Consider the following 72,089-nt stretch of genomic DNA (forward strand, 5'->3'; position numbering starts at 1 on the left):
GCTTCAGAGGAACTTCCCTGCTTCAATTGTACGTCCCTGGGCTACATTCCTTTGACATGAGTACAGAACAGCTTCCACCATAGAAGTATCCTGGCTTAGAGCAGAGCTCCACATTGACCTTGGCTCATACTGGCTGTGCCCCCAGGCAAGCCCCTTGGTCAGCCCGAGACTGTGATCACAAACCGACAGTGTGGAATATCTCTGTAGTCTTTCCCAACTCTCCCTTTCTAAATCTCCATTTGACATTGAGTTTGGATTCAAATTCCGACTCATCTCACCAACCGTGTGACGACTCACTGGCCAGTTTCTTAAATCTCTCTCTGCCTCAGTTTTCTCCTGTGCAAACTGGGATAACTATAGTGTCCCTTAATATGGCTAACAAAAATGAAATAAGTTAATATGCATTAAGCTCGTAGATCCACACCTGCTGCTTTACAATAAGTGCTATGGAGAATTTTCTGTTGTTACTGTTTTTGTTGTTATTTCCAGCACTTAGTATGGCACCTGGCTAGTGAAGGTACTCTAAGTGTACTTCAGTGTGTAAATGAGCCACATAATAAATTGGACTCAGGTGAAGTTCTGGAATAGTATGCTCCTTTGTAGCTCTCTGCAGGGATAGAGATGTTGCCTATCTGTTCTGCAGGGTAGGGTAGGGAGATGTCACAGCAAGCCAAAGAACACCTGGCACAGGGTAATGCCATGGAGACATTGCATTTTTAATTTGATTTGACGTTTATTAACCCAATTCAGCCACAAGTGGCCAGTACTGTGGCCAGGTACTCACTTTCTCAGTACCTTCCGAGGGCTTCCCATGGATCCTGAATAAAATACGAACTCGAGATCCTGGCCTGCGAGGATATGCACAGAGGCTGTGATTCTGATCCAACTGGCCTGTGCCTTGGTCTGCCCAGGGCTGCCATAGCAAGAAGCCACGAACTAGGTGGCTTATCACAACAGAAATTCACTTCTTGGGGTTCTTGGGACTGGAAGTTCAAGATCAAGGTATCAACTGATCTGGTGTCTGGTGAGGGTCTGTTTCCTGGTTCACAGAGGGCACCCTCTAGCTGTTTCCTCCTGTGGGGGAAGAGACAAGGCAACTCTCTGGAGCCCTCATAATGGCACTAATCCCATTTCTAAGGACTCTGCCACCATGACCTAATCACTTCCCAAAGCTTTATCTCCTACTACTATCACACTGTTGTTATTTTGGTGGCAGTGGGGCGGGGGGCGTCAAATATTCATAGCCTTGTAGTCTAGTATTATTGAGAGAGCCTGGACAGGGTATTCCTCCTGCCCAAGAAGGTATAAGCCACCTGAGAAAATTAAAGTCTGAAAAAAATTAGTGAAGAAATAAGAGACAGAGTTAGAGAATAGGTTTTAAAAGCAGAGCACCTGATAGGTCCAGCCCACACAGGAACTGGAGCTGAACAGTCAAAAAAAAAAAAAAAAAGGCTCCAGTAGTTTATTTAAGGGGGTACATCAAAGGTAGGGAAAAGGTTCAGGGGTGAAGTCTTGCTTCATGATGTCTTGCAGTCAACAGGTTGGTTGGCATCTTGGCAGGTGACATCCATCTCTGAGAGGTTATATGGCTACAGCTGATCACCCTTATGTCCAGTGCTGTATGGGATCTCTTTGGGCAGAGCTGAATAGAAATTCACACATATCTGGGTGATCTTACCCAGTGTGATTGCCACTGGAAGTTCCCAAACCCCAGGTTTTCCTATTCAGTGGGCTTCCATGCCAGGTTGGTCCACATATAGTTCATGGATGGCTCTCGACACATAGTATTAGCATTTCTCAGACACATGCAAGTAAATTAACGTGCAGCCAGAACTGAGATCTACAAGGCTGGAGCTTTCAGGCCAGTACTTTTCCTTCCTTCCATCCATTTATCCATCTGTCCACCCAACCCTGTTCCTACTATGCACCAGTGACTCTTAGGCTCCAGCAATCAGCAGCAACAAAGTCCTGGATTTAAAGAGCTTTCCTGCTAGTGAGGAAGAGAGGGTATAAAAGCACACAATAGGACACTTCTGGAAGGACTACTTGAGTGTAACTAGGACCAGAGAGCGTGTAGCCATGGTGACTGACTTGAAAGGGAAGACGGTGCATCCTCTCAGGAAGGCACATTTGAACTAAGGCCTGTTTGGTGAGAAGTCATTCCAGTCATGATTTGGAATAGGTGTCCCAGGGAGTCGCAATGGCAAATTGTCTTAAGTTGGGAACAGGTGTGACCTGCCTGTAGAAGATGGAAGAAGGCCAGTGTGGCTTGTGTGGCGAGGAAGTGAGGGAGGAGGGAAGAGGTGGGATTTTATACACCTTGCAGGCTAGGATCTGGAATTAGGATTGTATTCTGGGTCCATGGGAAGCCCTCCGAAGGTACCAAGAAAGCAGCACAGTGCAGTGATGTAACTTGGGTACATCAAGAGATTCCTTGATTGTCAGAAGTGCAGGGATGACAGGGAGAGGCAGGTGGGGTGTGGTGGTAGCTCAGGTGAAGAGGATCATGGCGGCTGGGACACAGGAGGTGGCAGTGGAGACAGAGTAGTGGACAGATGGGGACTTACCTTGGTAGAATGTTCTGACATGCAGGTTGGCTATGTGAAGGGAACAGGAAGAAGAGAGGCTGTGGAGAAGGATGCCTATTTTGTATATGTCCTCCTCCCCAGGTACAGCTGAACAGTGAGACTGGGTATTGAATTCCCACTGAGTGAGCCTCCCTTCCTTCTATCATACATTTGGAAGCTGCTACCAAGCTCTGTGATGCCTTGGAGTGGAGAGGAGGGGATGTGGAGCCATGTTACCTGAGGCAGTGTTTCTCTGACTTTACTGCCCTTGCATATCACCTGGGAATCTTATTAAAATCCAGAATCTGACCCAGTAGATTTATGGTAGGGTGGGTATGAGATTTTTGCATTTCTAAAAGGCTTTCAAATGATATCACTGCTAGGGGGGATTGGCACTGCGACCTAGCAAGTCCTCATTCATCCTATTTAGACTTCTGACACACACAGGCACAAAATAGCGGCTTGCCAGAAGGTCAAGGAGGTGGCAGGAGTAGGTTGTCATCAGCTTGGAAGAACTCTCACGACTCAAGGTTGAGTTCCTGGCTCCTGATCCACATAGGCATCCGTGACATGTGGCTGTGACCATCCCCAGAGACTCAAGGAATTTGCTCTGTGAGGACACAGAAGTCTCCTCTCCTTTGTCTGTCCTTTGGGAACACATTTCCTCTGCAATTATTTTACAGCCTGTAGCAGTGTAGGCAAATCTCTTCAAGTCCAATCTCTTGAACTACATTGGAGGGGATGTATTTTACACGACAAAGAAGCATTTTGAAAGTAAAATGACCCGAGGGCATGAAGGAGTATGACTCCTTGCACACATCCACCCCTGTGTCTTTACCACAGTGCATTTCCTTGGTGCCAGCTGGGAGGAAACTTGATCACTGGAGATGTTAACCAAGGCATGATCAGTTTCATCAGCAAACAACTTAAACTCCAAAGCTGTGCCTCTCACTGTGGATCCGCTTCTTAATGAAACAATGAATCCGCGAAGGAGATGTCAAGAAGTTTAATATGGTGCTCTTTGCTGCAGAACACTGCTTTCAGTGAAACCGATTACCAGGTTGGAGGATTTAAGACTGTTTTGCAATGAGTATACTCCCTTGTATAGAAGGGGCTAGATCAACCATATTGATCGTTCAGGGCCAGCACAGAGTGTTTTATAGAGACAGGATTCCATATGGAAGCTTTTTGTAAATGGAACTAACATTTGATTACTGGGAGAAAATCACTGTGACTTGCCATCTGGTTTCTCAGCCAATGCCATTGATTCATGGAGCTTCTAGTAGTTCTTAATAATCTGCCCCATTTCATATGATATGAGATATTGAAGCTATTTCCTTGACTTCCTCCAGTCTAAACATTGAGGGTTATTGCACTCGATATGTGCTCAGCTTCCTTCTGACTAATCTTTCCAGTTCCCAAGTACCATGGCATTTATCTTTACAGGTTATTAAGTTATCTTGTGGTGTTTTGCATTTTTATTCTGTTCTTCACTTCTAATAAATGTAAATCTTCCCCTGAGAGCCCACATAGATTTTTTAAAGTAGGTAGATGGGGAACATTGAACCGCCTTCTCCCAGCCTCCGTCAAAATGACCAGTCCTTGCTCTTGTTTTGAATAGGAAGCTATTCGGTGAAATCACTCAGCCTGTTGGTGGTTTTGCTTCTCTAAAGGAGACTGAATCCCTCCAATTCCCAGTGTTTGCCTTTCCCATTTGTTTCTCTTCCATTTCTGGAATTGTAGCTAGCTCCAAAGATAATTGCCTAAAAGGAAAAACAAAGAGACATGGTTTAAGAGAACTCTTATGAAATATTCTCCATTCATAGCATGCTTCTAGAATTAAGGCAGGGACTTCCCAGTTTATGGAAATGATTCCAGCATAAGCATATGTGCCCTTTCCCCCTGTGCTCTATAAACCAGCACGTTCTTTCCTGGATAAGGGCTCAGAATGACAGTCCCTGTCACAGAACTGAAGAAACTTTGCTTTACCTGCCAACAAAATAGTGTTGGCACAGTTGCTTCTCAGAGGGGGGATTCCAGGAAGAAGCCTCATGTGGAGGTACTTCTTTGTGGAGGGACATTCTGCCCAGCGTGACAAAGGGTGAGACTTGCATATGATGTTTGTCATTAGGACATGCCACATCTTAAAGAAAATGGTTAGAATTATACTTTGAAAATGCCTCTATGACATTAGGTGTGATTCTGCTGAGAGGTATCATGGGCGTAGGAGCCAGACAGTTCTGTGTTGGAATCCTGTCTCTGCCACTTTCTAGCTGTGGGATCTTGGGGAAAGATGTGTAACTTTTCTGGTCTCTAGTCTCCTCTTTAAAATGGAGACAATAATGACTCTCGGCATCTGGAAAGTTGTGAAAATTCACAATAATGGATGGTAAGTTCCTGCCACTGTTTGTCATTGTTTATACAAATTGTTGCTTTTAAAGCAAAATCATTAAGCAATTGAATGTTCCTGCTAATCTCTTAGCCTGGTTTTTCATGTGCATTGGAATAAAAGCAACAGCCTCTCCTGATTTCTGTTTCCTTCATCCCTGCTCTCTTGACTATCTCAGAATATGGTTGCAGGTGTTTTCCCTGCTGACAGAAATGTTGGGACTGGCAGCTGATAAAGGCGGTCTCCCTGGATGCTGGCGGCCCAGTGGATCAGCTTGTTCTCCTGCATGAAGCCGAGTGGATACTGCAGCCCAGACCCTGGCAGCCACGTGCCAAGGGCAGCACTGAAACTGGATATATGTCCAAGACCTGCAGTTGTGTTACTAAACCAGGCCCATGTTATCCTACTGTGGTAGGTTAGTCCCTAGAATGATGAATTTTGCAAAAGTAGTGAGTTTATTTATGAGTTGGCTGAGTGTGCAGAAACAGGTAGAGCAAATTTCAAATCTGCCTTCCAGGGGAGAGGGTTTAGAGGAATTTATGGGACAGAAAAACAGGGCAGTGTGAGGCATTGGTGAAGGTGATAGAAGGTGTGTTAGTCAGCTTTGTGTCACTGTGACTAAAATACCTGACTAGAATAACTCAGAGAAGGAAAAGTTTATTTTGGGCCCTTGGTTTCAGAGGTTTCACTCAGTCCATGGTCAACTGACTCCATTGTTCTGGGCCTACGGTAAAGCAGAACATCATGTCCGAAGAGCATGGTGGAGGAAAGCTGCTCAGCTCATGGTGGCTAAAGAGAAGTAGAGAGACCATGGGGAGCCAGGGACAAGATATAGTCCAAGGCCACAACCCCAGTTTCCTACTTCCTCTAGCCACATCCCACCTGCCTACGGTTACCACCCAGTGGTCCTTTTAAATTATGAATCCATTAAATGGATTAATCCACTGATGAGGTAATTGCTCATGATCCAGTCATTTCACTTCTGAACTATATCTATATCTATCTATCTATCTATCCATCTATATATATATAATTTTTTACTTGTAGTTGGACATGATACCTTTATTTTATCTATTTATTTTTATGTGGTGCTGAGGAGTGAATCCAATGCTAGATGAGCACTCTACCACTGAGCTACAACCCCAGCCCTCTGAACATTCTTGCATTGCTTTTTGAGAGAAACCTCATGTTCAGACCATAACAGGAGGTAAGGAAAAGTAAAGTAATTGGTGGCCTGCACATGCATAATCAAACTTCATGGCTCTTCCTAAGACATGTGTTCAGAAGATGGTGGTATTAGCATGTTCTGAGGATGGAGTTTTGGCCCTCTGACATCAAAAGGTCACCTATTGGACATTTATACAGGCCCACATCAAAGGCTGGTGGTTTCAACCCATGTGAGCCACTCCAAGTTCCTGAGAAGCAACTCAGGTACTGTTACCATTCTGAGCACTACATCTGAGGTGTTATCTATGGTGAAGCTAATGGGAATATACTGCTTGGCTATACAACCTCTAAAATTGGTGACATAAGGAAGGAACTAAAAGCAAGTGAAGCTAAGGTTTGGGGAGGTATTCAGGCTCTGTCTTAGTTTCCATTTCAAGGCCCATTTCTTCTGTTCAGGCGTCCTGTGGTGGATCACATGTCAGGAGGAAGAGGAGTGCAGGTAGGGAAAAGGAGTTATAACTGCTGGGAAAGCCAGATGAAGTTGAGCATGAAAAGACATTTTTGCTTTAGATGCAGTTTTTTGATTCAAAATTTCATGATATGCAGGAAGCTCATGCTCATGGTTTGCTTCTGTTGTTCGTAGTTTGTGTGAAGGTGTCTCTTGGTACATCTTATTCTTAAGCATGAAGTTAGAGGGAGGTGGTATGACTCTATGAACATTATCGGGCTCTGGCATTCCCAAGGGATGTACCTGGCCTCCACCCATCACACACCAAACCCCCTATTTAAAACCAGAGCCACAACCCCATGTCACCAGGGCACATTGCAATATGCTGCCAGCTCATTGGCCAGGTTATGCAGTGGCCACTTCCTTGCTGAGGTTAAGAACGCCTTGTCCTGAGTATCCAACGAGCGAGATAATGCCTTCATTCTAGAAACAGAATATCCTGGTCTTTCCAGATTGTGCAATTTCTTATGTGCTAAAATTTCTAACACCATCTTAGACCTGCTCATCTGTGCAATTTCCCCAAACAGTGTGTCTCTCTTGGCTTCCCGCTTTTATTATACACAAGACATCTCATTTCTGTAATTATTTTCCTTGTCAGGCCTGGTTCCATTATTCCTTGGTCTCTAGAGCCACTGGAATTGCTTCTGGAGGACAAGGAGACTGTATTCACTTCCCCTTTTCCAATTGATTTGGAAGAGTTCAGCTAAAGGAATTTGACACTTAGATGTACAGGACACTAACGTCATGCTCAGAGGATTGGGTCCTCTCCTTCCCTTCACTATGAGACCCCAGAACATGAATTCTTAATGGAGGTGATACAACCCTATGGAGGGTGTGTGTGTGTGTGTGTGTGTGTGTGTGTGTGTGTGTGTGTGTGGAAATTGCTTCTTGTGAGTGTGGGGGGGGATGGTAACTGTTACTGCCCTAGGGAATAAGTTAGGCTGCAGAGCTCATGGCTCACAAATATTTAGAGTCAGACTGGTAGAGAAATAGGTTTTATTCAAAGCTAGCTTTGAAGTCACATAGAAGAAACTTTCTGTTTCAAAACTGCATCTTCAGAGGTTCTGAGGGCCAGGAAAGCTTTTAAAATAGAAGAAGTGGCAAAATGGGACAAAAGGCAGGGAAGATAAATATGCAGATTTAGTTAGGCCCTGTTAGATGGGCCTGGTAGGGGCAATCTCCATGCTCAGCCTCCTTGGAGTCTCCCCAGTTGGGGGTGGGGGTGGGGGGACAGCTCTCCAGCCTTTCAGCATTTCAGTGGGGCTATTCATTTCAGTCTCTTGCAGAGGAGGCACAATCTTGTTCTTTTTATGTAGATAACATAGGTGTGCATACAATATATAAACAGACATATATGATGTCTGGAGTTTTAACAGTTCCTGGGAGGCAATTACGAAGAAATGTGTAAAAAGACTATTAGGGGTGGATAAAGAAAAAAAGGTTAAAAGTTACTGCTATGAATTTTATTTGTGATGCCTTATATTATCCATTCACAAGACAGTGCCTGAAAGGAAATTCTCTGTTCTGTCCTTGGGATGAAGAAGCAGACAAGCGCAATCCGTGAAGAAGGGGAAGGCTCCTGGGTTCCCTGCGGAAGAGCTATTCCAGCTGTGTAGGCACAGCCACCCATGAGGCTTAATAACATAGGGGTCTCCCAAGGAGGTTTCACAATTCTAACTCTTAGGTTTTCAGATGTACCCCAGAGTCTTCTGGAACACTGGACATGGCTTGAGTGGTTCCTAAATAATCAGAGCAACTCTAAGTCTGTAACATCTGGTCACAAGGTGAGAGTATAGCTTTGAAGAGAAGAAGCTGGCTCAGGGCCAGAGAGTGGGACTGCTCTGCAGGCTTTTTTCTGACCAGCCCTCCTTCACTGGCAGGAACTGGCCAATTGTGCGGTTCCCACTGTGTCCCCATCCATGCCCCTGCTTGTCCCACTTCTGTGTATCTGCTTGATAGGTTCTCTGCACTGAGAATGCCCTTCTTTGACCTTAACCCATCAATGCTTTATTAGTGTACGGAATCTGGCTCCAACAGTTCCTCCTCCAGGAATGCTTTTGTGGACCTCCCTCAATATTTCCCTATTTTCTTATGGCTTTTACTACATTCTGCCTTATATTTTGGCCATTTGTATACTTGATTCCCTTCCCGCTTTATTGAGGTATAATTTACATACCATCAGAGCTCATTCTGGGTATACTAATCAATCATTTCAACAGATTTATAAACTTTAGCAACCATCATCACATTCAGTTTTAAAACATTTTCATGACTCCGTGGAGTGTGCATGTGCTCGTTGACCGTTCTTGCCCCACTTGCAGGAAACCTGCTTTCTTTTTGGCTTTGCCTTTTCTGGACATGCTGTATGTGTGGAATTATACAACATATAGTCTTTTTCATCTGGCTTCTTTCACTTAGCATTATCTTTTTGTGGCTAACCCATGCCATCTTAGCATGTGTTAATAGTTTAATTTCATTACTAAATATTACTTCTTAGTGTTGGACTTTAGTGAATATTGGATTTATTAGATTGTGCTGGTATTAGCTTTTTGGATGTATCAGTTTGTTTCTGCCATGACTGTTGATGGAATCTTTGCATAGATACATGTTTTCTTTTCTCTTGGACAGACACCTGGGAATGGAATTGTTGGGTCCTGTGTACATATATGTTTTAACTTTTTAAGAAATTGCTCAACTGCTTTCCAAGTGACTATAAGTATTTTCTCCTTTACATTCCCATAAGCTGAATGCCTGGTGTTGTCTTTATTTTATTTTTTTTAATATTCTAGTGGATAGATCTCATTGTGTATCTCGTTGTGATTTTTATTTGAATTTCCCTACAACTAGTGATGCCAAACATCTTTTCAGATGCTTACTAGGCATGTGCTTGTGCTCTTTGGTGAAATGTCTATTCAAATTATTTGCCTAGTTTAAGAATTGAGCTGTCATTTTATTGTTGAGTTGTAAGATTGATGGTGTTTTCCAAGTCATCTCTGTCATTACTGGTTTTCTGTGAAGTTGTTTTTATCATTTGTTTTTTGAGGGAACTAGGGATTGAACCCAGGAGCACTTTACCACTTAGACATTCTCAGACCATTTTGTTTTTTTTGTTTTGAGATAGGGTCTTGTGAGTTGCTTAGGGCCTCGCTATGTTGTTCAGGTTGGCCTCAAACTTTGTGATTCACTATGCCCAGCTTGTTTTTGTTTTGTTCTTAAGTGGAATATGAACCTTTCCAACTGTTAGGATTGAATCATTTTGTTTCTCTTTTTGTCAATATTTCCTTCAAGTATTTTGGGCTCTGTTATTAGGGTGATGTGGTTGATTTCATAGGATGTGCAGACAGATATCCTGATGTTCTTCCATGATCTGATATCCAAGTGAGCCTTCCCTAGGGGATTCCCATGATTCCCTTATCACATTTACCGCCTGTGAGCCTGTGAATCCTAGACCCTAATCCAGGAGAGTATCATCTTTCAAGAAGATATATTTTATTAAATAATAAAGAAATGGAAAGGAGTTGTCAGGAATTTTCTGTTAGAAATTGTAAGTAGAATGGAATAGTCTAGTTGGGACATGCTGATTTTTATCCCTGCAAAGCAAATGTATACAGTCAAATAAATATTTGAGTGGTTGCAGGAAAAGGGATCTCAGAATCCTCTCAGCATAATTAATGCATTTAATGTCTATGTATTCAAGCAAAGAAAGCTAGAAATGGCTTCTTTGTCTTTGGTTAATTGCTGAATAAAGATGATCATCCAAGCAGGGGCCTCTTTTTTCACATTATCACTATAAGCCAGTGCAATCTGATTGTGTGCCTCCTCCTCCCACTGCCTCTGGTGCAGAGAGGAAATATCTTGTCTGTCTGAGGATAAAATCATCTGGAGCTGGCGATAGGTTTATGATATGTGTCAGCTCCCTGGAAGAAAATCTGGTATTGCATCTCAGGAACCACAAAGCTGTTGATCCCTTTTCACCTTATGATTCTGTTTCTATTTTGAGCAAATAACCAGAATTGCAGATGAGGATATTATGCACAAAGATGTCCTTTGCTGAGTTACTTATGAAGTGGAAAAAACAGAGTAGGAAACTTCCAATATAGAATGGTCTCAACCAAGTCAATACAGTTTGATGTAAACATATAAATACAAAAATAAAACATGCGGCCTGGGGTTGTGACTCAGTGGTAGAGCACTTGCCTTGCACTGGGTTAGATCCTCAGCACTACATAAAAATAAATAAACAAAATAAAATTATTGTGTTCATCTATAACTAAAAAACATTAAAAACAACAACAACAACAAACAAACATTCAGGGCTGGGGATATAGCTCAGCTGGAAGAGTGCTTGCCTTCCATGCACAAGGCCCTGGGTTCAATCCTCAGGACCACAAACAAACAAACAAACAAACAAAAACAAACAAACACGCTAACAACAGCTGTCCTTCAATGGTGATGTGATGGATAGTTTTTGTTTTACCTTTTATTTGTTTCAGGTATATTTTCAGATTTTTCTATAGTAAATATGAATTTTTATATCATTTATTTTTCTATTGAACAAATGTTAATGGAGCACCTACTATGTGCTTTGTATGTGCTAAATGCAAGACACAATAAGGAACTCAACTTAGAACTAACCCTGTCCCCACCTCCAGTAATTGACAGTCAACAGACCTTGATAAGCATTGAACCAATAGATATCTGCTAGCAAATAGAGATATATGATATGAAGAGATGGACCAATATATTATGAAAAGAGGAGCAGAGATGACTGAATTTTGTTTAGAACAAGGTTCAGCAAACAATGACCCACAAACCCGTGATCTTCTTTTAGTTTTACATATTAAAGGGTTACAAATTTAAAAAATTTTAAAAATTATCCACAATAATTGTACATATTTATAGGATACACTGTGATAATTTGACATACAAACACACTACATAATGGAAATCAGGCTAACTAGCATTTTCATCTCTTTAATCATTGATCATTTTGCTGTGTTGAGAATCTTTGGCATCTTCTCTTCTAGTTCTTTATGAAACAAACTATGTTGCTGTGAAATATAGTCACCCTTCAATGCTGTGGAACACTAGAATAGTCCTCTTGGGTGTGTTTTAGTATAAAGGGTTAGATATTATTTATTTTTGTTACTGAGGATTGAACTGAGGGGTGCTTTAACACTGAGTCACATTCCACCCCCTGCTCCTTTTTTTAAAAAAAAATTTTGAGAACACGGTTTAAGTTACTGAGTCTGACCTCAAACGTGCAATCCTCCTCCTTCAGCCTCCTGAGTTGCTGGGATAATAAGCATGCACCACCTCACCTGACAAGGGTTGTAAATTTTAAAAGGAGGAAGAAAAGGTGACAGAGACTATCAGAGGTATACAAAACGATTATTTATGAGTAAAATATTTACTTTCTGGCCCTTTACAGAAAATGTTTGATGAGGCCCAGTTTCGAACATCAGAGTTGCCTCTCTAAGTGAAGATGACATTTAACCAGAGAATTTGACAAACACAGAGTTAGAAAGATAATTCCCTGAAAGTTTTGTTAGAGAAAATTTGAAAACTATTTCAGTCAAAGAAAGGTTTTTATTGGAATCTGGCTCCTTCTCCAGGTAGAGAGAAAAGGAAGTCTATTTAAAGGGCATGTTGCTAAAAATAAGTTTCGTCTGCTCTTCTGGATCCTCTTTCTTCAGATTCCTGTAATGTGTGGCTGGTTTGGCTTTAACATGCCACCACCTTATTTTCACTTTTCTGAGCCACACTACTGATAACAATAGCAGCTGTTATTGACTATGGAGGTACATGGTGGCAGGCATCCTGCTCAGTACTTCCAACCCCTTCCTCTATGTAATCCTAACGACTCTGCAGGATGAGGACTGTGGTCTGAGTCTTACAAAGGGCAGCGATGGCCAGGGGAACTGAGTGGGCTGCCTGTGGTGGTGCAGCTGGTGATCCTGGAGCCCAGAACCCACCAGACACCACCATCTGCTTTACAACTGGGATCATCCTTTCATGGTTCCTGTCAGCACAGGCTCCTCCCTCTTCCAAGGAGGGGTAGTCCATTTCCTCTGTTGCTTTATCACCAATTAAAAACTTTCCCCAATCCCTCCCCCGCCAAAAAAATGAATAAGTAAAATAAATGGATTGTGTCCATCTACTAAAATAAAAATATTTTTTTAAAAACTCTGTAATCCTAACTATTCTAGAGCCTGAAGCAGGAGGATCACAGCTTGGGCAATTTAGTGAGACCCTGTCTCAAAAATAAAAAAGGCTGAGGATGTAGCTTAGTGGTAGTAGAGTCCCCCTGGGCTCAATCTCTAGTACTGCAAAACAAACACAAAGCAAAAACAAAACAATACTAATATATTAAAAGAAAAGCTAGGGCTGGTGTTATGGCTCAGTGGTAGAGTGCCCTTAGGTTCAATCCCAAATAGAAGAAGAAGAAGAAGGAAAAAAAAAAATCTCTCTATACCCTTTCCCTTTGATTTCATCCTCTCTGCTCTGCAAGTTACGATCATAGTTTTTAATTTCCTTAAAATTTCAGTGTATTGGGGACATTTCCCTAATATACCACTCAACTTGTTGAGCAGAATTGAAGGATGATAGTTCCTAGCTTTCCCCTCATCTGCTTCATGTAATTTTTGATAACTCCATTGCACTCTAATTTTCTAAATTTATTGCCTTAATTTCTTCAGCTAAAGACAGATTTTAAATGAGTTTAATAGCACAGCCATTTCAGAGGCATCGTTAATTTCACATTTTCCTTCCCTGGTGGAAAGACTCATTTTTCTTCCATTCCTCCTTTCCCAGCCTCCAAAGACAGCATTCGGGAAGCTCTCCTTGTTCTCTCTGGTGCCTTTGTGCCTTGGACAGGGATGTTTGCTAACAAAACCACTAGGCTCAGAACCAGGAGACCAGGGATCAGGGACAGCAGATATTCGTCCACTGTCAAGGTTCTGGGCGAGTCACTGACCTTTCTGGGGCTCAACCTCTTCTTCTGGTAAAGCTGAGGGGTTGGATTCCATATCTGATTTCTAATGTTGGTTCATCTGCCCCTGTGTCTGGATCAGCCATGTCATGGTTAGGAGACAGAACTCATGCTAGTGACTTTGGAATAAAATATTAATGGGGTAAGTGAAATATTTTTAGAAAGTATCACTAAGAAAGTGAAAGCAGCAAGCAGCTACCACCACTAGGGCTGCAGAAATCAAGAGAAGGGATTGGAATTATTGTAATTTGGCAGCTCAGAGAAGGTGCCCCAAGGAGCGGCAGCTCAGATTGCAGAAGAGGGGCCCCAGCTGGCCGGTGCTGGTGTGGGAGAGGAGGGTGGGGCACACTGTGGCTTCTATTCATTGCATTCAGCTGCTGCCTTGGAAAGGCATTGCTGCTGCCAGGGTGAAGAAGTAATCTCGGTAAGTCTTAGTTTTTTAGGAGAAGAAAGCACAGTTGCTTTCTTCCTCCTTCACCGTTGGAGCCGCTGTCTCATGTCCTATTGGCAGATCCTTGTGGGGAGCAGCAGGTAAAGTCAGAATCTAAAAGTAGGGTCTAGAAGGGTGGCTTTTACTTGTCAAACAGAGGTGTTGAAGATTGCCTTACTGGAGTAAAATAAAAATGAATTTTTTTTGGGATAATAATGTTTTTCTCCAAGTTGGGGGCCAAGGTAGAGCAGGTAGAGATTGGTTCTTAGCCAATCTCTGGACTACACCTTTAATTTTTCCCTTTCTTTCCCTCCAATTTATGGACCTATGCAAGCATCCATTTGTGTACCCACACATGGCATACATCCATACATGGGCGTGTTTTTTCTCCTCTTTCTCTTCTCTCTCTCTCTCTCTCTCTCTCTCTCTCTCTCTCTCTCTCTCTCTCTCTCTCTCTCTGACACATACATACAGAGCCATTTATCATTTTTATGTTATGGCCTCTTTTCTACACTTCAGCCTCAGTCCCTCATTGGGTTCTCCCACATGAACTATGCTTTGCTTACACTAGACTATACTAGTAGTTGCCCAAAAGTATCAGGCTTTCTTTGTGCCTTCCTGTCTTTGCATTTGCCGTCTGCCACTTCCCTGAGTGCACTCCCCCAATCACTGAATGGAAACTTAGGTTTTGTTTTTCCTTCAAGAATAACTCAATGACTCTCTTGGGAGCCTTCCCACATTGAGTGTGATATATCTAAGTTATGCTCCTTCTCTGTGTCTTAGTAACAATTGACACATACCTTTATTAGAGCACTTTTTCTCACTTGGTGATAATAATTATACATTTAATTGTTTCTCTCCTTGGATGAAAGGAAGCCACTTAGCAAGCAGTCCTGAAGTTGAACAAAGAAAGAATGAATTAATATAGAGCTGAGAAATCTGGTACTATTAGTACCATTAGTACTATAAAGATCAATAAAGTGTAATAGTTAAAGTATGGAGTTGGTTATTTGAAAAGACAAACAATATTATTTGTTGACAAACTTAGTTCAACTAAGAAAAAGAGAGAAGACTTAAATGAAATCACAAATGAGAGAGGAGACATTATAAAAAATATGAAAGATCATGAGCGTAATGTGAACAATTTTACAGAAACAAATTGGATAACTCAGAAGGAATGGATGAATTCCCAGAAATATTCAATCTGCCAAGTCAGATTCATAAAGAAATAAAAAAAAACTGAAAGACCAAACATGAGTAAGAAGTTTGAGTCTGTATTCAAAGACATCTCAACAAAGAAAAACACAGGACCAGATGCTCCATTGGCAAATTCTACCCAATATTTGAGGAAAAATTAATGCCAATCCTTCTCAAACTCTTTCAAAAAATTGAAGAGGATGAAACACTTCCAAATTTATTTTACAAGGCCAGCATTACTCTGATACTAAAGCCAGACAAATACACTACAAGGAAAGAAAATTATAAGCCAATATTACTGATAACATAGATGCAAAAATTCTCAACAAAATACTAGCAAGTCAAATTCAACACCACATTAAAAGGATCACACACCATGATCAATTGAGATTTATCCCTGAAATGCAAGGATGGTTCAACAAATGTGTGTCAATAAACACTGTATACCACATTAACAGAATGAAAAATAAAAATCATAAGATCATCTCAACAGCTGCAGAAAAAGCACAAAATTAAACATATTTCATGATTAAAATATTTCAGAAAATCAGGTATAGAAGGAACGTACCTCAAAATAACGAAGACTATATATAACAAACCCAGGGTTAATAGCATACTCGATGGTGAAAAGGGTGAAAAGTTGAAAATCTTTCTTCTAAGATCAAGATCAAGGTGAGAATGCCCATTCTTACCACTTCTGTCAAACCCAGTATTGGGATTTCAAGCCAGAGCAATTAGACAAGAAAGAGAAATAAAAATTATCAAAATGAAAAGGAGGATGTAAAATTGTTTGCAAATGACATGATTTTACATACAGGAAACTCTTGACTTCACCCAAAACTGTCAGAACTTATAAACAAATTCATTAAAGTTGCAGGATGGGAAACTAACAGGCAAAAATCAGTATGATTTCTAAATACTAACAGTGAACTATCTGAAAAAGGAACCAAGAAAACAATGCCATTTATAATATCCTCAATGGGAATAAATTTAAGGAAATGAAAGATCTATACATTGAGAACTACAAAATATTGAAATACAAAATATTGAAGAAGAAGCATATAAATGGAAAAATACCCTGTGTTTATGGATTAGAAGAATTAATGCTGTTAAATTAAAAAGTCACCAAATAGACAAAGCAATGTTGAGCTAAAAGAACAAAGCTGAGGATTGAGGGTATAGCTCAGTGGTAGAGCTCTTGCTCAGCATGCAGAAGGCCCTGGGTTCAATCCACTGCGAAACAAGACAAAAAAAAACAAATCTTATGGCATCAACACTACCTGATTTCAAATATAGTTTGATTACTGTAGTAATCAAAATAGCATAGGATTGACATAAAATATATATAGACCAATGGAAGAAATTTATGTATGATCAAATTTGCCAACAAAATACAACAAAAAGTACAACCTCTTCCAATCAATGGAATTGAGAACACTGGATACCCTCATGCAGAATTAAATTGGACACACCTTACATTATATTAAAATTATGTTACATTCCCCTAAGAAGTCTAAACCTTGATTATAGCTCCCAGAAGCATCTCTATGGATGTGTAATATGATAGTCGACCCCGTAGGCAATTGCTCTTTTACACTTGTACGTATCCTTCCTTCTCAACCTTTCCCCTACCAAGGTTGCCACTCTTTACTTTGAAAATTCTCTCTCCTTAAATATCACCCCAGGGTGAGGACTTTTTTTTGTACAAACATTTTTTCTTGATTCAAAGTAAAATTACAGCCTTTTGTTTGAGAATTAGGCATTTAAAACAATCGTCTTTAGGAGGGGAACATCTGTCTTAACTTCAGTTCATCTATGTTGGTTTGTATACACAGATGTAAACCTGGTGAGGTTATTGTTGTTGGACTAACATTTGTAAAAGGTCATATTTGTATAGAATTGTTAATTTTCCATGAATATCTTGTCACATTTTTTTTTGTGTCTATGATATAGAATTTCTAGGATGGGTAAAAAGGGGCATTGGATTTTCTAAACATCAAATGGTCTCTAATGTCTCATCTTTTCTCTCCATCTTCTCCATTTCTTTCTCTGTCTTACAGGACTGATAGTCTACCTAGGAATGATGGCGGGGGCCTTCATTCTGGGGGGCCTGGCTGATAAGCTGGGAAGAAAGAGAGTCCTCAGCATGTCTCTGGCCATCAATGCCTCCTTTGCCTCCCTCTCCTCCTTTGTGCAGGGATATGGAGCCTTCCTCTTCTGCCGACTCATCTCAGGCATAGGGTATGACTCAGAGACCTTGGGCTGGTCCCTCTGAGACCAAGGGTCTAGGCACTTGGGTTCTCTAGCTATGGGTGCTACCTCCAGAAAGCTCTGGATTGTTTGTGATTGACTTTCAAGACACCATATTAAGGTTGAGCATTAGGAAAAATAAGGGTTAGGGCTAGCAATTGTAAAGTCAGTGTATAAAGTTAAAAGATTGCTTCCCATAGGTAGAGAGGAACTGCCTGGCTGGTCTATCACATTCCTGGGTTATTTCACCACAGGGCCTAAGGGTGGGGTCTGAGGTAACTTGGTTCCTGTTATGACCATTTTCAGCATATAACTTGATTCTCTCTTTCTGGCATTTTCCTTTCTGCAGCATTGGAGGCTCTCTGCCGATTGTTTTTGCCTATTTTTCTGAATTCTTATCTCGAGAGAAGCGTGGAGAACATCTCAGTTGGCTGGGCATCTTCTGGATGACTGGGGGCATCTACGCATCTGCCATGGCTTGGAGCATCATTCCACACTATGGTGAGTCATAGGCTTAAAAAATGCCCAGGGGGCCCTGCTTCTATGGTACCTGCACCCAAACAACCTTTCCTGTTCTCAGCTTCATTCCCAGTATTCACACAAGGTTCCTATATGTGACTTTGATCTTCCTAAGGAACTAGCGCTACAGACATATTGTTAATTTCAACGTCCATGACCTTTTACACATAGTATACTCTGTCCTCCCTCTTTACCTCTGTTCCTTTTTATCTCCCCTTTTTTATCCTTCTTTTTATCTGAAAGGATTTCACACTTCATGTCCTCCAGCTAGCCCTCCTCCCTCCAGGGTTAGGCATTGGTAACCCCATTTTATAGATGACAGATGTAACAAAAGCCAAGAGCAGCCCTTGTCCAAGGTCATGCCCTTGGCTTAAGATGGGGCGGGGGTTAGGATGCCAAGCCTCCTTCAGGTGCAGGACACTTGCACACTTTTCCACTCTGGTACCTGCTGTCATTCTTGTTTGGCTGCACAGTGAAGCAGCCCTTGGAGACAAGGTCATGGTTTTAGCTGGGACAATTTTATTACCTTGGATAGTTGTAAAAACTGTATTCTTTAAATAGAGATCTGCCAACATTAACATTTACGATTTGGTTTTCTCAACAGTAAATTAGGGAGGAGGCAGAAGTTTTGAATTTTATTATGAATATAACTGGTCACGCCATCAGCATCCTTCAAAGTCATTTTTGGTAAACCATGGATTATGAGTCTCATCTTTGCCATGATTTAGAATCCTGAGGACCCTGAGCTAATCTTGTCCCTGAAGATAACCAACATTACCTCCCATTCACCTTCTTGTTTTATACCTGATACTCTCAGCTAGGTGTTCTGAGATAATGGAGGCTCAGTCGTATATCTTTTTAGAAAGCTTTAAAGCGAACAATACCTACTGTATTAGTCTAAGGTGATATTGGGTGCGTTACTGCAATAAACTGATAGGCCCTGAAATCCCAGTGGTTTAATACAATAAAAGTAAAGTCTGACTGCTGTTTCTGTCCTGTTGGTGGCTCTGCTCCATCAGTAATTCTGGAGCTCACGCTCTGCCATCATGCGATGCCACCTTCTTTAACACATGGCTCACAAGGTCTCTGGTTTGGGAAGAGAATATGAGCAGTTGTCTGTTTGTATGTTGGTGTTTTAAAAGTTAGGCCAGGAATTAGAGCACAGCGTCTCTGCTCATACTCTACTGGCCCCACATTTGTGATATGACCACATGCTATTGTAATGACAGTGGCACACAATCTAGCTGTGTGTGCAGAATGTGGGGGAAAGGGGTGTGAGAACATCATGTAGCCTTTGCTATATCTACTTTTTGATTACCTGTTGGGTTTTGTATCAGAAACAGAGAAGAAATATGAATAGTGAAATAAAGATTGAAGAATTTCCAGCTAATTCTGGCACTAGGCAGTTCTCTATGATTTTAGGCACATAAATGTATATTCCTAATATCAGGTTCTACATTCTACCCTTTACTCAAATGTACTGTTTAATTTTCCATGTGAGAAATCGCTTTTTTTTTGGTTACAATTCTTGACATAACATCACTTCCTCTGTTAACTGCTCCAAATGTGTTAAAACTAAGAAATGATTGCCACCTTTAAATGAAGTGATTGAAAAGCCTTTAGGAGGAGGGGAGAAAATTGAATGAAGTCAAATCCATATAGTGGTGTTATGTGATACGGGACAAGTCACTCCATCTTTTCAGCCTTTGTACCTTCACCTATAAAATAGAGAGGGGGAGAGAAGGGAAAAGAACTAACTGTGGGATCATTATAGGATCATGGAATCACATGTTGGAAGAATGCGAAGTTTCAGCACTTCCTGGGATGCAAAGGAGTGTTGAGAACATTTTCAATTTGGTTCCAGTACTTGGATAGCTTCCTTCCCCGGAAGCAGTAGCTACTCCAGGCTTTCTGTTTGCATACTGTCCTTGAGCAAAGGAAGCACGCCCTCACCTTCAAGCAATGAGTGAAAGTCTTTGACTTCCTTTCAATTGGATCATGTGCCCACCTCAACCATCAATATACCACAGAGAATGCAGTTCTTGAATGGTTTAGATATAGTTTCTCATCCCTGGAATTGGGGTGGGGTCAGTCTCATGTCCTGTAGTGGGAAAGGAAAGGCAGGGAGGGTGTTGTGAAGGCAGGCAACAATCCATGGTACTCCCTACAAACTAGAGATTATACTTACTCCAGTATCAGAGTACCTTATTTCTAAGAAAGCATTGAAACAATTCAGGTTGGATTGAATGAGAGCCTATGGTAGAGGGACCGCATGGTTGCTGGCTGACCACTGCTGTTTTGAGGGCAGAGCTTGTGGTTAAATACTTTACCTCAAGTGGACAGGACGTATCCCTGTTTGTATGCCTTATGAAATCTGTGACTTTGACACTGTATTTGAAAATAGAGGCTTAATCAAATAGCCATCAGCTTGGTGAAAACCTATTTTAGAAATATGATGGACTAGAATTACAATATAACAAGAGTGATTATTTATTTTAAGCCTCCTTTTACTAGGACCAGATGTTTTTGTCCACAGGGAACCAGACATGTGATGATATTTCTCAATGTGCTTAAGTTATTAATCCTCTAACAAATGCAAGGGTGACTACAAAAAGGAGACTGATGTTTGTGTACAGCTTGTGTAACCCACATAATTGCTTTTGCAAGAATGAATGATGGGAGGTCTTGGCACCAGAAATTTGAGTGACTGACTCATTGAGTGAGAAAATTACGAAACTCAGAATGTTTTCCTGGGATCTCATGGGCATAGCCCAGAAAAAGAGAGATATATTATGGAAGATTAATTCTCATTGTAGCCAGCATCACCAGATGTTTGTGAAATCCTGACAGAAAAGTAGGGCAAGCTAAAAGATCAGTGAACAGAACAATCCCTGCCTCCAAATTAATATTGTTCCAAATATTTGGAGGCAATTCACCATTTAATTTTATTCAATTTAAGGTCCCAAGGATGTGCCTAATGAATGCAATAAATGCAGATTACTGAAGTCACCCTAAAAACCACAGAGGCATGAGGGATAATGGATTTTGGATAATTTACACATATTATCATAAAGAAAAACAATTTCTGAGGCAGAATACTTTATAAGCATACCTGCTTCTGCTCCCTTTCCTGGTTATCCATCTAAGCTTGACTACAGTGCAGTTCTAATCAACATTACTTCTAATGATGCTAGAGCAGTTTTTGGACATGAGCTGAGAATGTGTCAGTATTGCTGTGGTTTTTATCTTCCTCTTTCTAGTGTTACTCCCAGGAGAATGGAAGGGCTTTTTAATTAAAATTAAAACAAATAAACAAAGCCCTGTGAGATGAAAAGCAGCCAAGCTGTGCAAAATCTGATTGTGTTGGATGAGGTGTGTTCTCTGTTGCTGGGGCCGTATGTGCTTGAGTGGCCACAGTCCCACATTTTGCTACCTGGTTTCTTTCTTCTTAGTCTTTTAATTGTGCAGAGTAGGAAATACCCGCAGGAGCAGCCCATATTATTTAGGAGTAAACAAACTGTGGCAAACAAATAGAAGCCCAAGGGGGAGCCAATGAAAATTCAAGAGGTTAGTTCCCCCCACTGGAATAAGTCAGAAAGTATAGTTTTAAGTAAAAGAACTAGAACTTATATATCCAAATAATTATTACCCTCTAAAATTTAGGAATGGATGTATTTATGTCATTTTGATTTACAAAAATACTGTTTGAATTGTCTTTGGAGATGCGTTGAGTGGGATCATTTTATTTTATAATCTCAGGCTTTTCTTTTTTTAAAAAATTCTTTTGCTGATCTTTGCTGAAGTTCATCCATTTTGTCTATTTTATTCAACATCTTTGGCACTAAATGTCATTCAGTTATTTTGAAAACAGCAGTTGAATTTTTCATGGGTTGCTAGGAGGTTTGCTCTTAGTAGATTTGTGGAAGTACTATTACCTGCCTTCTACAGTTGGGAAAACCCATCGTTATCATTTGGTGTGATAAATTCAGGATCTGAACTCTGATCTAAATGATTGTAAAAGTCCAATTAAAATCTAAATGATTGTAAAAGTCACAATTCCTATTGTGTTATGGCTCCTCAGAAGAGGAAAGTTAGCTACCCATGAGGTATTAAAAATAATGCTTGAAAGTAACTTCTGAATATGAATTTAGCAATACTTTGTAGAATGACAGTTGCTTTCCCTTTTCAGTGATGGTGAAGTTTATTTGAGTGAATCAGTCCACTTTATTATAAAAAGTATATTATATATATTACATATAATATAGTGTTTTTAAAAGTGTGGTCCCTAATTCTTTGCATTGAAATCACCTGGAGTTGGTATAGCCTTTTAAAAAATTATATATATGTATACACACACACACACACACACACTCATATAAATATATATATATATATATATATATACATACATACAAATATTACAAATATATAATGTATATATATTTGTAGAATGGACACAATTATAATTTTATTTATTTTTATGTGGTGCTGAGGATCGAACCCAGTGCCTCACCTGTGTTCTACCACTGAGCTACAGCCCCAACCCTGGCATTACCTTTTGACCTGGGTGAGAGGCATCCTTAAGCCCTGGGCCACATTAAGACCTCTTTGGTCTTCTGATAAAATGAGGGGTTCCTTGAGTCTTGACTTCCTGCTCCTGATCAGATCATGCTATGAACAATCAGGATCCAGACTTCCTACTAAATTCAAGGGATCAAGGCAAGAATGTTCTTCTTATCATGGTGGTGTGTCCCTACATGTTGGCACGGAGCCCCTGTTCTGCAGAGGAGCTGGAGGAGAAAGAGAAGTTCTTCTGGCAAAAGTGGATGTAATTCTGGGCCGGGCCATCTTGTCAAAGCAGGTGGATAGAACATCTTTTATGTAAATTCATTCACTTGAAATTTAGCACCCATATAGAAATATGGGGTTTTGTTTCTAATTGTACTCTTATCCAAGGCTTTGTAAATGTCAGGCCATCTAGACCTAGGGATTTGTCCAAATGCAGAGGATTCCCAGGTTCTATCCCAGAATTAGGATTCATAAACTTTGGGGGTGCCGCTGGGGAGGTGGCATGTTAACCAGCTGCCCAGGCCATACTGTGGTACCCTCAAGTTGAGAGCTGGTACTTCTGAGTTCAGTCTTCTGCAGTGGAAAGACTGCTGGAAATCCTCTGCTTCTTTACAGGCTGGGGGTTCAGCATGGGAACCAATTACCACTTCCACAGCTGGAGGGTATTTGTCATTGTGTGTGCTCTGCCTTGCACGGTGTCCATGGTGGCCCTGAAGTTCATGCCAGAGAGCCCCAGGTTTCTGCTAGAGGTGAGTCTGTGCCTCCTCATGGCACAAAAGCCACATCCTTGCTTCTTTCAGCCCTGGTTTCACTCCTCTCCTCAGTGCATGCTGCAAACCTACCCCTGTGGGCCAATGTTAGCCCATAACTGACAGTGGCTTCCCTCCTGTTGGTGATTGGGGCAGGCTGTGGGTTCATGGCCCATGGATACTTCAGGGCCCAGGAGGTCATGAAGTGCAGCTCAGGAGCCCTATCTGAGGCTGGGCAGTGGTAGGGGGGCAGCTCCTGAGCTGCCTGGTGGTGCCCACTCCCCATAGAGGTCCTGGTGAGGAGGCTCTTTAAAGCCGTGTGCTGTTTTTCCTATGTTGCTGCAGTGAGCTCCGTGGGAAACCTCTTCACTGCTCCCAGGGCCTTCAGGACTCTTAGCTATGCAGGCCCCTCCCCCCTGGAAAACTGCCCTTTGGTCCTGGAGAGACGTCTGTAGGAGTCTTCCAAGTTTGGGGGGATTCTTTGTGCTTGCAGTGGTTCAGATAGAGGAGCTGTCAAAGGGGCAGAAGGACTCTGAGACTTCCACAGAACAAGTCCTTTTATCTGCCTGCTTCTGGAGCTTTCTGCACAGTGATCCTCCACACTGAATTTCCTCCTGCCTCCCGTTGATCAGGCAGATACAGCGGGGAGTCATCTTGAAATTCACCTTTTCTTATGTATTTGTTTTTGGGGGGCAGCTATAATAAAATGCCACAAATGGAATGACTTAAAATAACAAACTTATGTCACAGATCTGGAAGCACAAGATGCCAAACCAAGGTATCTGTAGGGCCAGGCTCTCTCTGAAATCTGCAGGGGAGCATCCTTCCAGATTCTAGTGGTCTACAGGCAATTTTGCTGTCCCTTGGTCTGCGGCTGCATCTCTGAAATTACAGCCTTTGTCACCACATGGCATTCTCCCTGTGTGTCTCTTGTCTTCACATGACTTTTTTTAAAAAAGAATTTGTTTTTTTGTAGTCGCAGATGGACAGATGCCTTTATTTTACTTGTTTATTTTTATGTGGTGCTGAGGATCTAACCCAGTGCCTCACCCATGATGCTAGGCAAGTGCTCTACCACTGAGCCACAGTCTCAGTCCCTTCACGTGACATTTTCTTATAAGGGTACCAGTTACATTGGGTTAGCAGCCCACTTGCTCCTGGATGGTCTTGTCTTAACTAATTACATCTGCAGAAACCCTCTTTGCAAATGAGGCCACATTCTGAGGTACTGGGTTGAGGACTGCAACCCATAACATGTAGCTTCTTTGATTTATCTACTCAGTGAGAAACATGGCTCTTACCTCTTGGTCTAGTCAATGTTATTAAAAACTGCAAGTATTATTCCTAGTAGGTGATGATAGTAATAATACCAGGCATCTGCACCTTGAAGCACAACTTTATTCTCCTCCCAAGATGGGCTGGGGATGGAAACTTGTCTTAGTCTTTCCCAAGTCCTTCCTAGTATAAAAAGTTGGTGTCCAATCCCTCTGACCCGGGCCTCAGTACCCTCTATTATCCTCCATAGACCTCATGAACAGAAAGCATATTCAATGATGGATTTTCTTGTCTCTTTCCTTGGTTTTACCAGATGGGTAAACATGATGAAGCCTGGATGATTCTTAAGCAGGTCCATGACACCAACATGAGGGCCAAGGGGACCCCAGAGAAGGTATTCACGGTGAGTGTGCAGTTCCTGAGCCCACATGGGGGTCACACTGCTTCTGTGAGGTTTGCTCATGACTAAAAATAATTTTATTATACAAGCACATAACTGAAATTTGTCAAGAGAAAAAAAGCCCTGATAGTCCTGTCACTTTGTCATAATTATTCTTTGTATTGTAATAGTATCTTTCTAGGTTTTTCCCTGGTTAGTGTTGTTTAAAAAAAAAAGATAATAGCAAAAACTAGCTCTATTTGTGTGGGTGTAAGCATACATGTGCATATTTAGATATACATAGTTAGCAGCGCTCATAAGCATTTTATATGTTGCCTCATAGTATTCATAATGCTCATCTTAATGCATGTTAATGTTAGGAACGTTAGCACGATTTTCCTGAATGTCCCTAAAATGTTCGAGTTTTATTTACCCTTTTAATTACCTTGTTTCTGCAAATGTTATTGCAATGAAACTTCACAGGCATATAATTCTCCCCTTCATTTTCTGAGTTTGTTTTCTAAGAGTAGATTCCTAGAAAGAAAATGACTGGTTCATAGTGCATGGGTATTTTTATAGCTTGTGAGTTATATCTCCAAGTTATATCCATTGGGTTTATGCAATTCTATGGTGCCACCAGAAACAGGGTATCCATTTCTCTACACATTTACCAGCATTGGTCATTAGCCAGTGTTGTTTCTTGCTAAGATGTCGTGTTGCAGAGATGCTGTGCTCCTGCCTGCTATGCTCTGTGCTCTGTGGCCAACCACAAGGAATGCCTGTGCCAGGCAGCTCTGTACACCTGTTCCTGTAACTTCCTTTAAGCCCTACTTCAAACCCCTTTCCTCAGGAAGCCTTCCTGGATGAACTCCCACCTTCTTCTGATTCAATGCTTTTGATTCTTTGGCTTCCATAATTTAAGTCTAGAGTAAAATGTTTGTCCTTGCTTAAAACTCCTGATTCTCAGGTGGAATCCCAGATGGCTAAGCATCTGCACCCGAAGCCAGGCAGTGTGGGTCCAAATCTTGGTTGGTTTTAATATTTTTTAGCTGTGTGGCCTTTGGCAAAGCACTCTCCGTACTTGTTTCATCATTGGGAAAAGCAAGAAAATAGTATCTGTAAACATGTAAAATAGTATCTGTCAACAATAGTATCTGTAAAAAAATGTTATTATTAAAAAGGTTATGAATGTTTTTCATAAATTAATTCAAGTTATAAACTATTAAAAATTGCTTGAAGGCATATTTCCCCAATTCCAGTGCTCCTAAAATATCTAAAATATGGGATTAATAGTTTTATCACAAATATTATTAAGATGTAGAATTATCAGAAATACCCCAAATGAAAGATGTTAATGGCTCTCCCAGTCTTCCATCCCCCACTCCTCCCTCTCAGTGATGGATTTTACATAATACCACAGCTGGGCTCCAGGTCACTGGGGGCTGGCCATACTTGGCTCATTCCCGCATCCTCCCACTGCCACCCCATCCCCCAGCCTGGGGAAGTCCAAGTTTCTCTCCAAGCTCCTGCTTATTCCTGGGAGATGTTTCCCTGGTCATTCATTTCTGCCTCCAGCCTCTGAGTCCACATCAGCTGGATTGATTTTGCATGATATCAACTGGGTATAAAACACAGACAGACAGACAGACACACATGCACACACACACACCCTACCACCACCACCCACACCTAGCATCTGTGAATTTAATAGCCTTACTGAGAATTTAAGGATAACAGAAATTACAACAGAGGACACAGTCTTCTTCACCCCATCCTCTCTCCTCTTTCCTCCGTTAATTTTTTTTGGGGGTGGGGAGTTTCCCCTTTCCTTTCCCTTGCTCTCTTTTTCCTTGTGGATTCAAGCAACTTCTCCTAGCGCATGACTATAGCTGCTGGTCCTTCAAGTATGAGCCCATCTCCCTGATATTTCTTTTACCTCAGGAAGTTCACTAACATTTATTCCACACATGGTCTCTCCTCCTAAGAGGGGTTCTGATAGATAAATCCTATCTGCCTCATTTTGCATGTTTTCCCTCATCTTTCCCCAGGGAACTAGTGGCTCTTCCTGTCCCTCGTCTTACCCTTGGTCCCTGGTATGGTAGCTACTCCATAGCAGTATACTCCCGGGGCCTTCTGTCTTTTACTTCTGGAAGGACCCCTTCTAAACCAACCAGCTCAGCTTGTCCTCCTGGAAACTCCTTATTAGAGAAGTGATCCTGTATTCTCTCTTGGCAACTTCTTCTAATGTCTTAAGAGATAAACTTTGGCATGTTGAAATCTTAAAGAGATTTATTTGAGCGGAATGTGATTTGGGTAGATCCAACCCAGAAGTGGTTTGGAGCTCCACAGGAGGAGCAAGCAGAAAAGCTATCACAGGTGAACTTGGAAGCAGATTAATTGAAGCTTGAGCAATTGCCTTATTTATTTGGACTTTCCTGGTGGGAAATTCGAGATAATGTAACTCAAGTCAGTTGAGTGCCTGTCATTGGCAGAGCTTAAGTATAATTTTCTCTTAAATTCTGAGTTAGGTTCAGTTTGCTTGTGTTGGAGCCCAGAGCATTAGCACTGCCTAATCCTAATGGCCTCCCATTTAATTATGTTAGCAAATATAAGCAGCCTAAGGTTGAAGCATGAGATCTTAGCCTGCAAATCAATAAAACTCCAATTTCCAAAGGCAAAAGTTAAGCCTTTTACTTCTGGACCAGAGTTCCTTATGTCAGGAATGGGATCTAGGGAAGAAAGCTCAGGAAGAAATCAGAGATGAGGGGTCCGGGATTGTGTTTTGTCCCAACTAGCATGTAAATTTCTAGGTCCTCAGAGATCCCTGCTTTTAGTAGTTTGTGACTAATTGGAAAATGGAACTTTAAAAAGGTTGTGGTTCAATATTCCATCGCTGTAAATTAGGATCCTATGAACCATTGAGAAGTGGATGAGTGCACAGGCCACGGGGAGGGAGGGAAAGGAAGGAACGAAAGAAGGGAGAGAAGGCTGACTTCAGATAGCTGGCCCGTGCTTGGTTGTAAATCAATGAGTACTCAACCTCCCTGGTGGAGTTAACCCTCGGTAAATAAATGACTCAATGCTCTCAGTAGCCTAAGAAGATGAAATGAGGGCTGGCCAGAATCCCAGTTAGGGCTGAGGCTAGGTGCCTCCCTCCTCACTTTCACCTCGTGCCCCAGGTTTTAATCAACTCCTTCCCAAGCCTTACATGCTTCTGAATCACCTGGCAGTTGTCACTGGAGAAACCTTTGGAAGGTGGCGGGAGTTGAAGCATTCTGCTGAGGACCCATGTTCTGCAGGACTGGAAGGAACACGAGCCATTTGCTAATCTGTTTTTGCATGATGCTGGGAATTGAACTCAGGGCCTCTCGCATTCCACTATACCACGGAGCCACATCCCCAGCCCTTCCTTCTGCTAATCTAGACTGAATCAAAGACGAGTATTCTAATTAATTACAAATTAGAGTAATTGTGCTTGAAGTTGTCAATACACCCGCTCCCAAATCCCTAGGGAATGGGGTGTTAGTTTCCTAAGGAGCAAAGCAAAGAAAAATTTACATTTGAGTGCAAGTCTTAATGCTTCTGGAGAGTGTTTTCTAAGGTGCTTGCTGATTTGGTGTGAACCTTCCCCTCTGGCCTCCTTTGGAGTCACTGGGGTTCATTGATGTCCATGGGGTATTGGATAACTTGAACTTGAAGCCCAGCTGCCACTGAGAGTTCTTCTGTGTAGCCTGCTGTGACAGTTCTCTCTTCCTGTGTGACCCTGGGCAAAGGAGGCTTTGCAACAGCTGCACACCTGGGAGGGTGGAGGAATCCAGGAGGCTCAGTGTGTTCAGGGAGGCCAATTCCAGGGAGAGCCTGTGCCTTATCAGATTCTCCTGTGGGCACCTGACCCTCTGTGGTGAGGCTTTTGAGAAGCCCTGCCAGCTCTCTGGGTGCTCAAGCAGCAGTGAGCCAGCGTCTATACCAGGCTCCGGCTTCTCCTTGCGGACCATCCTCCAACCTCATCTCCATTTCTCTTCCATTGGGTCCTCAAATTCTCAGTCCTTGGGCTGAAGAAAGAGCTGGAGACACTCATAGGACTCATTTTTTTGTACTTTAGGCGTATTGGGGGACGTGATGGACACTTTTTTTTTTTTTAGTACCCTTTCCTAGTTGTTCTATCAATTAGGGGAGATTCTCTGCAAGCATGAACCTTGATAATTTGACTAAAAAATGTGTGGGGTCAGGAATCTCCTTAAAGTGGTGACTAGTTATATAATTTCAGTGGTTGCTGTAAGTGAAAGAAAGTGACCACGACACTCAGAGTGACTAAGAGATCTTTATTGCAGCAGTGCAAAAGAGGAAGAGGAGGAGGAGGAGGAGGAGGAGGAGGAGGAGGAGGAGGAGGAGGAAGAGGAGGAGGAGGAGGAGGAGGGAGAAAGAACAGGGGGAAAAGGGAGTTTTTGTAGCCCAAATCTAATGGGGTCTCTGGGTCTGCAAGCTGCCTTGTTGGCGTACAATGATTGGATCATACAGTAGTTGCTAAGGGTGTCTTCTTTTGCCTTCAGGCAGATGGGGCAGGGGCCAGATGGGTGGGGGTGAGTGTTCAGCCTTGATTGAGGTTGAGTGTTCAGCTTTGAGGCAAACAGGTGATAAAGGACCAGGCAGAGAGGGGTTTGAGTGCCTGGGTTATCCTGCAGCTAACATTCATTCAGCCTGCCCTGCAGACAACTTAGTTCAGCCTGCCCTGCACCAAACAGTAAGCGTCTGATTGGCCTAAACATCACTGTCATGGTGAAGGAGGGTGTGACTTTGGCACCCCAACTTTCCAGGGCCCTTGAGGGGAATGCTGAGCTCTACTACTCTATCCCCTTCTCCTCTTTGATTTCTACCAGCAAACTCAGGGATTGCAGGGAGGCTGTAATTTCTCTGTTGTATTTTTGTTGTAGCAACATCCCTTCTCATCTGTCTGGGTTCTAGATTTCTGTGATGTTTATGTCCATTAAGGACAGAATTGTAAATTTTAATGCGGCATCAACTTTTCTGTGGATAAAGCAGACATAAATGGGAAACCAGTATATTGTGGACCCACTAATACAAATCTCCTAAAGGTGTAAATTAGCAAAAATATTCTGAACATTTTGTTTCACTGAGATATATCCATCCAAGAAAGTTCCCTAAGAGACACTATGCACACTTTTGGCCCCAAACCACAAAACTAGAGGGTCACACTCTTCTCACCTAAATATGTTAATCAAGTCAATTAGGTAGACTTCGAAATGAAATTCTGAAGACAAAGTGAGGTAGAGATTCTCTACACCAGCTTTGCTTTTCAGGTTTCCCACATCAAAACTCCCAAGCAAATGGATGAATTCATTGAGATCCAAAGTTCAACAGGAACTTGGTACCAGCGCTGGCTGGTCAGATTCAGTACCACTTTCAAGCAGGTATGAACTGGGGACATATGTTGGGTGGGAGAATGGCTCCGTGGGAACCCATAACCTTAGTGGATGAAGAATAAAAACCCAGAACACTTTATCAACCAGAACAGGGAGCTGGAGAGGAAGCATCTTGTGGGGGATGTGGGGTTCCAGCCCAGGACTGCCTTTAACTTGCCAAGTGCCCTCAGGGTGCAAACTTCCTGAGCCTCAGACTTTTCCTTTGCTCATCTTTCTCAAGGCAAGAACTTGACCAGCCTGAGTAAGCATCCTTCTCGCTAAGCAATGTCTCTTGCTGGATAGAGAAGTGAATGTCATAAATGGCTCCTTGGGGTTTTTAGTGACTTAGGGGAAAGATTCTTCATACAGGGCAAAGCCATTTCTCTGGAACAGGTCAGCTATTGAGCATTGAGATGGCTGACGAGCCAGAGTCTGTAGAGACTGGACATTGCTCATATTGTGTGGTCAATAATCACGTGGTCTATTGCCCCTGCCAGCACAGGAGGCCTCACTGCTCCGGGTTGCTCAGGGCCCTGAAATCCTGATTTGGTGTGCTTTCTGTCACATGCATGTGTTCCCAGGAGAAGAGCGACGGGATCTCCTTGGCATGTGAACTACTGCCTCTGGGGGAAAATGGATTGCACATTCTCTACATGGGGTTCTAGGTCATTGATTAGGCCATTTATTAGAAAATCTGGTACGTGGGCTTTCCCAAGTTTCTTCCTTTAACCGACCTTCTCTGGTATGGGTTTTAGGTCTGGGATAACGCTCTGTACTGTGTGATGGGACCTTACAGAATGAACACGCTGATTTTGGCTGTGGTCTGGTTTACCATGGCTTTGAGGTAAGTTCTGTCTTATGTGAGCTCCTCCATTCCCCTGTGCCTCAGTTTCTTCCTTTGCACATGGAGGATAACGGGTTCTAACTTGGAGAGTTTGTATCAGAGCGGATGCGTTTGGCTGCAGGGAACAGGCAGCATATGCTAGTGGCTTCTGTTAGAGGAAATATTTAGTCCCAGCAAGAATTCTGGGAGAAGTGGACTGCAGGAGGGGTTTCAGCTTCAGGCTGGCTCTCATGGTGACTGCAGGATGTATTCTGTCCTGACTCCCTCTCCCATCCATACTGAGGTATAATTGATGCATAATTATTGTGTCTATTTAAGGTTTATAAATTAATGTTTTCATAAACACACACATTGTAAATTAGTGGCCTCAATCAAGCTAATGAGTGTGCCCATCATATAGCTAACGTCTGTGTGTGTGTGTGTGTGTGTGTGTGTGTGTGTGTGTTGAGAACACTTATGATCTCTCCTTTTAGCAGATTTCAAGTAAACAATATGATATTGTTAACTGATTGCTAATTGCTAATTGTTAGCAAATTGCTCATTACAGAACTTCCTTTTTTAATGCCAGAGAACTTTTCTCTGAAGGTTCCCAGTCAGTTTTCCCTCCTGTTAAAGTAGGCAGAGGTGGCTTACAGGCTAAATTCATCATAATAAAGGGGATGGAATTTCCCAATGTTTTGAGCAAATCAGGATTTACCTACAAGTTCCATCCTTTCCTAAGAGTTGACACCTGAATGGGAAAAAGTTTCTGTTCACAGAGAGGTAGCAGGGAACAAGTGTGGAGAAGACAAATATATGTTGCTGAGAATATAGGAAAGATTGAACAGGGGACCCATGCAACATTGCCCTGCAGCAAAGGGGTGCTTAGCTGACTCCTCTGAGAAGTTGCAGGCTTACACCAAGTCACTCCAGTGGCCTCCAGCTAACATGACTTTACTCTTTATGTGTGTTTTGGGGCCCACTTGGGGGCATTGTAGGGACGTTTTACTGTATGTTTCAAGTACTTGCAATAGTTTCTGGCACTTAATAAGTACTCAATAAATTGCTATTATCAACTTGGAAATATTAACAATATTTTAAACTTCTATCTGGGAAATTGCTTTGTTCACCACCACCTGTATCCCCAAATACTCCTTCACCCCAGGAAAGCAAAGGGGCTCTCATGACCTCTGATTGTGGGAACAACATGGGGAGACTTAATGTTCTCCAGCACCTGTGTGTGGAGACCTGACCTTTGAGACGCAAACAAACGACTAAAGGTATAGAAGAAGCCTGAACTAGCATCCTTCAGATTGTTCAATCCCAACTAGGAGTCAAAGGACAGACACTAGGATTAATTCACTGATGGTGTTAAAAATGTTTTATTCATATTTATTTATGTTTAATTTAATTTCATTGAATAGGTAATGCATTCAAATGTTGAAACAACACAGGAATCTTGAATCCGTTCCCTCTCCCTCCACCCACTCCCTTCTGCCTCCAGTATGTAATCACCTTCCATTTTTCTATTTATTATCCCAGTGATTCTTTTTGCAAATGTAAACAAATAATTGTATGTGTGTGTATACGCACACGATATATATATACATATATATATATACATGTACATGCATATATATTTCTTGTTTCTTCTTCTATTATTCAAAGAAACACATTTTGCATTTGCTTTTTACACTCAGTGATGTATTCTGGAAATCTCTCCATGCCAGTAAATTAAGGTTTTCTTCATTCTTCTTTATAGCACATAGTTCCTCTGCCTAGCCCCCCACTGTAAATTATCACAATTTATTCAACCAGGCCCTCATTGCAGGACTGGTGGGACAGTTCCAGATTTTTGTTGTGTAAACAATGCCAAAATGAGGAGCCGTGTTTGTAAGCTACTTTTTGTGGAGACTGGTTTATCAATGGAATGGATTCCTGTAAGTAGAGCTAAAGGGTCAAAGGGTCCAGTTCATCTGTCATATTTTTAGGCATCGACAAGTCCTCCTCCACAAGGCATTGTTCAATTTTGTCTTTTTCCTCAGCATTTATGACAGCACCTGTTAACCTACAGAGTGATTTAGCAAACTTTGGTGTTTTGACAATCTGTGATGAGAACTAACAGTGTGATTTTAATTTGTATTTTTCTTTCTATCTATAGAGTTGAGCATCTTTTTTTCATATGTTTAATGCTCATTTTTTTGAGTTGGTTATTTTGAGTTTTCCAGGCATAAAAATCATATCATCTGCCTGTAGAGGTAGTTTTACCTCTTGCTTTGCAATTTGTGACATTCCTAAGTTTTTTCCCTCATCTGAATTGGTGAAGACCTGCAGTGTTCTGTTAAAGTAAGTGATGGTGATGTTTTGTCCTGTTCCTGATGTTACTGGCAATGTCTTTAGTGTTTCATGATTCACTAAGATTCTGCTGTTTGAACTGAAATGTGATTTTTATTCCTTACGTATTAAGGAAGTGTCCACCAAACCTTACTCCGTGGTGTTTCTAAAATCAAGACTGATTTTTTAAAATCAAATCCAAATCTGTGGAGATGGTCCTAAGTTTTCCTTATGATGAGGCATATCATTAGATTTTTCTATTCGTGAACCAGATTCCTATGTCTGAAAGGAGTCTGATCTCCCTCTAGTGAGGAGTGCAGACTCTGGTTCTGAGGAATTCAATCACACGGCTGCTCAGACTGTCCGTCTTCCTCGTTACAGTTACTATGGCCTGACGGTCTGGTTTCCCGATATGATCCGGTATTTTCAAGATGAAGAATACAAGTCTAAAATGAAGGTATTCTTCGGTGAGCACGTGTATGGTGCCACAATCAACTTCACGATGGAAAATCAGATCCACCAACACGGGAAACTTGTGAATGATAAGTAACTGTGGGACGATGGGCTTTCCTCGGGTCAGGGTGACGGTGTCCACTGGGATGTCATTGGGAAAGAGCCATTGGGAAGATAAGAGTTCAGTATGGCAGGGAATGAGCTCTGAGGATGCGACCATCATCACACCTCTTGTGGCTGCTAGAGACACAGTAATCCTGGTGGCTTGAGTCATATTGGGCTGACCTCTGTCACTCCTGTCTCTTGGCCATGGCTAATTCATCTGAGGATGAGGCACTGGGCTGAGGACAGTCAATCTGGCCATCTTTACTGAGAACTGGAGCTTCTCCATGCTGGACCTGTTATGAAACGACTTTTTAAAATTCTTTCACTTAACGTAACCTCATAGGGTGGGTCAGTATGTTCTGTTGTCAACCAGAGGTGGTGTTCTTCAGGGGAAAACGTATCCGTGTAGTATTAGCCTCTTTGAGGCTACTCTCTGAAAATCTCATGATGGGTCAGGGCAGGACATTAGGAAAGTTTATCCCAGATCACACTCTTCTCTAAGCTGAGTATGGACCTGCTGCTGTTTCCCTTCTCAAATTATACTTAGCAAGCTCCCGGGTTGTGAATGATCAGTGTTTGAGTGCTACTTGCTTTGCGGTGGCATCAGAAATATCATGGCCCAGATGGTTCAGTGTCAAGGACATAAACTGCTCCTTCTTTACCATCACCACACACAATTAACAGCCCCAAATAGTAGACCTCCCCCCACCTGCTCTCAGCTGTGTCTGGCATCCTGGTAAAGTCCCTGCCTGTGGTGACTGTGGGAAAGGACCCTGTGGTGGGGGAGGTCTGGCAGATCCCTGCTGGAGTCTAGTCCCCCATTGCTCTTAATGACCTTAGCAAAGGTCGCTGTTACTTGGGATAAGAAAGTGGGAAGCCAAAGGGGGAATATGACTTCGACAAATATGTGACCTTTGGGTATGGTATTGTATGTGTGTCTTTGTTTCTTGTTTCTTCCTCCTTCTCTTATTCAAAGAAACACATTTTGCATTTGCTTTAGGAAGCAGTAGGAAGGAGTATCATTGGACATGGGGTTCAGATTTTCAGGTGGTTTTTAAAAAAATGCTGGAGCGCCACACACGCATAGACTGCTTGCTCAGAGTGACCTTAATCTGCTCCAGGGACAGCAGCTCCGGCACGGATGATGTTTGAAGCTGTTCCCCCAAGATGTTTCACCTCCGAGATTTTGAATAAGAGCCAGGGCACCTGATGTTGGCATACCAAGGAAGAAATGTCATCCCTGCTTTCTGAGAACACTTTGGAAATGTTGAAAACCAAGGGACACCATGGATGATTAGCTGTCACCCACGATATGACACCACTCCTGCAGAGATGAACTCAGTAAAGGAGTCTCATTTGTGAAGTTCCATGTTCAATCACACCCTACTGTGATACAAGTGACAATGATAGGAGTCGCAATAATGCTGATAGTAATAACTGTGGAAGCCAATGATATTGAGTACTTGTACTGTCCGTGCCAGCTCCTGCTTTAAATGCCTTATGCAAATTATCTCATTTAATTCTCACAAAAACTCTTCGAGTTCAGAACTGAGCTATTTTTCAGGTGGGAAACAGAAACTGAGTGAGGTTGAGTAACTTGCTCAAGGTCACATAGCTAATATAAATAGAAATGTCTGTCTCCCCTCCCAGGATTCCAGATCTCATGTGAATACTGTCCACTATAAATATCATTCCCTTTGGGAGACTCTTCATGTCCACAGAGGCCCTGATTGGCATGATGTTTTCTTCATTAAAAATTTAACTGAAAAGCCAGAATCCTTGTAATTTATAATAGAGTTGAAAGACTTAGCTATGTAGAAAGTGAGGAATTTTAACCCACTCTGTCTTTTTAATTTTCATCAGTTTCTCCAAACTTTCAGTGGCCTGCTGGGTGGAGTGAGAAAGAAGAAAGGGCTAATGAGAGTCCTGGTTTCCCCTCAAGGCTCCAGGACCCCTGGGGACCACAGAGTTCTTGCCAAGGGTCAGGGAATGAGTAGGCATGTCAAGGATTGTTTGAGAGCACTCATGAACACTCTTCCTGTAAACACAGGTGTTCTTCCACATTTCTGTTTCAAATGTGTATATAGATTCCTTCAAGAATTGTGAGAACTAACTATAACTTCTGTGTCTGTTTTAAGAAGTCAGCTTCTTTTCTTGAGTTATGTTGCCATCTGCTGGTCATAACGTGGATAACACCTTTCCTTTGAAAACCCCAAACTTGAGGAATTAGGCATGAATCTGTTCTTCAGCTTGATTGGGGGGCATTTCTCCCCTGTGTGCCAGTATTCCATGTTCAACATTATCCACACTTTGCTGCTTTAAAATTTAGATAAAAATAACTTATTTATTTATTTACTATTAAACTTGGGAGAAAATGATTTCTGTATACACAGGCTTCAAACTTCATCCTTTTGAAACCTAAAAGTTTTCCTGCTGCAAGACCAATCTCTTTGACCCCCCAAAGAAACAAAAAATGCAGACTAGTTTCAGTCTGTTCCCAAAGCATTGTCTGCTGCCTCCTGGTGCATCTTACAGGACCAGGTGGCTCTGAATTCCACACAGCCTTGGCTTCAGAATTTGTGAAGTTTTGAAAAGTGCAAGAAAGACAAAATAATAAGTTCATGTTTCAAACCCTGAGACAAAATGTCAGGTTTTCCTTATTATCCATTGAAGACAGGATCAGTTTTCATTTCAGAATACACGTTAACTAATTAATGAACTCACTTGCCCTCTCCTCCCTGCAGGAGACCTCTGTTTGACAGGGTGGGGATGGGGGAAGGGCATTCTTCAGCAATAGGTCATGATCCAGGAAGTAGGGTCCTGATCCCAGGTCTCCTCAGAGCTGCAAGGGAACTTGCTTTGTGTTCTTCAGGTTCAGGATTGGAGTCTTAAATGGGAATGTCCAACCCTCTACACCGATGATTTACCCATGAAGAATCGAAGGTGAGGAGCTCAGAATGAAAGGGATGTTTATAAGATTTAGCTCTAAAATGAAGTAGGGAGAGGAGAGAGAGAAGGCAAACCATGCACAAGAAGAAAAGAGGAGGTCATGTCACACTTCACACAGAAATGTTCGCCGCACTGATAGTCTCTTAAGATTTTTTTTCAACTACTAAAATTACCAAATTTTAGTAAAAAGTCTTTGAAAAAGCTGCTGGTGGGAAATGAGCAAACACACCTGCTGACTTCTAGGTCTGAGAAAACAGCCAGAGCTGAGTTCCTCCTTGACTGGTCAGCAACTAGGTGAGCCGTCTTGGGAAAGCTCAGAACTGTCTCAGCTTTGGATTCCACATGGGCAGGGATAATGCTGGTATGGAATGTCCATCGTATTTCAGAGTTAGTACAATTTCTCAGTAAAATTTGTAGCTTAATAAAGTTCCTACATGTTCTTGTTGGGAGTCTTCCTGTATATTTTATATTTTGGTCATTGAAAATGGGATGGCTCTCCCCCATCAACCATTTGCATATGTTATTGCCAATAATAACAGATTTTAAATTGTTATTTATTTATTCCTATTATTAGTTTATTTAATTCTATTGATTTTTAGATGTTTATTTTGAATCAGAGCTTTTATTCATTCTAACAGTTTTCCTCATTATTGTTATATAATCCCACCATCTGCAAATAACTATTGTTTGATGCCTTCTCTTTTTTTTATTGTGAAATATTTCAAATTTGCAAAGACTAGAGAATGATACAAACAACTCTATTCAGAGCACCTTAGCTTTATAAAATCTATGAGACGTTTACTTCAGATTTTAAAATAGATTAAACTCACTGTGTGAATTTTCATTTCTTCCTTCCTTCCTTTCTTTTTTTGTTTGCTCTTGGTGCTGGGGATGGGACCCAGGGCTTCCACATTCAAGGCACGTGTTCTACTTCTGAGCAACATTCCCAGCCCACTGTGTGAACACCCTTGATACTATTCCTCTCCCTGTCTGGTCACTGTTGTCATGAATTGGTGCTTTACCTTCACGCATGCTTTTGTACTTTTCTCAAATGTTTATATGATTGTAAAAGTTGTCCTGTAGCCTTTCATATTTTTCAAATTTTAGATAAACACTATACTATTATATTACACATTCCTATATTACTATTATATAAATTCTTCAACTTGTTTTTTGCATAAAATCAGGGTTTTGCAGTTTCTCTGTTAGCATAATTGCATAACTCATTTCATTAAATTTTAATTGCATTACATGCATATTCCATAGTGAATTTGTCTGTTCTTTTGAGGGACATTGAAATAACTGACAACTTTTTTTTTCTATACAAATAGTACTGCAAAAAGTGTTCTTATGAAAGATGTTTTCTAGTCTATATACTTAGAAGTGGAATTACTGAGTAGAAGGATATTTTGGATATTCTCACAAGAAACCTGATAAGTTCTTTTTTTTTTTTTTGTGCTGCTGGGGATTGAACCCAGGGCCTCATACATGTGAGGCAAACACTCTACAGCTGAGCCACAACCCCAGTGTGTTTGCTCATGGTCTCTCTCTTTCTCTTCCTTCCTTCCCTCCCTCCCTTCCTTCTCCCTTCCTCCCCCTGCCTCTCTCTCTTTCTCTCTTGGTAAATTTTATTTTGAGATAGAGTCTCACTAAGTTGCTGAAGCTGACCTTGGATTTGCCATGTTCTTGCCACAGTAACCTAAGTAGCCGGGATTATAGGTGTGCATCACTGGGCCCAGTTTACTATATTCTTATCTTTGTTTTTTTCTCTTGCCCCTTTCAAGATTCCCCTTTTATATTTGATATTTAGTTGTTTGCACCTCGTAGGCTTGATCCTTCCCTTTCTCTTCTTCCTTCTTCTTCTGGTATTTACTCTGCTTGAGGTTTTTCTCTTGACTTACTGTTGGCCTTGTTTCATTACTTTAGGAAAACTCTTTGCAGTTGTCTATTCAAATATTTCTTCTGCCAGATTCCCTTTTTTCTCTCTTGAATTTCAAAAGCACCTATGCTGGTCTGTTTGATATTTTCCAGTAGCTCTTAGATACTCTTCTCTGTTCTGCCTTTATTTTTCCTCTTTGTGTTTCAGTTTTTGTAATTTTTCTGGGATTAAAATTTCAGTAATTCCTTTCTTAATTATGATGAATCTACTGATGAGTTCATCAAATGCATTCTTAGTCTCAGTTATTGCATTTAAAATTTTTCCAGCATTTTAATTTTATCTCTTCTTAGCATTTGCATTCCTCTGCTGTAAATCCCCAACAATCATGCATGTTATTTATCTTTTCCTTTAAGAATTAACGACATCAGTAATAATTATATTAAATTCCCTGCCTGATAGTTCAAGTATTTGTGTCATGTGGCTTATTTTTTCAATGACTGTGCCTTGCCATCACGCTGTTTTATTCTTGCTGCTTTATGTGTTTATAATTTTTGGTTGCATGCAGATAGCATGTACCAGACAATCAAGATGAAGTGAGTGCCCCTCCTCCTCTGCTAGGCTTTTGCAGTGTGTGGGGATGTTGAGATGTAGTTGGTAGGTGAACATGGTTTGGATTTTGTTATGATTACCTGAAATTTGTTGGGAGTTTTTTTTTTTATTGAGATTTAATTTACAGACAATTAAATTCCTACTTTTTCATACAGTTCTATGAGTTTTGACAAATGCATATGGTTGTGTAACCACCACCACAAGCAATGTACAGAATAAGGCCATTACTCCTCAGATTTTCTTGTGCCATTTTGTACTTGTTCCTTCTTTAACCCCCAGCCCTTGGCAGCCAGTGACCTTCTGCATGCCATAGAAATGTAATCATACCCTATGAAGCCTTTGGAACTTGCTTCTTTTACTTTGCATAACACATTTGGAGTTTACCCATGTTGCTGCATGAATAGCAGTTTATTTGTTTTTATTGTGGAGCAGTATTTCATGATACGTATGCACCCCTGAATGTTGATTTTCCATTCATCAGCTGAAGGGATTTGGAATTGTTTCCAGAATTTGGCAATAGTTAGTGTTTGACTTAGGATGTACATAACTATATATGTGAATTTGTTCTACTATTTTAGTCATTGTTTTTATCTCATTGTTTTCCTTTTTGCATTGTGTTCTGTTCTTGAAATTCTGCTTTGGTCATTATTTTCAAAAGCAGTAAATGTGTTAAGATCTTTGTAAAGAGAAAGCACGAGGTATCATGATTTCTGTACTTAATAGCCTTATGTGTAAGAGAAAGAGAGAGGAAGTAGGATTCACTGGTAGATCCATCAAAACACAAGAATGTATCTCCTTAGAGAGAGTATTTGATGGACACTGTCACTAGGATTTCCTATCATAGACATTTTCTGGGTTTCTATGAAATAATATTTCAGTATTGGGAAAGACAGCCATCTCCTAAGTCCATTCATATGCTTCTTCCCCAGGGTTCCTGAGGAAGTTAGGGTGCTCCTTATTTAGAGAATTAGAAAATAAAGCTGGAAAAAGCCATCTCCATGCCCCTGTTTTATAGATTCTTAAGCGAAGTCCTAGGGAGGAGAGCTGACTTGCCCAAGATCTCTTAGTGGTCAAGTCCTAAAGGTTGGTCTCTTTAGTTTTTGGAGAATGTTACTAGACCTGGGGAAAATGCCTGATGCCTAATGTGTGTGGAATACAACCAATTATACAAAGTATCAGGCAAGATTGCTTCCTCCAATCTCTAAGGAAATTAGATTCAAGCATGAATTTTCTGAAGTGAATGATCCTTTTGTTTTGCTTAAGGAATTAACAAGGGAGAGACTAGGGCTCTACCTCTTTCCTAAAGGACTCTGTTTCATTTCACTGTGCCTGCAGGGCTTATAGAATATGAATGGACGTGGACTTCCAGGAAACACATTCATTATTTTCTCCCTGAAAGTTGATGTAATGTATGTGAAAGTGAATTCTCTACTTAAAAAAGAAGCCAACTCAAGGGCACTGTGTTAGTCAGCTTTTCATAGCTGTGATAAAAATACCCAACAAGAACAACTTAGAGGAGGAAATGTTTATTTTGTAAGGCTCATGGTTTCAGAGGTCTCAGTCCATGGTCAGATGCATTCATTTGTCTGGGGCTGAGGTGAGGCAGAAAGTCATGGAGGAAGGGTGTGGTGGAGGAAAGCTATCAGCTCAGAGTAGCTGGGAAACAGAAAGAGTGAGAGAGAGCAAGAAGCCAGGGACAGATGTAGTCCAAGATCATGCCACTAGTGACCTGCTCTCTGTAGCCATGTGCCATCTGGCCATGGTTAACACCCAGTAGCTCATTCAAATTATTACAACATCAAATGGATTAATTCACTGATGAGGTTCCAACTCTCATAATCCAGAACATTGCCTAACACAGGAACTTTTGAACTTTTGGGGAGAGGATATGAAAGATTTAAACCACTATCAGGTTTACATAACCTGCCTCTACTTCTGTACCTGCTGTTCTCTCTGCCTAGAATCACCTTCCTCGTCTTTGTTTCTAGAATTTTTCTTGTCCTTCAGGCAAGTTGCCTTATGCCTTACTCCACTGGATCACAAGAGCCCCCTTGGAGGTGATGAGATTTCATACTTCTAACTTGACATTTATCACACTACCTTTTTCATTGTTAGGTTTTCTTTCATCGTCTCTTAAATTAGACTGAGTTTCTGGAGAGTGACACCATCAAACCTGAAATATAGTGACTAGATAATTGGGACTTTGGCCAAATTCAGATCCTTTGTTGGACTAAGCATTGGACCTCCAATGCGGGTAACTGAATTAAGTTCTTGTAATCCTCATTCTGTCGTAGGCCCTGGACCCTCAATGACTCTGAATCCTTAAAAGAAAAGTTCCACAAGATACTTATCCTTTGGCTAATTTTTCCTTCTGCTTCTGAACTTTCCTGAATTAAGCATCTTGGGCCAGTTCACTATGTAAGATATCAGGAGAGATGATTCATATAAAGACTCATAAAGCATGTGCTGGCCCTTTCTCCGTTCATCTCTTTCATCCTTTCGGCTTTTAATAACCCACTTGGAGATACATTTTAAGATCTGCCTGCGTCAGACTCATTTATGATTTATGGCTCTGCTTTCTCACCCACCCTTGGAAGACTATTAAATTATCACTGAAGGCCGCATTGCCAGCCTACTATTATATTGAACATTAGGATATATTAAGACAGGCAAAGGCCAGAGACAGTCTCCAGGAATAGCTGTCCTGAGTAAATACATATGCCATGCAAATTTGAAGTCACAGGCAGCTTCCTGAAATAAAAGGCTTACCAATTGGTTTTTCTTATGGAAATGAAAGCGTACATGACAATGTTTGGAAGCCCCTGTTTTTCAAACTCTGTAGCAAATTTGGCCTAAAGGAAAAAAATATTCAAAATAATTTGGTTTTCTAGACCAATGATTTTCAAATCTTTGTGTAAGTACTATAATGGCCTGTTGCCTCCGATGATCATTATCATTTACAAGGTCAGGTTGGAACCTAGGAAGCCATATGTTTAATAATAACCTTCTTCTTCATTCTGATGTGACGGTCTGGGCATCTCCCTTTGACAAGTACTTACTCTTCTTATTGGGTGGGAGGCCGTTTTGCAGAAGCTAATTTTAGGTGACTCTAGGTTAGATCTCTGAGTAGAACACTATGTGGCAAGATAGACACTGGCCTTCATATGTGTTTGGGAGTGAATTATCTTGGAGCCTGAAGAACAGTGACCCTCAGGTCTCTCTGCCCGCTCTGTCCCTGTGATTCCCACTGTATCCTTGTTGTCTAATGCCTGTTCTTTTCACCAATTAGACCAAAGGGCAGGGACGGTGGCTTCTACTCTATATTAATAGCTCCCAGTCCCATGCTCAGCAGGTTTTTGCTGAAGATGGGAAATATAAGTGAGTGACTAGACAATGAATGAATGAACAGATTGTGATCACTCACAAATGGAGATATAGCTAAAAGCAAAGCTTGCAGCCTGCAAAATTTGACCAAGCAACAGAAGGTGTCAATGAATGTGAGGTAGATTCTTAAATGTGATATTGTTCTTTGTAAGATAATGCAGAAATTGGAATAATGCAAGTGGATCCCAAAGGTGGCTGGACCTCATGATCATCTTGATGACTTACCCCCTTATTAGCTGAGTTTTTTAAAGTGAGAAAGTAATATGATATAAAGTAAAAGTGAAGTTTATCTCATTTCTATCCCCTTTTGCATCTCCTCAGATCCCAGCACTTGTTTCCTGTGTAACTCCCTACATATATTTGGAGAGTATATATTGGAACCACACAGACCATCTTTTTTCTTACATGAATGGTCACCTTCTGTGAACTTTATATTGCATCTTGATGTTTTTCACTTAGCAATGTATCTTTAAGATTATTCTGTATTAACACATGTAGATCAGCCTCATTGGCTATATCATACATGGTATTCTGTTATATGGTGTTTGTCTATCCTCTATCTAGTATGTATGTTTGTTTGTATGTGTGCGATAATCCATTACTAACATTACCAATGTCACAATAAAGACCAGTGAATGTGTCTCTTCAACTGTATGAATAAATATATGTAAGACAAATTCCTAGAGATGGTATTCCTAGGTGAAAGGGAATGTGAATTTTAAATTTTGCAAAATTGCTTCCCAAAGAGGCTGCCTTGATTAAATTCTACCACCAGGGTAAATGAAAATGCCTATTTCCTTACATCTTTGTTGGGGCAATTGTAAAAGTAAAGATTATCAGGCCTTCTTCACCATTGTATTACTTCCAGACCTTATAGGACCAGCCAAGGGATCTGCATGCTTTTAAAGCCTTGGAGAAAGTGAACTGTTACCATATTTTCATTGACACTGTTTCACACTTCTGTGATTCTGATGGGGGAGGGTCCATGGACTCTCATTTGGGAATCCCCGATTTGTGTACAGTACCCCATACAGACCTGGACTGGACCCTGACTTCTGTAGTTCTGAAGGCCTTTCTCACTAATTAACTAAACAGCTAAGAAATGCAGAAACAATCTGGGTTGAAAGTAGTGTTCCAGCACCTTTTGTCATGCGGTTCTTATTTTGTCTTTCTATGTTTTCCATTTTGGTCTCAAGTCTCTTTTCTTTTCCTGGAAGAATCACTCAGAGGCTCACATCTCTCCCACAGGTTCACAAAGATGTACTTTAAGCACGTACTCTTCGAGGACACATTCTTTGATGAATGTTATTTTGAAGATGTTACATCTACTGACACCTATTTCAAAAACTGCACCATTGAATCAACCGTCTTTTATAACACAGGTGAGAAGGTGGGTGGAGTGGGAGGAAGGCAGCAGGGGTGGATCAGTGTAGGCTAAGAACCAGCACGCTCAGTTGTAAGCTTTAGGAGGAGGGAAGAGTTTGTAGATATTAGTGCCAAGCCTTAGGGAGGAGAGATGGGCTCTAGCCCCAGGAATGGCACAAATTAGGTACACAGCCTTCACCAAACATTTAGTTTATCTGTGTCTGTTTTTGTCACACAAAAAATTAGAAACCAAAGTTCTGGCCAAGTGTTCACATCTTGATGAGGCTGATGGTATACACTAGGGCCCTTTGGTAGAAACAAAGTGTGACACCAATAAAAACCAGCACTCCAGGGGGCTGCGTTTTTTGCACAGAATACATTCTTAAAGACTTTGCCTAATAGGAATCTTACATAACTCAAAACTTATGTTTTCATGATTAAAAAATGAAAAGAGAAAATTGCCTTTGTTCAAATTTTGTGCGTAAAACAAATGCTAATACTGTTTTAGGAGCATACCATTTTAAGTTTCCATGATTTAAAAAAATCATGAAATTCCACTCATCCACTACTCCTCATTATTCTTGTTAGAGATTTATAAAATATCGAATAGAGTTGGAACATAAGGAAACTAACTGTGTGTTACCAGGGACCTTACTTACCTTATCTCAGTTGAGAAATATACTATTGTTATCCCCACTTTACAGTTAGGGAAACTCGGACTTCAGCAACTTGCTCAAGGCCACAGTTAGATGGGGGATTTTGGATCCATTTTTCAATTATTTGGCCCTAAAGTCTGTGATCTTTCCACTAAACTACTTGCATCTTGTCCAGATGGATGCCTTCTCCCCAGCACCAGCATCAAAGTGTAGTTTATATAAGAACATCTTTCCCCTCCGTGATAACCAGTCTCAAACCATTCAATATCTGGTCTCCCAATATCCCTCGGTTTCTTAATATTCTTATGAGACTTACTTTCTGAATTTCCTGTTAGTCTGAACTTAAAACAATGAGTTCCAGAAATTTACTATTTATCATTAAACTGGGCATGCCTTTTTATTCTTTCATGTTTAATGATGCTTCTTCATTCGAATACTCTTAACGCAGGGGTTTTTGCAAACACTTGTAGCCAGAAAATGTCAGAGCTGGGAGAAGCACTGGGGATAATCCAATTTTATAGGTACAGGTTCAGGGAGGTTGCAGGGGTTTAGTGGCAGGGCTGGCTCCTTAAATCCAGGTGTCCAGGGAGCCGATCTAACCCTCTTTCTGTTAGGACAGCTTGTCTTTGAAGGTGTCAGAAGATATGTGAATTGTTTCCAAAGGAAACGGTTTTTATTTTGAAGAACATGAAGTCTCTGCACAGACTACAGCAGGCGCTCTGGAGTGGATGGTTCCATACGGACCCAACTCTCTTGTGTTCTGCTTGCCTAAGTCGGGTAGCCTCAGAGGAATGGGCCAGCCTCTGTGACCCTCAGAGTCACCCAGTTGGTATAAACTGGACTGTTATCCAGCTGGGGAGATGATGCATTTTAAAATGTTCCTCCCATTAACGTTGGTTTTATTTCTCCTCGTGGTGATTAGAACAGGTCATTGAATGTCTGAAAGTCAATTCAGTGTAAAGCCTCTCTTCATCCACACCTGGTACACATCACCTTGACTCTGAGGTCCCAGCCTGCTCACGGAAGGGGCAGAGCTTCATCTCTGCCTCTCTTTCCCTCTCTCCAGCTCCTCTACACTCTCAAGAGCCAAAGGTTTCTCTCTCTTTCCAGACCTCTACAAGCATAAGTTCATCAACTGCCGGTTTATCAACTCCACCTTCCTGGAGCAGAAGGAGGGCTGCCACATGGACTTCGAAGAAGACAATGACTTCCTGATTTACCTCGTCAGCTTCCTTGGCAGCCTCTCTGTCTTGCCTGGGAACATCATTTCTGCCCTGCTCATGGATAGAATCGGAAGGCTCAAGATGATCGGTGAGTTGTTAGGGTGTCCCATCTGGACTCCGCTGGGCTGGGCCAGTCAGTGGCTTTCAAGCACCCTAGGGCCATGGAGTATTTATTTAAATTAAAGAAAGCTTGTCCAGGAAACCAAGCAGGTAAGACTGAATCTGGTGCAGTTGAACCGAGGAGGTGCATCTGCAGAAGCCCAGGGTCCTGGGGAAGGAGTCTGAGAGCTCTAGCACAGGAGAAGGACTCCCTTTCATTTTCAGGCTGAGAGATTCTGTGGCCCTCACTCATTCTATTAGCATTCAAAATGAATATGAAATATATCTGCCCTTCCTGGGTCATAAGGGGATTTTAAACAAACATGCAAAATGCTCTTAAATGATAGCTTGATGATTTAACATAAATCAGATTACTTTTTTTGTTTAACTATAATGATGGGGCTTTGGAGTTGGACAGACTCATGTTGAAATCTGAGCACCCCGAGACTGTTAGATGAGAACAGTCTTTTACTTCTCTGGGTTTCAGTTTCTTATTTGTAAGATGAGGTACCTGTAGATAGCTGTTGGGATGATGAGGGTTGAACATAACATGTCCCAAGCATGTGCTACGTTTGGCACATGGGAGGCTCCCACAAATGGTAGCTATATACACACACACCTCTCAGTTCCACCAGGATTTGCAGCTGTGTGTTACAGCAATATAATGGCATGCATGGTGAGCCAGAAACAAAAAGTACACACTGAGGACCGTGGAAAATGTACATTAGAATACATCTTACATCCCAGGGCTGGGGTGGCAGGAGACCCATTAATAAAAATGCCATTAAGGATCTGCCCTCGGGATACAGTTGGTCAGGAAAATTAATACCTAGATTCCTAGTACCAAAACTCAAAGGGAAACAAAAATAAATCACCTAGTCATTATATCGGAGAAAATGGGTCAGGTGTTCATGAGAAGACAATCTTTTCCTGGCGTTCGACTCATGTGGAATATTATTATGACAAATAGCAGCATGAATATTCCGAATGGTGAGCATAAGAAGTGCCCGTGACTTCAAGCTTTTAGTCTTATGGGCAGGCTGCAGAGTCGTCTCACAGATGTGAGACCCTGAGCTGTCCCTGCTACAGGCTGTGCCCTGGTCAGTTCTGATACCCCTGAGGGAAGGGACAGGGACCTACTCATTTCTGAAACCCCCATGCCTGGCAAGCACCTGCCGTGCGTTGACACTTAGTCACGTGTCAATGAGGGAGGCCCCTTTCCTGCATTCTCCAGAGGCACCTCGCTCTCAGCAGAGGGTACCACAGGGTGGCATCGTGTCAGCGCCAGGTGGCTATCTCTTTCAAAATTAGCTTTATGAGTCTGTAGACATTCTTTTACCATCCCAAGCTTCATTTTCATAATTGCTAAAATCATCTCTCTGCTCCAATGAGATCATGAGAGCAGGCATGTGACACTTCTGCCACTTGATGGCTGGACTTGAGTCCAGAGTCTGAGCCTGTTGGCCAGGTCTTGAAGTAGCTGGGGAAGGTCTGGGGAAGGCAGGGACTGCAGGGACTGCAAGGTGGGGTGGGTCCAGCTCTCCATGGATGCAGGAGGAAGGCTGGGCTCAGGGGACAGGCTGGGCAGCAGGACAGCCGATACCTTCTCCATGCCATCGAAGCCCCTTCTTATCATCCCAGGTCATACTTGGGCTCCCAAGTTAGAGATCTAGAACTACCATTTAGAATTTCTCCATATTCGACTCCTATGAGAATTTTGTTTCTGAGCTGGATTGCAAGCTCATTTGGAGCTCGGGCAGTGCCTCCTCTAGAGGTCTCTGTACCCTGAGTCTTTAGGAAGAAGCCGGACTCCCAGGGGTCAGTGCGCAGTGAATTCTGGGTGCTCAGTAAATATCCATTCCACAGTGTCACGATGGGACATGGTGAGCTGCTTTGAAACAGCATTTCCCATGCCCCCCAGACCAAGCCCCCCATAGAATATGCAGAGCTGCTCTGTCCTGCTGACTCTCTGGGGCTCTTGGCAGGGTGGAAGTTGCTTCTTGTGAACAGCGGAGGAGAGAAGTTTTCCTAATGAGGCTGTTACCCACTCATTCACTCAGTAAACATTTATTTATGCAGTACTTATTCTCTGCCAGGCTGTGTGGGAAGCAATGAGACTGGAATGGTAATGGAGATAGTCAATATCTCCGTGCTTAAAGAGCAAATGATAGATTGGGAGAGACAGACATGAGCTAGAAATTTCATTTAACTAACACTATGAAATGCTTGTTATAGGTCAGGCTGTGTTCCAAGTATTTTATCATTATTAACACATCAAGCCCTTGTCATAACCCTTGGAGGCAGGCACTACTTTAATGTACATTTTACAGATGGGGAAATGAGACAGCACAGAGAGGTTAAGTGACTCATTCAGGGTCACACAGGTTTCGAAGTGGTGAAGCTAGAATTGGATCTCAAACCTCTTAAATACAGGGGAATAAATTAGAAAGTGGGAGGACTGTGGGCTATAGGGACCTACAGCAGGAACAACTAACATGGTTTCTTTGAGGGCTGCTGTGGGTAGAGGGCACGGTTCTCATGGCACTTGTGGTCCGTGGGTGCCTGTCTCCTCCCCTTCTAGTTCTCTCCTAGCAATTGGGAAAGAGACCACGGACACCTACTTTCAGCCCTACCTTCCCAGGGTCTGCAGCATCCAGGCGGACAGTTAGCATCTCCCAACTCATCAGCAAGCCGTGGTACTAGCCTTGCAGCCCTGGGTCTGAGGCCAGGCCTCTGGGTTCTTGGCAGCCAAAGCCTGTCTTTCTCTTCAGCCCGATGGCTGCTGGGAAATGAAGCCTGCTTTCCCACTGGCTGTCTGGGATCTGCTTTCCTGCCTCCTCTCCAGCTCTGCTCCTGGGCTGCAACCTGTCCTGCCTCGCCCTGCCCCCACCTGGGCTTCCCGAGCTCCCAGGGTGGACCCACCGCATCTGGCCCGGTCTTATTTTGAGGAGATCTCTCATCATTAGCTCCATCAGCTCGAGTCCTGGCTGAAGAGATCCATCCCCACTGGTTTCGAGGAAGAGACTGTATTGATGGGTGGCTTGAGAAATGTTGACGGGGTTTTCAGAACAAATGAGGCAGGTAGGCAACCCGGTGGTGGCAGCAGGGACAAGGGGAGAAATCACCCTCATAGAACCTAGGGGGCTGGAGGCCTGGAGGAAGAGCCACCTGGCAGGAGCTGTGGTCCTGAGAGGTGAGGCCACTGACCACCAACCAACCAACCAAACAAACAAAAATAACAAAAGTGGGGGGTTTCTAAAACAGAATGGGAGTTGAGGAACAATGCTCCAACCTCTCTCTCCTCCCAGGTGACAATGATGTCCATCAGTCACCCTGGAGCAGAGAAAGCAGAGGGATCTTGGGGTGGAGAGGAGATGGGAGGGAAAAGGAAGCAGGTCAGCCTTTCCTGAGGTTCCCTTTTGGTAGCCCGTTCCCACAGGAATGTAAGATGCATGAGAATATTTTTTTGTTGTTGTTGTTGAAGTTTATTTTAAATTTTAATTTATTTAAAAAACATTTTTTTAAATTAAAAAATTAAAATGATTTTAATTGACACATTTAAATTGTATATATCTATGGGCTACAAAGTGATTCTCTGCTATACATACACAATGTGGCAGGCTTAAGTCAAGTGCGTTGACCTCCTCACCACCCATACTTATTATTTTTTTTGTGGAGAAACATTTGAAATTTATTTTCAGTGATTCTGAGGAATATGATATGTTAGCATCAATATCATCACTGTACCGTACAATACATCTCTGAAGTTTATTCTTCTAACTGAATTCGTATCCTTGGACCAGCATCTTCCTGATACATCCTCACTCCCCAGCACCTGGTAACCACTGTGCTACTTTCTGAGTTCCACTTTTTTAGGTTCCACATGTCAGTGAGATCCTGTGGTATTTGTCTTCCTGTGTTATTTCACTCAACGTAATGGCCTCCAGTTCCATCTGTATTGCTGTAAATGACAGAGTTTTCCTCTCCTTTAAAGGGCTGAATGATACTCCATGATGCATATGCATTATGTATATGTATTATCCACTCATCTGTTGATGGGTATTTAGATGGAGTCTGTATCTTTTCTATTGTAAATAGAGCTGTGAGAACGTGGGCAGGTGTCTGTTTGACATATTGATTGCAAATTCAGAGTGGAGCTTTTTTTTTTTTTTTTTTTTTCCTTTTTTTAAACTGATCTTTATGTCTCTCAAGCACCTTGAACAGTGTCTGGCACTTAGTATATTCTCAACAAATACCTCCATCTCCACCACCCCCAACTCTTTTGGACTGAACAGTACCATAGAGTGGCAATTTCAAAATCTTTCCTGGAGGTAAACTCTGGTGACCCATGCAGAAGCCTCTGATCCCATGGCTGGGGTACCATGGAGGGGGATTCAGGCTATATTCTCTCCATGTGGAGGATGGACCTAATACTTCAGGTAACTTGTCCCATTAGGTGTGCCTGTGAAGATGGGAGACAGGACAGAACCTGTGGGTGACAGTCTTGTTTGAGCCATGAAGTTTCATGTTTCTTTCCGCTCTTGACCTCTCTCCTCAGGTGGCTCCATGCTAATCTCAGCAGTCTGCTGCTTCTTCCTGTTTTTTGGCAATAGTGAGTCTGCAATGATTGGCTGGCAATGCCTGTTCTGCGGGACCAGCATTGCGGCCTGGAATGCTCTGGATGTGATTACAGTGGAGCTGTATCCCACCAACCAGAGGTCAGTCCTTCCTGGGATTTCCTTTGGACTTGTTGGACTTCTTTAGCTAGAAGTTCACCTGCCCACTAAATCTTGCAAAGTGCCTGGCCATCTTGGTCTTTCTTGTGCTCCATGCACCAAATATATTCTAGGTTATTGAGTTTCTCTGCATAAGGGTTGGCAAGGTCCTGAAGTGGGCAGTCTGTGGCTCGATAGGATGGGGTGGGTGGTCAAAAGGTAAAAGACAAGATCTAGCTACATCTAGGCAGAGGATTAATATTGAACAATTAGCAAAACCTGTGTCATGCAATCCTCAAGGGAGGTGAGAACAAGCCTGCCCACAGGAGATAAAGGGAAAAGGTGAACTAGAAAACCAAGCGTGGGGGTGGGGCTGGGGAGTGAAATAAAGGTGGGGATGAAGGATGAAGTTCCAGGGCATTTGCAGAGAATATGTCAGAGAAGCCCAGGGTTTACTTTTATTTTGTACAAGCCACATGGGAAAAGGCCTAGTTTAAAGGCACAGGGTCAAGGCCATTACTTGGTAGTTGTTTCTCCACGTGGAGGGGGAATTGTGAATTTTAAGGTGAAGATAAGTGGCCCTGTGGCCAAAAAAGAATGTGAAGGAGTGTGGAAGGTGGGTAAATGGATTTCTAAAAACAAAACAAAACAAACAAAACAAACCAACCAAACAAACAAAACAAAAAAACCTTAATAATAGTCCCCAAATTAGTGACAGAGAAGATGGGATTTGGGTAGCTACACTAAGTCCCCTCCTCCAAAAAAAAAAAAAAAGAAGAAGAAGAAGAAAAAAATTGATCGTTATTTGAATGGGATGTAATTTTATATCTAGGAGACTGAAGAGAAACAACTAGAAACAAGAAAGTAATACTGGTCAGGTGATCAGCAATAAAACTACTTTAATGGCTTACAGGTTTTAAAATGTATCAAAACAAGTTAAAAATGTAACTGAAGCTGAGTGTGGTGGCTCACCTGTAATCTCAGCAAGTTGGGAGACTAAGGCTGGAGGGTGGCAAGTTCAAGGCCAGTAAGAACCTCAGCAACTTAGTGAGACCATCTCAATAAATAAATAAATAAATAAGGGCTGGGGATATAACTCAGTGGTTAAAGTACTGGGGTTTATAATCCCCAGTACCAAATAAATAAATAAGTAAATAAATAAAATAAAATAAATTAAAAAATAAAAAGGAATTGAAGTCCATTTGTAATAAAACACCTAGAAATCAATTTGAAACACTCATAGGAATAAAACTATAATAACCGTAAAACTTACAAAGAGGTAAAAGGAGACTTAAATAAATGTCAAGATATAACTCATTATGTATAAGATGATTTAATCTCATGAAAATGTCAAATTTTATTTAGTTTTTCTCTAACTTATGAGAGTATTTCAGAATTCAATGAGATTTATTTCCTCTGGGATCTTGAAAAAAAATATTCTGAATTTTATTTAGAAAAGCACATGTGAAAATAAATATACAGGAAAATGCTGAAAACAAAAAGACTGGGATTAGGTGATAGTGATTATAAAGGTAAAGAGTTTTTCAATTATAGATAAATATAAAAAGGAATTGTGAGTACAAAAATATAACCACATTCTTAAATTCTGGTATAAAAATATTTTACTTCAGTTGGGGAGCAATGGTGTTGGGAACATTATGTCTGTGTATAGATGAGGTCATGGCAGGATAAATGGCGAATAATAGTTATCATTTGGAAGTGTGACTGAGGGACAGTAACTAGGATTAGGTGATAAACCCCAAAACTTTATGGCTTTCCGAGGAAGTAGGCATTTCATTTTTTTCTTTTGTAGAAAACTACAGGAGGCAGTTTAGGCTCTTTCTATGTTGTTCTTCCTTGTCTAGACTTAATCGTGGTCTACGATGAGACCATTTATGTTTTAGGAAGTAGGATAGAAGGAAACAAGACAAAGAAGAAAGCAGAAAGCCTGATCAAGAGCTTTCTTAAGGAAGTTTCTTAGTAGGTACCATTTGTATTTACAACCCATTGGCTAGAACCAAGTCACATGACTACAGCCAGCACCAAGGGATTCTGGGAAATGTAGTCTTACATTTGAAGAACTATATGGAGGGACAACTAGCAGTCTGCCACAAGGAGGTGTTACTGAGGGAGAACATTACACTTTCTGTTTTGCATATGTCTTTATTATTTTTGCAACAAGCAAGTACTAACTGTAAGTATTTTAAGAACAGATATATTTGAAAAGAGAAGGAAAAAAACTTGAAGGCAATAATTCAAAACATTAATCATTGTGATTGCCTTAAATATTTTCGTATCTTTATATTCTGTATTTCCAAATTTGATTAAATGAGAATGTGCTAATTTTATATTTAGGAAAAAAACTGCCCCGGCCACCCCCCCACTCAAGAAAAAGAACCCTGTTTTATTTATCTAAAAAGGTCCAGAATTTCAGAATTCTTTCCTTTCCTTTTCTTTTGCAGGGCAACAGCCTTTGGCATCCTCAATGGATTATGCAGATTTGGCGCCATCCTAGGAAACACCATCTTTGCTTCTTTTGTTGGGATAACCAAAGTGGTCCCAATCCTTCTGGCTGCTGCTTCTCTGGTTGGGGGTGGCCTGATTGCCCTTCGACTGCCAGAGACTCGAGAACAGGTCCTGATGTGAACAACCTATGGGGAAAGGAAAGATCAAAAGAATCTTGTCCAGGACACTAAAATGCAGCCACATCTCCTACCTGTCATTGTCCACAGGACACCTTGGATAGCGCAGGAGAAGTTGATTTTGAGATCTCTAGTTTAGGACCCACTTCAGTTGTCAATATGTTTGTTACTCAGGTGACTGATTTGGGGTGCCCTGAGCCACTCTTAGGATCCCAGAGCTGTGTACTTGGCCTCAGGTTTCCCCAGCCCAAAGTAGAGGGAGGACCCTTCATTGAGTACATACCTAAGCAAAGACTGTGCATTTCCCTAAGTGAGGTGCAAGAACTTATTTGCATTTCAAAATGAATTTGAGGTTGAGAAACATAAAGCTTCCAGGAGATCAGTGACCTAATGAATTAACTTGCCTAGAAGTTAGGGAGATCACATATTTTTACATTCAAAGGTATCACCGAACATATTTTCCATTTGAAAATTGGCACAATAGCATTGAAGATACTCTGATATACAAAACCAAATATTTAATCACTATCTATAGAGATCGACTTTGCTAAGCGTCCTCAGCTTTCCATGATGACTAGGTGATACATTTAAGAATGACATTTATTGCTGTTTTGCTATTTGAAGAAACTTAACAGGATGAGTATTCTGTAAACTAAGTTTGTATATAACTGTCTTTGGGTTTATTTGCAAATATTGCCAGCATTTTAGCCATATTTTGGGAGAACTTGGTGTTTGAGGTCCCAGGAAATTGGGTGCAATCAAATAAAATGCAAGCACAATTTCTTATAGCCATTTAACCTGCTGTTCAGAGGATGCACTTAGCAAATTAAGTGGGGTTTCATTTAGTCCAGGCACTTTTCTTCCTGTGGGTAGAGAGGTTACATTTCTCTTCTACACAGATGACCTGTGAAGCTGAAGCTTACCATCTTCAGTACTGGTCTTTGACTTGGCTTTTCAACCAGAAACAACACAAGATGTTTTCCTTGGCCTCTGGCACTTCCTTTATAGGCAAGAATCAAATAACATGGGGAGTTCAGGGATAAGGAAACATAGCCACAGTTCTCCCAAGTGTGAATTCTTTCTGTTTGCTTAGCAGTAAAACAGGATCCATATTTGTTACAGTGATGAGGTCCCATGAGACATACTACATGTTCTAGTTTGAGGCTTTTGAAACACAGGCCACTAGCCTGGCAGTCAGGGAATATAGTGGAGTCCGACGTATTTTCCTTCAGTACTCTAAGATGAAATTCCAGTTTGGGACATAAGAAGAGAGTGGGTGAGGTGAGGAACCCAGGACAAACCCCTCTGGCAAAGGTCAGCAATAGACTGAAGACCTGCCTCCAAGAAAAAGGAATAATTTTGTTTTAATAGTCAGAATTGCCTAGCAGCAAAAGCGGCAGTGAGCCCCATAGGGAGTTCCTACCACTGAAGGTGAATGTGCCCAGGCTGGGTGAGTGGCAATCTGCAAGAACTAGTTCTCTGATTTGCTGCAAAGGGCTTCACTTTGCCTATCAGAAAGCTCCAAAAATTAATATAGAATGATAATGGTGTTGAATGTTTCTTCCAAAAATGCTTACCTCCTTCCCTAGCTTCAGGTCATCTTTCTAAAATTCTCTCCATTAACAGGTCAACAGGGGGAAGGAGTAAATTTTATGACACCTTTCCACCTTCAATTTGAGATCAGTTTTAATGGTTAAAATGTTTACTCTGCTTCTCGTATCCCCACCTCTTTATTTACTCCACCTTTGTGTGTGTGTCGGGGTAAGGAAGACCAAGTCTGATTTGACATCCCAAACCCCCTAACTGTACATATGTATATGTAAATATACCATCATGTATTAACATTTCTCTCAGTGTTTTATAGGAGTTAACTAACGTAATGCTAAGTCGATAATGACAGACTCTATGTAATATAGCTGTAATATACTTTCCGTATTCTTGTGATATGAAATACAGTGGCTAGGATCATAAAAGAGAATTGCATAGATCCAGGATTACCACATCCCTTGTAACATTGTTCTTCAATGGATAGTACAATTGAATGAGCAGCAACCACTTAAGAAATGTACAAGACAGAGCTTGCTTTTCTAGTTAAGATGGTTCTTGTAAATTTAAATTATGATTAACTTTTGAGTGCAGGGTGGCTGCAATAATTCATGGGTTAACTCCAGTTGGTTTCCTGGACTCAACTTCAGAATTATCTTTATGGCTCCTTAAACCAACTACCTAACCAACCAAGTGCGACTCCTATTCCATCCATCATGTGGGCATTGGTGAAGGCTTTCCCCCTGGAGAGTTTGCCTGGCACTGGGACCTGGCCACTTCTCACAAGCTGTCAGTACTGCTGAGATTAATGTGTCTTTAAAAATAGTCTCCGTGGCAGGACCTTGGGGGATAATGCACAGCTTTCCTGACCATCCATTTCTTTTTCATTTTGTGTTTTACCCTGAGAAACTCCTGACAGCATCCACGGAGGGGCAGAGGGACGATGTGTTCTTTCATTGAGCAAATCCCTTCATGGTTCGTGATGCATTTAATGATGCCCAGTTTGGGAGTAGTTTCTTTTAACAGTCTCAACTGTATTGTGACATCTCCTGATGTTGATTTTTGATCTTTTGTTTTATTAAAAATAATTAGTGAAAGAGGTGTGCCTATATGTGAAGTTTGTAGCGTCTTACCTTGAGGTCATGTAATAAATAACTCCACTCCCAGAGTTCCCTGGTATATGTTACTTCATGAAAAAAAATAATAAAAATAACTAATAAAATCTTTAAGAACTGGGGTTAGAGATTGTTTCCAGGCACTAAGGTCTTTTCTGTACTCCTAAATTAGCTGAATCATTTTCTTATTTGTGCATAGGGAACTTGAGAGGTGAAATGGAGACACTGTGGCCACATGTGATGTGGGCTAGTAGTGGGCTACAAGGTCCTATGCTGCTGCTTGCTTAGTTTCTGAACTAATCCCCCCAGTCACCGATGTCTCACTATAGAGCCTCCCACAGTTTTTTTTATAGTGAGACAATGTGACCAACACTTACCCTCCACTCCTGAGACCATTGTTGACTATCCACTGGGCTGTTTAAGGTAGAAGATGTGAAGGATCAGTGTAAACATGAAAAGGTTAGTATTTATCCATCTTCTTAGCCATTCCTTCCTTCTTTCACTCACTCATCCACTCTGTCCGCAAATACTCCTGTGCCCATCTCTTGCTATGGCCTGAGGTTAGGGTAAAAACGCTGGTCACAATTCCTTCCCTCTGATTTATTCTACTTACAGTGAGCAGGCATGATGGGTATTAAATATGTCTTAACACAAAGTGCAGGGACTGTATAGCTGGCAGGATGCACCTCTTTTTTGCAAGGGGATTCCTACTGCCCTGCCAGACAGCTGTGGGCTTCTGAATCTGGCTCCTCTCCAGGCACTTTTCCTGAAGGAATGTGCCAGTTTCTTATCTTGATAAGGGAAGGTAAGGGAAACAGTGCATTTGTTCATTTCCTATTGATTTAATCAGTTTTTATGGAATGGATTTTGCAGAAAATTTGTCAGGGAAGAAAGAAGAGAGGCCAGGAATGCATGCAGGACATTGGAGGTGAGTCTTCCAGTAGCCCTGGGAAGGCGTTTCTACCTGCACATCTGGTTTTTCTAGACAGAATTTGTACTGAGATAAGACTGATGTAATAGTTGGGATTTGTAAGAATTAACTCAAAATTAATTAATTAACTGAAAACCCCAATAAGCTAATTTATAGTAAGTTCATAATAAGTTAGTTTGTTTCTCTCATGTGAAGGGAACTTGGAAAAAAGACAGCCATGGCTGTTATGGTTGCCCTGTGAGCTTATCGTTGGGAATACACTCATTTTACCTTCAGACTTTTTGATCTTTCATTGAGGCAGCCTCATGGGCTGGGACGGCTGTTCACACCCACAATTCAAGCAGGAAGCCGAAGGCAGGGCAAGGAACCAAGGGGCGACACCCCTCAGCTGAGCCAGTCTGTATGAAAACTGCTCTCCACATGCATATCCTTGACTTCCCTTTGTTGAAGAGAAGGCAAGGAAATGTGGTACTTACTGGGAATGTGGCCAACACAACTCTGAATTGAGGATCTTGGTACTATAAAAGAGGAAGGATGGGTGAACAAATGCTGAAATATTGCATACATCAGGATCACCTGGCAGGGTTTCAAACCAGAGACACTGATTCAGTAAATCTGGGGTGGGGTCTGAGAATTTGAGTTTTTAACAATCTCCCGGGTGGCATGGACGAGTTCAGCTTACATCCACATCTTGAGTAGCGCTGACAACCTGCCAAGAGGTGATACTGATTTGTTGGTTAAGTTTCATTGTCTTGATAACTTAATGTCAGCCCAACCAGAAACTCACAAAAACTAGCAGCCTGTGAAAAACGATAACCATCTTATTAGAGTTTGAAGCCTATCAGCTAGTGGCAGGACATCAGCACATCACTGGAAGTGTCAGGGACAATATTTCCTTCCCTAGAGACTACTTGGTTTCTCTCAGGCCTTGTCCTTATGGGCCCATGTCTGCCTAAAGGGCTCTAATTATTGCTAGACTAAGCAGAGGGTGTGAGCCCTTCCACCTGGGTGCAGAGATCTCTGTCTTGGCTACATCTACCTTGTAGTGAGTTTCAGAGACAAATATATTTGTGGCAACTATGTTTATAGATTTTTGTAGATAAATATGCCTGTGGCATGTTGTAATTCACTGGGCCTTATAATGGAACTCTTTGATCCTAATAGTTTTCCCCTATCTGAGGAAGCACAGGGTGACTGAGGCATGGCTAGGGATGAGCCTGACCCTTGCTTCGAAGTGTTTCTTGAATAGCATTCTCCTTTAGAGAAAGGCAGAGTGGGACAAATTCTTCCACGTGTACCTTGCTCTACACAGATTTACAGAATGGCTTCCGTAGGGCCTGCACTGTGCTAGAAACCTAAGTGGATTTCCCCCTGTCCAAAACATTGTGCTACTGTGGCTCTCTCTGTCATGTTTAGTCACAGCCCTAAGAGCCGTTGGGAAATCAATCACATAGAGCCTTGGCATTTGAGGCATACTGAAAGCCCATTTTGTTTAATTTGCAGAGGCGTGGCGGAGAATTCATGTGCATGACTTTTGGTGGCAGCACAAGATTCCCAAAGCATTGATGATGAAATGAACCAGACTAGAGCTAGCCACAGTGGAAAAATGAAAGTTGTTAGGAGTCAGCACTATCTAGAGGTTGGGTGGGGGATTTGTTTAGCAGGTCCTTCCCACACCTTCTGGAAGGTTCAGTTCCTAAGTGGAGAACAAGGACTCACTGTCATGTCACCTTGAAACACACATTTAGTTGTCCATTTGCCTTTCATCCTACAGGCTTAAAATATATTAAAATTTCAGAGACCATAAAGATGGGTTTTCAGAGCTGCCCTCTGCTAAAGGTTGCCTCATTTGATAATCACTGGTAGGGAGTTTTATTAAATCACAGTTACTGTCACTCAGGAGAGGGAGCCATTGAGGACCCCGAGCTTCACCTCTTACAAATAAAATAGAGCCTCAGTAATTCACCTTTCTCCAAATCGGCATTAGTGATGATTTCAGTAGAGTCTGAACAAAAAAAAAAAAAAAAAAAGGCTATAGAAAGATCTTCCCATCTCACCACAGAAGAAAAGAGGTAGTGAGGTATTGTGGATGTTAAGTGGCTTGACTTAGCCACTCCACAGTGTATACCTACAGTCACGTGCAGCTTCAGGATGGAGGCACATTCTGAGAGAGGTGTAGTTAGGCAGTTTCATGGTTGTGCAGACATCATGGGGTATATTTATACAAGCTAAAATGGCTAGGGTGATATAATTGTATTGGAGCCACCATGTTACATGTGGCCCATTTTTTTTATGAAGTGAATGACTGTACACCAAAACATCATGTTGTGTACCACAAGTATATGCAATTTTGACTTTTCAATTAATAAATAAATAAAATCAATTTCCAGGAAAATTAGATTTTCAACTATATCACAAAGGAATTGCTTAAAAATAGGGAGAAAAACAGCTAGTACAGCCAGTAAGCACTTGATGAACCAGTTATGACTCTTTATCTGTTGAAGAATTTCCCCCCAAGAATTACCAAAACAATTCTATAGACCCCTCCAAATACTCAAAGTGATAAAAGTATACTTCTTTAAATGTATTTTGTGATTACATTTACCAGAAGCACAGGTACTAATGGTTTTAAGAAGGATACTTTTCAGAAACCTGTGTTTACATAATTTACAGTGGAAATAGCAACCTTATTATGAGTTCAAAATGTGCAAAAATTTTGATAGCACATTCCTAAGCTGTGATAAATAAGCTAGAAAAGAGAGTCATTTTAGAGGTAGCCCTGAATATATAGATGCTCATCTGGTAAGCTTAATAAATGATTTTGAAAGGAAGCACATTTTAAAATTACATTCTGTGGAAGTATATGAAGGTATTTATGATATAAAAAATAGAAATAAAGGCATAACTTATTCTCTCTCTGTGGGTCTCTCAAAAATCATTATTATTTTTAACATATAAGCCGGTTTGGACTATTTTTACCTAAGATGTAAAAGATATCTTAAATAAGTTCAAAATATTTACTGAGTAGTTCAATGCAAATTGCCAATTTTGCTATATTTCAAAGGAGTAAAATATCAAAATGGCCAATACATGCATTTCAGCCTTCAGGAATGAAGGTATGTGAGGTTACTATTTTGCATGAGATTGTGTTCCACCTTTTTGGTCCATCTGAATCCTGAAGGCCCTGGCCCTATCAGATGAAGAGAGCAACCATATCTTCTATTGTTATTTCTCTGTTCATGATGTGATGGGTAACATAAATAAAACAGATTGAGGTATTAGAAGGTTTTTTTTTAAGTTTATATAGTTTTTAAAAAGTCTATCCACAGTATTCCTGTTTGTGAATCTTTTTTCCCCCTTTTCTATTTCAAACTAATAGCCTAAACTTGGAAAGTTCAAATTAATCTTTGGGCTCTCATAAGCAAATTTGAAAGATTAACAGGTTTCATTCTTTGTGGTAGGAGGTGGTCCTAGAGATGTGCCATTTTGGGAAGAGAAAAAAAATGCCCAGATATGGGTGACTGTCTAAGTCTGTTTTACATTGCTATAACAGATTGCCTAATATCAGGTAATATATAAACAAAAGAGGGTTCGGTGGCTGAAAAGTTCAAACAGCGTGGTATAGGTATCCAGTGAGGGACCCTTGATTGTACCACAACATGGCAGATAGGAACATAGGGTGGAAGCACATGTGAGAGAAGTCACATAGTGACTTGGCAGGGAAAAACCCTATCCAAACCATAGCAGTGACTATTCTTGGGTATCCCTGAGTGTCTGGCCAGTGGTTTTGAATCATCTGTTTAGCAACTGCTACAAAAGCAACCATCTTCTTCCTCCTTCAAGTAGGTGGGACATTACTTCCAGCCTGTCATTACCTTGGTGAGCTGTTAAGTACCAGTGTCCACTACAGAAATTCACTCCTGTGGATATTGCCTTTGAACTAAGGCAACAGTGGTGCCTGGTATCTACAAGTCTCTACAGGTGTCCAGGTATCTGGAGGTATATGGACCTGTGAAGCAGGAAGAGAATAATTTGTAGGTACAGAAGGCATGTGACACACTTGCTGTCATTGAGAGGTGCTGACTCACAGCCAGCTGAGGACGGAGAAGTTTCTTTGGAAGCCTGCCATCTTCCTGTAAAGCACCTTCAGGTTGACATGATTAAAACTGTCAGTTTTACTTTAGTCTGTGTCATGCTTACTTATCAGACCTGTGATTTCCATGGCCAAGAGGGGGACACAGAGCCTCATGCTATGTGTCATGATGAAGTCTGCAAGTGACGGGCAAAGGGACCCATTAACCAGTTCACAATGATGTGACAGCTAACTGGACAGTTTTTACCATAAGTCCATCTAGAGCTCTTCACATTGCTCTATAAATATGCCACATGCTGTGAATGCAGCTAGGGAATTCTGAAGCTGATGCTGTAGGTGCAACCAGAAGCATGCTTGACTTCTCATCATGTTTTTTAATGCTCTGGATTCCTTCTCCCTTTGATTGTCTCTGGAAAGTAGAAATGTTCCTATGATCTACACTTTTTTGTTCTTTGCTATGTTAAAGTAGTAGACATATTTGATTTGGTAATGGACAAATACATTTTTCATCTTGAGTCATTGTGATCCAGAGATTATCAAACACTTACTGAAAACTCACTTATCATACACAACAAGGACTATGATGAAGTAAACAATGATGTAAGTGCTATTTTCCTCTCTTTAGAAATGGAGAAACTGAAACATAGATAAAGTAACTAACCAAAGAACAAATAGCTATTAAGAGAGGTGAGACTATTATGCTCATCACCAGGTGGTGAATATGGTAATAAAACCCCACTGACCTTATCCCAGAGAAGCCTGAGCATAGGTTGGTCATTAGCTGCAGATGCTTCTGTGCCACCAGGCCAGTATCAGATGCCATCTGTATTGTAGAGTAGTCTACAAGATGGTGAGCTGATGTGACAGTCATAGGCATTTTCCTAGGCATTGTGACTAACACAGTGCTTGGCACCTAGGCATCAGTAAATGAAGAGGGGGGCAGGTGAATGAGCACACTGGGTGAATGCAAAAGAAAAATAAAAACATCAATTTTCGAAACGACTGATTCAACTGGATTGCTTCAAAGGCTGAGCTAACACATTGCAGCTGTAGCTTTGGGCAAGGATCTCGAATCTCCTGTTTTTCTGACCTTTAAAACTTTAGTGAATGGTGGAGAGGTTTGGGGTGGCTCAGAGGAGGGCCTTGTTCTGAGGAGTTGGTGTTGGTCCTCAGGGGGCTGAGGGTGGCATCCTTTGCTAACTAGCTAGGAAGCCTTTCAGTATTTTAACAAATACGGCTGTTTCAGCGTGCATTAGCTGAACGGGCAACTTGGGAGCCTGGAGTCAACCCCAGGGCAGTTTCCTCCTCTAGTACTACCCAAAGCTGCTGAGAAAAAACTGTGAAGCTGGATTTAGATTGTAAAGCATGCTTATTGCTTTATTCCTGTAGCAACACTAGAGGGCAGTAGATACCTTGAGAATGCAAAACGGGCGCCTGCTCTGAGGTTGGTTGGCCCAGTCTCTCAGTCTCTGCTCAGTGGAAGGGTTCAGCTTTTCTAATACACCTAGGATTTCCCTCTCTGCTCTTTAGGATGTATCCAAATGTGAAAGTGGTTCCAGAAGACATTTGATGGAGGACCTGGTGTTTCCTTTAGGTACATAATAGGCTCAGGTCTGAAATCGAGACCATCCTTTTGACTTTGGGTGATGGTGGGGAGATGTAGATTCAGCAATCATTTATTAGACATAACTGTATGAAAATATCCAGAACCATCTTTCTTTTAACTCAGGTTTATTTAACCAATCCTTCACCATTCCTTCACCTGGGTTAGGGCTAATGTTGCTGATTAATTTCCAACCACCTCTGGATGTGCCTGGGAGTATGTGAGGACAATGTAGTGTAATCAAGGATGTGGACATGGAGGTGGTTTGTGTATTCATAAGGCATCTGCTCAAATACGGAACTCTTCTGCATGTGGGAAGAGGCTCCTGGCATTAACTATATTAAACACCAGCAGCCACTGAAGAGCTGAGCTCACACGAGTGGATCTTTTCAACACACCCGATTCATGCAAAGGCAATTGTGTACCCAGCTTACTTTTGGAGCCTTCTGGTGCTTGGCTGTACCCCTAACTTGTGTGATGTAAAGGAAAGCTTTGGGATCTTGGGTTAGTTGCTTAATTTCCATTTCCTCATCTTTAGGAAAGAAAAAGGCAGACAAAGTAGCTGCAGGGTCCCTGTAGGGTTTGACCATCTACAGTGAGAACAATATCCACTTGGGAATGCAAATGAAGCAAAATGCAGAAACAGAATTTCCTGTGTGAGTCTTGGTAGAATACAAGAAGGAGAATGCATGCAATATCAGCTGTATTTCATTGTGAGACGCTTGGCAGGATATAATTTGCTTATTGCCCATGAGTAGCTTTTGCAGAGGGAGTAATAGGTGATCTTTAAGTGTAGTGTGCAGAGAAATGTGGGCTTAGGACTAAACATCCTCAGAGAAAATGGAGTTTAGTTTTGTATTAAGATCTTGGCTGAGATACCAACGAGGTAGTGATGAAAAACTGCATTTAGCTAATCAGTGAAGACTGAAAGAAGGCAATCAGAAAGAGCAGGAAATAGCCTGGAGAGAGAGAGAGAGAGAGAGAGAGAGAGAGAGAGAGAGAGAGAGAGAGAGAGAGAGAGAGAGAGAGAGAGAGAGGAATTGATTTGTAGTTAGAAAGTCAGAAAGTCCAAGGTTCAAATCCTGGCAAGTGAGGGACCCGTCTGAGACTCTTTTTCCATCTGATGGTCATAAATATTAGTTGCCTCTTCCTTTTTGTTGTGCTTTGAGTCTGTGAAGAGAGAAGGCACTTCGTGTTTTATTCTCCCTAGAGTCAAACAAGTGAAAAGGACACTAGACAGTGTAGTGGAAGAGTGGAAGAGTCAGGATATGTTAAGTCTGGTCAGAAGAAGCCATGCCATTTCCAGAATGTTCCATAGCTAAAGATGAGCATGCAGTGAAAGGAGCTCAGAAAAGACACATGGGAGAGGGAACTGTAAATTATCTGGGTGAGTCTTAGTGTGTTCTCTGAAATGGACCTTCTGGAGAGCATTCTTGTAGAATTCTTTTCTGGCGGGTGAAAAACAGACCAAATAAGCGCCCAGTATCTGGAGAAAGAAGGGTGGGAAAGACAGATTCATGGCAGAGATCAATCAGTTGCTGGGCCACAGTGTGAGAGGAAGCCACAGGCAGGCTTGACAACAGTGAGAGTGGAGAAAGGCCACCTTCCCACAGCTGTGTGTGTCTGGGGGGCACTGATATTGATGTGGGGTTCAAAGAGGCAGAAGAATATGGGGGAAAGCATTTATATGTAAACATGTGGCATCCCTTGTAAATAACCCACAAAACTCTGAATGGGATCAGAAATTCTATACAGTTGCTTCCCAACTTATGATGGTTTGATTTACAATAGTTCAACTTATGATGGTCAACTTACAATTTTTGGACTTTATGATAGTGCCAAAGCAACACCTGTTCACAAGTAACCCTACTTTGAAGTTTGAATTCTGATCTTTTCCCAGGCTGATAAGTAGTATGATCACTCTCTTGTGATGCTAGGTGTTGGCAGCAAGCCGCAGCTCCTGGTCAGCCATGATGTTCAGTAGGTTAGGCGTATTAAATGCATTTTTCACTTAGGATATTTTTATCCTGGATAGTCTCCTAAGAAACACAGCGATGACTGTAAATGTGGCCCAGTTTATAGGAGACCCAGAAATGCACAAGAAACAGTCACAGGCCTAAAGCACGTAAAGAGTGATTGAAGGAAACTGGAGTTTCTTGCATGGAAAAGAGATGTAGGGAGCCTGAGTGAAGTTGAGCAGAGATTAGATAGTGCCCACCATAGCGAAGTCAAGGTTTCATTGAATCTGAATGTTACATCCGACACACGAAGAGAATTGTTTATAGACTCTCGCCTCCATGGTTCGGTCATTATATATTTACTTCAGGTTGCCCTATATTAAAGAACTTCAATTTCATAATTTTCTTACAAGAATTTCAGCGAGCAGGAATCATAGATGGTCGGCAATTTACATAATCTTGCTTAAAAAATCAATAATACATTTGCATCAAATTCTCAAATCTAATTTACACTGCATATAGGATTTCCTTCAGGGAAGTGAAGCCTAAAGGAAAGATGATAAGAGAAGAAAAGAGAGGGGGGAGGTGGAGAGGGAGACCGACTTAAGTGGCAAAGACAGAAGAAGGCAGAAGGTGAAAGAGCCAGAACATCCAACAAGGCTACACCAGGAGGGGACGGCGAGTGGTGCCTGCAAAGGCAAGAAAGAGGTCACCCTGAGACATTCTAGGTGTAGGGGACTGTTTGGTGACTCTGATTCCTTCAGAGGAACCTGGGGCAGCACCACGCATTACAGTAGGTCAGAGGGAGACAGAATGTCTGAGGAGGCAGAGTTTCAGATGGAAGTAAATCAAACGGTTATAGTTTGGATTTGGAATTGTCCACTCCCACAAAGCTCACGGTTTGGAAGTATGATTCCCCAATGCACCAAGGTTCATAGGTGGGGCTGTTAGGAAAATATCGGTTGATGAGATCTGTAACCTCATCAGTGGATTAATCCACTTGATGGATTAATCATTTGAATGGACTACTGGGTGGTAACTATAGGTAGGTGGGGCGTGACTGGAGGAAGTGGGTCACTGGGGGTGAGTCTTTGGGGGCTATATCTTGTCCCTGGATCCTTGCTCTTGCTGCTTTATGGCTGCCATGAGCTGAGCAGCTTTCAAGTTCCACACTCTTCTGCCACTCTGTCCCATCTCGCCTCAGGCTTAGAGCAATAGAGTCAGCCAACCATGGATTGAGATTTTTGAAATCCTGAGTCCAAAATAAATGTTTCCTCTTCTAAGTTGTTCTTGCCAGGTATTTTGGTCACAGCGACAAAAAGCTGACTAACACACATGCACAGAGCAATGGTTGGAGAAGATTCTGCAGAAGGAAATGGGAAATTGCATTGCTGGTCAGAACTGGACAGTCAGATCCTTACTACTCCCTATGTAAGAAACGACCAAGGATTCCAGGACAGTGTCTACCCACATGGGGTCCCGATGCATAGCTACTGTTCTTTGGGTGTAGTGGATGCCTCCTGGGTATCACCTCAACTCTGCTTGTATTTCAAGTCTGCCTGCACTTCAGTGGCTGCTGCTGTGGTAACCAATTCACACAGGCTTTGACAAGCTCCTTCAGCGTGGACCCCTTGCTTCCTGCCTTGGGTGTTGGTGAACCACAGCACGGTACATCCAGAGGATTGCTCAGCCCTCAAACATGTGAAATGGATGGGAGTTTAAAACCCAGACCAACGGAAGACAAGAGTCTGTGGATACACACCTTCCTCTTTCTTACCTGGGCAGGTGTTTCAGAGCACACTTCATGACTTCTCAGGCGATTCTCTGCAGGGCAGTGACCCCAGAGTGAGGGCTGGTTGGTAATGCATGTGCATTCTGGAACTGGTTTTTCTTCCTAGTATCCATGTCCTCTATATTTCCTGGTTCCTAGAATCACCCTCCCTAAGAAATCATACTAACATAAACTTTCATCTTGATCTTTACTCTGAGTAAGGCAGACTAGAAAAACAATAGAAAAACAATAGTTTTACTGAAGAGAGGTGGGACTTGCCTCCCTGGAGGGCATCTCAAACTCACCGCATCACTGTAGGGAGCATACGGTGAGCAAATTGCACAAGCGGCTGGGCACCGTGTATTCCCCATCTTTTGCTCTGCTTTGGAGGGTGGTAAATGCTCAGGGCAGGAATCTCCCTCATTAAGGACACTCCTTTTTGAGGAGTTCTTGTGCTCTCAGAGGTCATTTGATATAAAATGCAGGCTTTGAGATTTAAAATCCCGCACACTCCTGCACACCAAAGATTTCCTGCTTCGAGAGCATTAAGACAAGGTTTGTAGATCTGCCCACGGACTTGGTCTGCTGTCCCTAAATGTGGAGCTGTGTGCTAATGTTCCCCTGAAACTGGTCTCTTGGCAACTGGCCACCCCAACCCAGGTGTGACTGAACATGGCACACACAAGGGAATTCTTACCTCCTGTCTTTGAGATTCAGTTTTTGGTCAAATAAAAGGGACCAGGATTGTAGAATGCAGGTCTTTGCTTTCAGGAAATTCAATTACTGTGTTGGAAGCACTAATTACCTGCCTTAAGAACCAACATTATTAGCCAAGAATCGTTATTACTGCAAAGAAAGTGAAAACAATCAGGAAGGAGCACCTCTTTTAAAACACCTTCAGTTTCTGCTTTCCCTTTAGCATAGGGAAACACACGAATTCCCCACTCTCTATTAAGAAGGAAGTCCTCAACCACAAGCAATCTGCCATCAAATCCCATTTGCGTTTTTTACCTTTGGTGTGAATAGTAATTAGACACAGTGACAAAAACACAACATGTGGAGGTTCATACAACTTTGTATTTGTTATTTAAAGCTTATTTTCAGGATAGAAATGATTATTACAGTTTGAGTTGTGAGTGAATGTGTGTGTGTGTATGTGTGTGTGTGTGTGTGTGTGTGTGTGTATGTGTAGCATAGTGAGGCTTTGGGGTTACCATGACTACGCTACACAACTCTCCAGTTACTTGAACAGTGTGTAAGGCTAAAATAGGGGTGGGGGGGGGTTGGAAAATCATGCAAATGAAATCAGAGGGGGTTACACATTCCCAAATTGGAAAACTGATTTCCTTAAATACCTCTACCATCTGGGCACATTCTCTTTTAAGATTTTGTACTCCAGATGCATTTTTTTTGGTCCAACAAAGCAGAGTTATGTTTAGTAAAACCAGATTAAAGGAGCCACAACTTAATGAAACAGTTCTAATGAAAACTGGGGCCCCCTGGCTCTACAGGATGACATTTGATTGAGCTGGCATTGTTGAGGTCTCTGTGCCACATAAACAAAACCTCCCTCTAATGGGAGCTACCTGTTGAACTGGGGTGGATGCGTGGGGCCGTGGGGAGATTCTCGTCCTTCTCCCTTCTGAGACCTGCACCTGCCATCTCTCTCCCAGGTCTGCAGGGCCCTCAAGCTCCCCAAAGCTTTGCAGACAGAGAACAGAGGAAGGAAGATGAGGATGAAGGGTCCCCATGGCCACTCTGGTTCTTTTACACTTTCCTTTCTCCTTCAGCACAGACTTAGCCCTGAGATATCTAATGGAGCAGAGGAAGGAAGCAAATGAATTTTTTTCTTTCCTTCAGGCTACAAAATCCAAACAATTTCTCACGTACATGTTATAGGGCTTTTGGTGAATTCACTGCCTTTCCCTCTTTCTCAATTGCTCCATCTTTCCCCCCTCAACCGAACCCCCTTCTTCCATTTTTAAAAACCTTTAATTGAAGTATAAATATATGCAGAAGAGTGTAGAGTTACATGCATGCAGCTCAAAGACTTTCCATCAGGGGTCACCCTGGGGTCCCCAGAGCTCAGATCAAAATGGGATATTAGCACTTCTCCCTGGGGTCCCTCCCACTTCCAACCCCTTCCAGGGAAGACACTCTGCTCGTCACAGACTTGCTCTATTTTTGAGCTTTATACATATGGAAGCCTACCATATGTTCTCCCTTTGGGTCTGGCTTCACATCCTTATCAGTATGTATGGCTGTTGTTTGCTTATTCTCATTATTATACTGGATTAACTTGTCGGAGTTTACCTTGATTTGTTTATTGGGTGAATATACTTCACTTTATTTATCCATGTTACTGTTTGCTCTACCTAGCATCCTAATTCAGGACTGAAGGACAAATTCCCCTGCTCTGTTGGCCAAAGAGAGCTGGCTTGTCCAGGGCTGCACACCTGTGCTGGGTGGACCATATCTAGAGCTAGTGATATATGGAAACATGAAGGCCCGGTTCCCTTGCCCCAACTTGGGACCACTCTGAAGAGCTATCCTAGTCTCAGGGCTCCTTGTAGGGTTGACTGAACTCTTGTGTGAACTGCACTGCAGACTTCTCTCTATCCAATCCTTCTTCCCTCCTCCCCTATTGGTACAGTCCTGAGGGCTCTCTTAATAAATGGCCTGTACTCTAGTGCTGCTTCCTGGGGAGCAGTGGGTTTTGGCTCATTTCTAACTTTTGCAAGTGGTGCCCTATGAACATTCTGGTACAGGTCTTCTGGTGAATAAGCATATGCATTTCCCTGGGGTACATATTTAAAGAGAGGAATTGCTGGATTTTAGAATTAGCCTGCCTTCGGGTTTAACAGATATTGCCAAACACTCTTCCAAAGTGGTTGTATCAGTTGATGCTCTCACCAGCAATTCTAATTGCTCCACATCCTTTCCAACACCTGATCTTGCTTCTCTTTCACATGTTCACTATTTGATAGGGATGTTATGATATTTCAATAGGATTTTAACTTGCATTTATATTTCAGCTCATATACATTGAGGCATCTCTCCTGAGCTATTAGGAAGACACTATTTTTTCTTTTTTTAAGATTTATTTTCTTTTAGGACAACTTTAGAGTCAGAGCAAAACTGAGTGAAAGGTGTAGAGATTTTCCCCTATGCACCTTGCCCCCATATATGGGGGCAACAGCTTCCTCTGTTATCAACCTCCCCGACCAGAGTGGCACATCAATGAACCTACACTGATACATTATTATCACCCAAAGACCATAATTTGTCTTAAGGTTTGTTCTGGATATTGCACATTCTATGGGTTTGACAACTACATAATCTGTATATCTGCCATTATAATACCACACAGAGTATTTTCACTGCCCTAAGAATCCACTGTGCTCCATAATGATCCCTTCCCCCTTTATCCAGGTTGGGCACAAGTTTTCTTGTGTACTCTCAAGCTCCCAGTCAGGACTTTCCTCCTGAGGGGAGCAGGCCATCAGCATTTCTTATATTGTCCCTATCTGCCTGTTAGGGTCCCAGACAACCAGTGGTGAGGGCTGAGGGCTCCCTTCTGCTCAGTCTGCACTGTGGCACAGGGCGGGCGGAGCATGCTGGGGTCATAGTCACTCTTGCCCCAGCTTGTAAGGTGGTGGCTCCTTGTGACCTCAGTCTACTTCCCCCTGCTTCATCAAGTACTCTGTTTCTAGAGCAGAGATGCTTGTCATGCCCTCAACTCATGCCCCACAGCTGTGTCCTGGAGATTTTGCCTGGGAGAGCAACAGGCCTTCCTTAAAATAGACAATTCCTAATCTCTCTCCAAAGCAACTGACTTCATTTGCAAAGGAATGTGAAGTTCAAACCTACGGATCCTCCCAAGTAGAGTGGAGGTTGTGGTGAAAGGAAATTGATTCCTAAATTTCATGATGATATAGCCTACCCTGTTGAGCAGCTAGTTTGCAGAAGAGAACTGGGGAATGAGTAACAGATATTCTGAGCCCTCTGGGGTCAGAATGATCTCTAACATGAACCTCAGCAATTGTTTCCCCCCAAGGAATCAGAGTTGGATTGGATTAGTTATAAAGCAATATATGCTTTGGGGAGTTGTTGAAGATAATAGAACAATCAGCAAGCAACTAGTAGAGCTGAACAGCTGGGAGACGTCAGGGAAAGAAAGAGAACTCCTGTCATCCTAGGGTGACAGGTGGACATATCCAAAACTGCACTTCCCAGAGGACCAACATCAGAGGCTTAAAACTGGCTTGGGAGGTAGGGAGAGGAGGGATAGATTCAGTAAAATCCAGTTGGCCACAAAACAATGGACAAGCAGATGCTAAAAACATGCTATGGAGGGGGATATCAGTACCCAGAGCTGCTACAGTTTTGCTGCCATCCTTGACCATGGTTCTAAAATGTCCTGGTTCCAACGAGAGGTATGTGGAGAAACAGCAAAGTATGACCCATACACTGGAATAAAACAGAAGGCAATAAAAACTGCTTATGAGAATGAGCAGATGTCATATTTAACAGCAAAGACTTTGAAATAGACATTGTAGCCAAAGGACCTTTTTTTTAAAGACAGGATCTCGCTATGTTGTTCAGGTTGGTTCCAAACTCCTGGATCTAAATAGTCCTCCTGCCTAAGCCCCCAAAGTAACTGGGAATGCAGAGATTATCCATAGAATTAAAGGAAACCATGATTAAAAAAATAAAAGAAGGCAAGAGGACAATGTGTATCAAATAGAAGGTATTGATAAAGAAATAGAAATTGGAATACAGATTCAACTGGAAATTCCGGGGTTGAAAAGTGCATAACTGAAGTGAAATTTTTACCAGAGGGGCTCAATTTGAAATGGCAGAAAAAAAAAGAATTAGCAAAAATGAAGATAGGTCAATAGAGCTTATGTAAGATGAACAGTAGAGAGAAAAAAAAGGATAAAAAAACGAACATAATCCCAGAAAAAATATGAGAAACCATCAAGAATATTAACATAGCGGTATCAGAAGAAAAAGGAGGAGTTAGGGGAGAAGGAGGAGGGGAGGAGAAGAAGGAAAAGAAAGGAGTAGAAAAAAAGCATTCATGAAAATAATGGCTGAAAAATGATATACGATTTTGAAACAAGTGAAAAAATCTGAAGGTGTATAAAGTAAATGCTGATAACCTTTCACCCATGTGAAAAGCCAGTTCCAGTGTCTGAGAATTGTCTGCAAGATATCTTGAGACCAAAGAAAGAGACAGATTCAGAAATGTGTAGAGTGCAATTTGTTGGGGACTTATTGACAGAACGATAGTCAAGGGTGGCAGCAAAACCAGCAAATCTTCACGATTTGGGTCAGAGTGGGGGGCTTTATAGAGTGGTCAGGACAGAAGTGATCTTCTCAGCTAGAATGTACCCAATTTATCTGAAGGTAATATTAAGGATG

General features: G+C 41.7%; 1 protein-coding gene across 3 annotated transcripts; it reads left to right on the forward strand.

The window, feature by feature from the left end:
- Positions 1–5,164: 5,164 nt before the first annotated feature.
- Positions 5,165–56,290, forward strand: LOC144378015 (synaptic vesicle glycoprotein 2B-like). Of its 3 annotated transcripts, none has more exons than XM_078051212.1 (12): positions 5,165–5,371; positions 17,310–17,490; positions 17,849–18,000; positions 23,203–23,336; positions 24,925–25,014; positions 30,309–30,419; positions 31,166–31,254; positions 33,949–34,113; positions 44,195–44,328; positions 46,078–46,278; positions 50,848–51,007; positions 53,467–56,290. In XM_078051212.1, the coding sequence occupies exons 1-12, from the start codon at positions 5,314–5,316 to the stop codon at positions 53,648–53,650; spliced, it is 1,659 nt and encodes a 552-aa protein (XP_077907338.1). In that variant the 5' UTR covers positions 5,165–5,313; the 3' UTR covers positions 53,651–56,290. The 3 variants fall into 3 exon arrangements, with proteins under 3 accessions (XP_077907338.1, XP_077907337.1, XP_077907339.1); XM_078051211.1 differs by having other exon boundaries at positions 5,337–5,367; XM_078051213.1 differs by lacking the exons at positions 5,165–5,371; positions 17,310–17,490; positions 17,849–18,000; ... (3 more) ...; positions 31,166–31,254; positions 44,195–44,328 and having other exon boundaries at positions 33,974–34,113.
- Positions 56,291–72,089: the final 15,799 nt, after the last annotated feature.

Source organism: Ictidomys tridecemlineatus, chromosome 5 (genome assembly GCF_052094955.1).
Source record: "Ictidomys tridecemlineatus isolate mIctTri1 chromosome 5, mIctTri1.hap1, whole genome shotgun sequence".
NCBI classification, from domain to species: domain Eukaryota; kingdom Metazoa; phylum Chordata; class Mammalia; order Rodentia; family Sciuridae; genus Ictidomys; species Ictidomys tridecemlineatus.

Excerpts from the sequence above, each read along its gene's own strand:
- LOC144378015 (XM_078051212.1), top strand. The coding sequence starts at position 5,314 with ATGTCCAAGACCTGCAGTTGTGTTACTAAACCAGGCCCATGTTATCCT. Across the intron at positions 30,420-31,165 it reads TCAGTACCACTTTCAAGCAG|GTCTGGGATAACGCTCTGTA; the intron begins GTATGAACTGGG and ends TATGGGTTTTAG. Across the intron at positions 46,279-50,847 it reads CGGAAGGCTCAAGATGATCG|GTGGCTCCATGCTAATCTCA; the intron begins GTGAGTTGTTAG and ends CTCTCTCCTCAG.